Raw genomic sequence first — 61,141 nt, forward strand, 5'->3', positions numbered from 1 at the left:
AAATAGAACGTATAATCTCATATGAAATCGCTTATACTTGGTAGAATTTCCATCTTTGAAAATCACAGTGTTCTTAAGAACAAAAAATTAGGCTTTGATTTACTTGAGAATTTAATCGCGGGTGTTTCCGGTAGTATTTCCAGTGGGAGTGGCAGGGTATAAATAGCATTTAACAAGATTACATCTGTTGGAGAGATCATCTTCAAATTCGATTATGTGTCTTCAGAAATCATCCCGTTTGACCCATGGAATGTCTCTTTCGGTGTTTTGCAACATCGTACGCTCTGAACTCCGACTTCTCTAAAAACAATTGTGCTTGTATGTGCGGGTCTAAAGATATTGTGGGATACGCCTTAATATCTTCGTCCTTTTCTACAATGAGTTGCAGGTTAACTCTACTTTAATAATGTTGACTTCGAGTTTGACATGTCTTTAATCAGCTAGGGCTTCAAGCATATCCAACACATCTAGTCTTCAGCTCAGCAGGCTTCGCCAATTAGCTCATCAGGCTTCACTGATTTTTAGCGGGTCAAGGAATTCTTAAGGAGACTTCAATTTTTACGCACATTCTCCAAACTACGTCCACTGATCCTTCATATTGAAACCTATGAACATAAAAAACACTCTCTAACAAGTGAGTTATAATCTACAAGATTTACATTAGCAGGCATATCATTAGTAGGGATTTTGGTATCAAATCAAAGTTGAAAGTGTTAGCGAGCTCGTGTTGTGTTCAAAGTTAAAAGTGTTTGCGACTCATGTTTTGATATCATTAGCAGGCATATTGTGGACTATATGGGAGAAGTTCACAGATCGATAGATGTGAATGTCCAGATGCATGCATAGCAAAGCTGGTGAAGCTGAGGAACACATTACAAAGTTGGTACGATGAGAAGGATTTCACGGCAAAGAAATATGTCGAGAACAGAGTTGCTCTAGTAGGACTCGTGAAGATGTCAGAGTTGGAGAAGAAGACAAAATGACTTTTATAGGTGGAAAAGGGCGCACGTCCTACATGTTTTCAACGGATTTGGAAGTGGATGAATATTTATTTTTCGGCCACGGGCAATGAGAAAAAGGTGAAAATACGAGAATGCCCACTGTACACAAAGGGAATGGAGAAGAGAAGACGAAACTACCCTTCCTGTACCCAAAGCTAAATTTACCAAAATACACCCAATTGTAATAGTCTATAAATAGTTGAATCATCATTGTAAAACACATTCAATCTTTTAGCAATCAAATAGCTCCCATTTTCATATAAGTTTCTTAAGTTTCCCAAGTTCATAATTTGTGTCTCTTGAATATTCTACCATCATACACCTAAAATCCACCCCCATCGTAAAAAAAGCTCAAGTCTCTTTACTTTATACCGTAAATACATAATCTCAAGAATCGTCGTCAGATACGTCGAGTATCCATTTCAGAATCTATTTCGCCCAGTCAGTACCTACTAAAGAGAGATCAGCGTTCCATCTGCAGGTTAGACATTTCCTCCTTTATATAGATTTTTGTGTTGGTCAGAACGACCTTCATCAATTTCTAAATACGATACCCTTTTATTTTCTAATGCATGTATTTATTTAATCTGATTAATTATTTTAGTGATTATTAAAATAAGATTAGATTAAGTATTGTTAGTTCCAAGGCCAAAATTAAAAACAGAAAAAGAAATAAGTAAAAAAAGAAATGAAATTAAAAAAATAAAATTAATTAAAAGATAGTCAAAATCAGTGAGTAACTTAGTAAATTAGTATAATATACTCTCTTTGTCCTCGTAAAATGTATTTAATTTTATCATTTTCGTCCGTTCTCATAAAATGTATTCAGTCTATTTTTGGTATATTTCCACTTAAAAATGTATTCAGTTTATTTTTGGTATTTATGAAAAAAAAAATCTTTAGAAAAGATGAATTTTGACTTTTCCTAATCTAATCCTAATTTTTCGGTAAGGTTACATATGTGAAATACCATTTCAATTAACTAGTAGGGTGGAGCAAAATACCGAAAAATCGGTATACCGCACTTACCGTATCGAAAAAATACCGAAATTTCGGTACGGTATTGTGCCGTACCGAAAATTTTCGGTACGGCAACGGTATCAATTTTCCTCATACCGCGGTATACCGATATATACCGATACCGCGGTATATGCCGAAAAACCGATATATACCGTTGTTCCGGTATATACCGAAAAAACTCGTATACCGTCAGAATAAATTATATATATATATATATATATATATAGGGGGCCGCTCCAATGAGACCCCCTAATTTTAGTGAGATCTAGGGCACGATCTGGTGCGTTTATTTTATCAATCCTATGGCTGATATTGTATCTGGAGGGTGATTTTTTTTCGCAGGGTTCGAATCCTGGAGGGAGCAGAATATTTTAAATTTTGTTATTCATCAGTATATAGTGCATTGTTCATCAGTATATATGTCCCTGTTCATCAGTATATATGTCTTATTCATTACGAATTTTTTAAATTTTATTTTTCATCAGTATATACATCTTGTTCATTAGATATGCGTTTTGTTCATTAGTATTATATGTCTTATTCATTGTACTCATGTTACACGAAAAATAGGGGGTCTCACTGGAGTGCGCCCATATATATATATATATATATATATATATATAATTAGTGGTAAATTATTAAAAAGTTTTTTTTCATAATTACTAAAAAATTAATGACAACTTATAAAATATATATTTATTAATAATTAAAAATATGTAAATAAATTGAATAAATATAAAATAAATTGCATCTATGTTATTTAACTAAAGAACTTTGAAAAGTATACAAGTATATTACATAACTATACAATTATGAGCTACATATATATCTATATTTATATGTCTAGATACTATAATTCTAATTCTAGAATAACTATATCTCTAGAATAAGTTACATTCATGTTATATAAAAAAATAACTAATAGATAATAATAAGTCATAAGTAAAATTTGAAAAGTAAATAAATTGAGTAAATATAAAACTCAAACAATAATGACAAGATTTACTAGGTTATTGATGAAACTAGAATATCAATATATAGTCAATTATAATATATAACTATATAAGTGTGAGCTATATAGTTATATTATATATGTAGACTATAATTTTAGAATAAGTTAATTCTACGGATGTAAAGTAAACAAATCGAATTGAAGCGAATATTATTGGATTCGATTCACATTCGTAAAAATAATTGCATATTCCAATGGTTACTCGAATATCTTTCAAATTTTATTTGCTATTCATATTCGATTCGTACACTGATTCGCGAATATTCGAATCGAATCAAATATCCGTTTCAATTTTTTATAAGTATATTTTAAACAATATAAATCGAAATACTTCCTACTATTTCATTTGACTTCTTACTATTTAATTCAAAATATGAAATACTCTCGTATGAATTGAATTTGAAATCAATGTTTTTAATACTTTGATTAATATTATTTTTAATTTAAGTAAATATTAATGCTTTGTTTATTTTACTTTATATCTATTTTATTCTTTATTTTTAAATACTAAATCGAGCATTATGATTTTCGAATCATATTTGATAACTAATCAAATCAAACAAAATATTCATATTTGTATTCGAGTTAAATCACAAAATTTCGTATTCGAATATCAAAAATTTGAATTTAATACCAAACTAAACCAAAAATATTTGATTCATTTAATTAAGGGAAACAATATAATTATGTTATTTTTCTAATATAAATAAAAGCAATTAATATCAAACAATGAAATACTTACTATATTTTCATTAAATAATTATTCAGTACTCATTAAATCCTTGAATATAAATAAAAACACTATAATGCATTATTTAACAATATATCTCATAAAAGATAAATAATAATATAACTATTTATTAAGTATTAGATACATAATATATATAATTTCATTGTTATCTAAGTTGATAATTTAACTTAATTATAGTGTACTAAAATATTTTAAAAGTTATAGGGTTACGTATATATTATGTTATATATAATAAAAAACTATCTACATATTATATATTATATATATTAATATTAATATACCAATAATTTCGATATACCATATGGTATGGTATACCGACTTTCGGTATGGTATACCGCATTATCGGTACGACAACGGTATGGAAATTGTTGTACCGAAATTTTCGGTATGCCGATCTTCGGTATACCGAAAAGTACGGTACTACAACGGTATGAAAATTCTCATACCGCAATTTACGGTATGGTATACGATATGACGAAAAAATTTCGGCATACCGTACCAATCCGCCCCTATTAACTAGTACCAATTACGTATTAATCATTAATTAAGTAAAATTACTAAAATGTCTTATTATGTATATACATAATATATAACAATAGCACTATTGTATACATAAACGCAAAAGCTTGTGTGGGATCCGCTAACGCAACATAAATAAAAATTATTCGGATTTTTATAAATAAGATCCACTAGCTTAGTTCTCGTCAGAAACGTATAACTAAAAACAAATTTTGAGAGGGAAGAAGTACGATTTTATTACTCAATATCAAGCCGTACAATATCCCTAAGCCAACGCGGAAAGTCCTGCGTCCATTGGCAACAACTATCAATACTACGCGCATATTGCGCTAAACAATGAGCGGCCTCATTCGCCGATCTAAACGTACGGAAAACACCAATAAGAATACTATCACGAGCAGCTTCGAGAATCTCACGTAAATCAAGCGGCAAAAAATCCGCCTCCTCTGCCGGATCTGCCATAACTCTTGCAGCCAACATCGAATCCGTAAAAATCCGAATTGGCTTGATATCACACTCCACGCAAAACACAATACCCGCAACTACCGCCATAACTTCTGCAATCATCGAGTTTGTCGTAGGTTGAGTTTTCTTAGACATGGCAGCACAAATCATCCCCAACTCATTCCTGACAATCACCCCAACTCCAAAAGCTCGAGCCCCTTCATCAAAAAGAACATCAACATCCACTCTATATTCTCCTTGCTTTGGTCTCTTCCATTTCTTCTCACCCAACGACATCCCCATAACAACATTCGTCGCAAAAGCTGGTTTTGCAACCTGAAAACCCTCCCAAATCGCCAAGCACTCCTGCTGCGACGGTACTCTAAGAGCTTCTCCATCCCCATGTTTAAACTTACACTTAGCAACCCATATTTGCCACACAAGGATCACCCACACCTCATACTCCTCTTGAGAACAGTTGTCACGGATAGCCCAAGCCACATGCATTAACTCCAGTCCTCGCGCATCCTGTAACAGAGACCAGTAGGTACTATTCTTCCAAATCTGCCGAACATTTGGGCAGTAGAGCAAACTGTGTTCAGTCGAATCCCAACCACTCCTGCAGCTACAGCAGCTGCCATCCACCGGAACATGCTGTCGTTTGAGATTAAGCTCAGTCGGAATCAAATTCAAGAGAGCTCGCCACATAAAAACTCGCGCCTTCGGTGGAATCGATAGGTGCCAAACAAGTTTACTCCACCATTTCATCTCTCGTACACTTGTCGAAGCATGTTGATCATAAAAGCCAATCGCTAGCAAGTAAGCAGACTTCACCGAAAATTGACCTTTAGGCTCAAAACGCCAAGCAATCTCATCACTTCCACCATGCTCGGCAATAGGCGTAATAAGCACACGATCAACATCCGGCGACCAAAGCACTGGTTCCAGTCGAGCTTTATTCCACTCTCCCTCATCATCAATAAAGTGGGCAACTCGCAGATGGTCCACTCGATCACTCCTTTCTTTTCCAACCAGCCTGTTATCATAGCCCTTTTTCACCCATGAATCTTGAAAGAACCGTATCCTTTCACCATCACCTACTTTCCAGTATTTACCCCGATCCACAAGCTCCCGACTCCAAGCAAGTGAACGCCAAATGTAAGACGCCCCAGCCCTTACCGGCGCCTCCATAATATCCATTTCTCTAAAGTATCTAGCTTTAAAGACTCTAGACACTAGTGATTCTGGATTCCGTATCATACGCCATACTTGTTTAGCAAGAAGATCTTTGTTAAAGTTTTGTAGATCCCGGAAACCCATTCCTCCCCACTCCTTAGGCCGACACAAATTCTCCCATCGTTTCCAATGTATTCTCCGCTTGTCATCTTTATCTCCCCACCAAAAACCCGCACACAAACGATTGATATCATCACAAATAGAATCGGGCAACTTAAAGCACTGCATTGCATAAGTAGGAATAGCCTGAATGACCGCTTTGATTAGCACTTCTCTTCCTCCACCCGAAAACTCTCGCTGACCCCAGCTGAGAAGCTTTTTTTGCACTTTTTCAATCAAGTAGCTGAACTGGAGTCTTTTTTGACGGAGAGAAAAAACAGGTAACCCCAAGTACTTTTGAATGCCATTACCTTCCTGAACACCAAGGATCTCAAGCACTGATTCCTGCTGCCATCGCTTCGTATTAGGGCTGAAAGAAGCCGAAGACTTCTCAAAATTCACCCGCTGCCCCGAAGCTGACTCATACTCACGAAGTATCTGCTTCACCGCTACAGCCTCAGCACGCTCTGCCTTAATAAAGATCAAGGAATCATCCGCGAAGAACAAATGCGTGATGGACAGTTCCCTAGGGATAATCGGAACTCCATGAATGTGTCCTCTCTGTGACGCCAAATGAAATAAGGAGGAGAGACCCTGCGCACATAGAACAAAAAGAAAAGGTGAAAGGGGATCACCTTGCCGAAGACCTCTTGTCGGCTTCACCTCTCCATAAACACTTCTATTGAGCAAGAAACTGAAGGAAACTGATCGAACACAATGCATGATGAGCCTTTGTATTCTGTCAGGAAAGCCCAGTTGACGAAGAACCGCCTCCAAATAATCCCACTCCACACGATCATAGGCTTTGCTTATGTCTAATTTAAGCGCCACCGTACCATCCCTGTAACAACCCGCTCTTTTATTATATTTAAATCCAGTAATACGATAATTATTATTTCATCTTTCAGTAAATCAAGCTCAGCAATTATTTATGATTTAAATTCAGCTTATGACACTGAATTATTTTCTAATTGAAGCATGGTTATTATTTTATTACCAAGTCAGTAGTTTCGCGTAAATAAAACCGCGATGAAAATTATTGAGTAAGCCAATAATTATTTATTTCAGATTCATAACTGACTTAGTAAAGTCATGTTAATTATTAATCACAATAGAATTAATTTTCTATTTTTTTATTTCTTGAGTCGTGAATTTATTCCGGCTTGTGAAGAATTAAATCTACGATATTAATTTAGATATTATTTCGTGTATTAAATCTAGCACGCCATGCTCCCTCAGCCACTCTATTCTCACCCGTGCTTAGTTTTTATTTCACTCCTACGTAGTCAAAAAATTGCAGCAAGCAAAATCTCAAGTATTCAACAGACAAATCTAATTTGTCAGCAGCAAATCTAATGACATTAAATTCTTCAACCACGCCTCAATTTAGCCGCACTATTCATCATCTTTTCACACTAATCAGCTCTCCATAAGTTCAGTATAAAGCCATCCTCATTCACCCTCTTCATCACAGCAACAAATCTACTCCTTCCATCGAGAAATCACCAAGCATAATCTCCTCATTTCCATTCCACAAACGTTCCTAAGCAAAAAGAGGAAAGACTGCACTGCTCTTCAACATTCTCTGCCAAAGCATTTTCAAGTATCAGTTCATTCAAACAATAACCAACCAACAAAACCATTCAAGGTATTTTCAGTTCACTATCTTCATATATGCATTTCACTTCCCTCACTTCATATAAAAGAAATTCGAAACATAGGATGAGAAATATTACAGAAAGATATAGCGAACCACATATGCATACTTGATCGATAACTTTTCTCAACAAGTCGAGGATTCGTACATTGTTATACTCTACACCTTAGAACAGCGAATCATGAGAACCCCCACGCTTAACAACTAGAAACTGAAGTAGAAGAAGAATGAAAGTAGATAACTTAGCTTGTTAGAAGAGTAATGGCTGACCGCCCTGTTCAGTCGAGTCCAAGGAAACAACTGACTGCTCTGCTCGACTCGGCTTCGAGTCAGCGGCGACAAGCGATCGAGACCCCGGCTGTTCGTCGACCTCCCTACTACAGCGGTAGCAACGACGAGCAGTTGGCGACTCGCGGGTGAAGCAGCAGGCGTTCGCCGATCTCCCAACGACAGCGGCGCCAACTTCGGAGGAAGACAGCCGGCGAGCTGGCCTCTGTCGGCAGCGGCTGTTCTGCCGTCTCTCGCCAAATCCAGAGCAGCAGCAACGGCAGCAATTCCAGGAGAGGCAGCGGCTGCCGAGGCTCCAGCTGGCGACGGTGGCGGCAACTCCAGACGGTGGCGGACTCCTCGGCGACGGCTGGCAGAACTACGCCGGCGTCAGAGGGACGCGAGGATGATGGTGCTACTCGCCGGTCTCGCTGCGACGACGGCAGATTTGTGACAGCAGAAGGCGGCGACTCCGTGAACAGCAGCAGTCGGCGGTTTCAGGCGAGAAGCTCGCCTTGGTGCTCCACGAACAGCAGCAGTCGGCGGAGCTCTGCAACAGGAGAAGCAGCAGCCGCGACTCCGGGCGAGCAGCAGCAGTTCCAGGCGGCTGAGCGGGATGGCGCGGCCGAAGGCCTAGCGCCGCTGGTCGCGACCCAGACCAGAAAACAGCAGCAGGCGGCAGCGAACTCGCCGGAATCCAGTTGCAGTCGGCGGCGGACTCCAGCGGCTCACTCCAGCGGCTCCCGTCGACTCAAGCGGCGGCGGCGATGTTAGACTTCGCCGGAGTCAGAGATGGAAGGGGGGAGAAAAATCGAACGAGAGAGAGAGAAGAGTGAGCAGCATGAGTTTTCTTGTGAGAAGAGAGAGAGAGATTATTGAAAGTGTGTGTGTTTGGATGGATCGGTGAGAGAGAGAGAGACATACTTAAATGTGTGTGTGCGTGTGTTTTGTTAAAAAGTGTGTGTGCATGTGTTTTGTTTTGAGAAGAGAGAGAGAGATAAAAAAATGTGTGTGCATGTGATTTGCTTTATAAAAAGGATAAAGGAACCATGATAGTGGAGATAAAAGGGAGAGAAAGAGAAGAATTGTCGGTAAAGAGAGAGATGGAGAGGCGTGAGAGATGATAGAGAGGGAACCGAGAGTGAGGATTTTGGGCCTTGTTTTATTTTCATTTGGGCCGATTTTGAGCCGGTTTGGGCCGGATTTTTGGGCTTTCTCTTTGGGCCTAGTTTATTTTATTTGTTGGGCCGGAGATTAATTCAATTGGGCTTTGCTTATTTTATTTCCATTGGGCTAATATATATATTGTTTGGACTCTATTATTTCTATAAATGGGCTCTTATTATTTATTTTGATTGGGCTTCTATTAATTGTTAATAATGAATTTATTATTTTTATTAATTGAACTCCTACTATTTAATTGATTAAGTTCAATGAAATTTATTTAGTTAAGCCCAATGAGATTTATTAATTTAGGCCCCATTATTAATCCTAATTATTTTTAATTAGTGATAAATTTTTAAGACTTACTAATCATTAATTAGTAAGTAAATTAGATTATTTTAAGATGAGTAGATTATTAAAGATTAATAATCCGTCCTCATAAGACGAGCTTTAATTCCTTAAATAGGATTAGCATCTCATAATTTAATTAAAGGAATATGAGTCATGCATAATCATTTCACGCATCCTCATTTATTGAGATTTTTCGAGAATTAGAATCTTATTTTATTTTTTCGGATTAAAGGTCAAGCACCAGAGTTAGAGCTAAACCGTGAGTCTGCTATTCAGGTGGGCTTTCTACGTATAAACTAAAATTATATATTAGAATTGCTAAGACTTTATGCTTATGAATTTAAATGATATTGTCAATGCCTAAATGTTTTATGTTTTATTATTAATTGCCTATCTGATGTTAATCGAATTCGGATTCTGGATGGGACCGCAAATCCCTTCGGAATTAGTGTACACCTTGTGATCGTGAGTCATCTAGCGGGTTGGCCGATCATAGTGTCCGTAGAGGGAGGCCTCCCTCTCGGCACGAGTTACTGATATGGTGATTAATGATATAAAATACCTGCGCGGGTTATTGATGAAAGAAATGATATTATGTTTGGTAAATACGAGTCTTTAAAGGAAAACCCTCGTATATTACTACTGTTGAAAGGCTTGACAATAAAATATTATGCATGTATGTAAATTTCGGCAAGTGTCCACTAAGTACTCTTGTACTTAGCCCTGTATGTATTTATAAATGTGCAGGTTGAGCTGTGATCGAGGATGTAGTGTGGAAGCGGAGCGTTTTGTCAATCTAGGATGATTACCTCAGAGTAGAGTATATGTCTTCATACATATACTCAAATTGTTATTCCGCTGCGAACACTGATTATGTTAAGATATTATGTCATTTGTCAAACAATATGTATTATTTAATAATGTACTAAAACCATTGAGTACCCCGTTTTGGGATAATATTATGTACGGTCCCCTTGTGGCTTTCGTTGATATCTAGATATTTCGATTGATTTCTTTATACAAGTCGAGTCATCAAGAATACGAATATACCCTTTCTAAATCCCGCTCCTAAATTCCCTCCCTTAGTCGCGGTTTTCCCGAATTTGCTATCCTTAGCAAGTGCGGTCGTGACAATCCCGTCCTTGTCTCCTATTACGAATCCAGTGCTGACATTCAAAGCTAATCAGAATATTGTCAGTGATTTGCCGACCCTTAATGAAAGCACTTTGATTTTGATCCACCAACCGCCCCAAAACACCACGCAACCGGTTAACAATAACTTTAGATACAATCTTATACCCTGTATTGCACATACTAATCGGCCTAAAATCAGCGACCACCTCCGGATTCGCCTTCTTTGGTATAAGGCTTATCAGAGTTTTATTCCAGTCTCCAATATCCGCCCCGTTATTTAGCACTGCAAGCACTTCTTTTGTAATAAAACTGCCCATAGCAGGCCAAAACCTTTGGAAGAACCGAGCATTAAACCCATCCGGCCCCGACGATTTAGAAGGATGCATGTCAAAAATAGCTCGTTTAACCTCCTCCTCTGTAAACGGTCTATCAAGCAAACCAACATCATCGTTAGACAATCTTTCCTCAATGGAACTCGTCACCCTCAAAACATCCTCAGTCGATGGTCTACAAGAAGTAAAAATATTTTCAAAATATCTATTTATCACTCGAGCCATATCCTTCTCTTCGGTCTGCCACTCCCCAACCTCATCTCGTAACCGCTTAATCGTATCCTTCTTCCTTCGCTTAGAGGCCTGGACATGAAACGCCTTTGTATTCCTATCCCCATTCGCAAGCCAATTCACACGCGCCCTTTGCTTCCAATGACAAGCCTCTTCTTCTACTGCTTGCTCAATCTTTTTTGTAAGCTCCAGCACCTGCTCCTCGGATATTTTAGAGTTGACATTTTGTACAAGCTTATTCCTATCCTCCCAGAGCTTTTTAATCCTTTTAGAAAGGTCACCAAACTTCTCCTTCGCCCACTTCTTCAAGAACAGTTCACACTTCCTGAGTTTACTTGGGAGATCACAATCAAAACGGAGAGAAGACCATTCGCATAAGAAGTCAGGTACGAACTCCCGCTCCATAAACCATTTATCTTTACAATGAAAGCGACCCTTCCCTTTACACACAAGCGGAGCCCCTTCTTCCTCAAAGCGGCAGCCTACCGGCCTATGATCCGAGCCAAAGAAATCATAAACCTTAGTAACCATGCAAGGAAAAGCATCTTTCCAGCCCCTATTAGCGACAAAACGATCCAATCTCTCAAACATCATATCATCCTTCCGCTTATTCCACCAGGTGAACTCTGTATTTGGAGGTTCCAATTCAGCCAATCCACAATACACCAGAGCATCACGAAAACCCTGCATCTGTCTCGGAGGTCTGCCCCGCCCACCTTGTTTTTTTCAGAGTCTGAGAGAATTTCATTAAAATCTCTCGCCACCAACCAGGCCAGGCCGTCATAACTGATATTATCACTGAGCCTCTTAAGAAGAATCCACGAGGAATTTCGTTGCTCCGTTATCGGATTCCCATAAAAGCCTGTGAAACGAAAACTTGGCCCCACTTCGCTAATCATACAGTCAATATGTCCCACAGAAAACGATAAAACTCGTACATCCACCGGATTCTTCCACATAAGAATCAAACCACCACTTCTACCATTCGCATCCACAACAAAAACACCATCAAACCCAAACATTGCTTTCCAATTTGTGCATTTTGAACTCACAAGCCTTGTTTCGCACAAGAAAACAAGCCCCGGGGAAGACTCGGTGATAAGACACCGAAATTCATGGATCGCACGAGAACTTCCCAACCCCCGTGCGTTCCATACGAGACAATTCATTGGGCTCGGCGGGGCTGCTCCTCAGCCTCCGCCGTTATTGCCAACATTTTATTAGAAACACCCTCTACCCGATTAGCTTTCAAAACCGGGGTCCCAAGTTCCGCGCCATCACTCGGGCCCCCTTTCCTTTTGCTTCCCGAGACCTCCGACACCCTCGGGCTACCATCCACATCTGCACTCTCAAAAGCCCCCCTTCCTGGAAAACCCGCCCTGCTATATTGTCTCTCACCCCCTCGTCCCCCCCTCCCACGCCCTCCTCTCCCTCCAATCACCTCCTTTGCCCCTCTAGCTCTCCTCTTCCAGCTTCCTGCCTTCCCTTCAGCACTCTTCCCTCCCTCAAAGCTCGTAACATCTCCTGCTCCCCCCCCATGCAACCTCTTGCCACCAATTCCCACTGAAACTTCACTAATCATCTTTCCCCTTGCCCTGCACTCATTCTCCGTCAGCCCTCACCTCCTGCTCCACGGGGGAAGAGTCCCCCTGCACATCCTCCTTATCTCTCCTCTCCTCCACCCGTCGAGATTCCTCATCCGTCCTCGAGTTAACACTAAAGGTCGGTTTTATGATCTGTCGATCCGTTGATTCAGTAGTTTCCGCCAAAAAATGAGTTTTAGTGAGGCCTTCTTTTCGTGGCATAGTCCCCATAGTCGATTTCCTTCTTGTCTCCTGTACTTTAGCAGCCATAAGCCAAACACCAAACTTAAACTCACCACCCTTATCCACCTTTTTATCCTCGCAAAACCGCACTAGGTGGCCAATCTTCCCACAAGCAAAGCAGAAGTTGGGAAGCTTCTCATAAAGAAGTAGTACTATAGCACCCTCCATCTCTCCATCTGGCAGTAATCGCACGCATCTTTTAAGGGGATTATCCATCCGCCATCGCACGCGGACACGTGCAAAACGGCCCATACACAAGCCCCCCACTCCCATATCAATCTCTTCAACAACCCCAATCTGTTCTCCTATCCGACGGACCACATCCGGGTGCATACATGCAATAGGCATATTATGGCATTGCACCCACCCCGTAAACTCATCAAACCGGACGTCGGTCGGATTTTGAAAACCCTCCAACTTCTTAAACAACATTAAGTCCTGAAAAAGATGCCATGGTCCTCCAAGTAGCACATGTTTCCTATCCATCGTAGAAGCAAATAGGGCAACAAAAAGATTCGCTCCCACGATCTCAATATCCACACGTTGTTGCGCCTGGAGAATACTTGGTAAGTGATTCGCCAGCAACTCCCGATTGATTTGATGTCCCGCAAAAACTTTCCCCACCAAACAAAGTTTTGTTTTTTGTCGTAAACTTTCTGACAAGTGTTGTGATAGATTCACCGTACTCTCGTCCGCTTCCTCCTCCAACTTCAATTTATCCACGAGTCGCCTTATCTCCTCTTGATCCATGATCACAGACAGCACCAGAAACCCCAGCCTACCCCGTCGAACCGGGAAGAAATCGCCTTTGGAGGCGAAACCCTAGTCTCTCAAAACCCTAGAGAAGCCCTAGAGCGTTGGAGAAAAATAACGTATAACTAAAAATTATTCTGTCTTCTATAAATAAGACCCGTTAGCCTGATTCTCACCAGAAATGTATAAATAAAAATTAGTATGTCTTCTATAAATAAAAATTATCCAGTCTTCTATGAATAAAAACTATTTGGGCTTCTACAAATAAGACCTACTAGCCTAGTTCACACCAGAAACGTATAAATTTCATACTCCATTCGTCCCTGAAATAGCTTCCTCTTTGAGGACAACACGACTTTTAAGAAAAAATTGTAAAGTGTATTGATAGTGGAGAAAAAGTGTTATAATTAGTATTGAGAGTGGTGAAAAGTACGAATAAATAAATATTATTAGTGGTGGGGTAGTTGTCCAAAAATGGAAAGAAAGAAAGAGGAAATTATTTGGGGGACGTCCCAAAAAGGAAAAATAGAAAGTTATTTCAGGGACTGGGGAAGTATAATTAATTATTAAGTTTCATTACAATAATAATTACTTTTAATTATTCATGTTTTTTAATCAGCCTGTGACCTGCGAGTCTGCGACCCTCGTCCAACCCTGCCCCGCCCCGTGTTTTGCCCCGTCTCGACCTCACCCAACCTTGTCCCGACCCGTCTCTTGAGTGAGATCGATCTCAACCAAGACATATATTCCGGGAAAAATCTGAGGGAAAAGTCCTGTATCGAGGGATCTGTGGACCAAATGGGGTGCCTTCCTCTCGTGATTCTCACTTTTTTCTTCTTCTTTTTTGTTATTAATTTCTGTTTTATAAAATTTTATTTTTAAAAGATTACAATTCACAAATACACCCACACTACCCACGCAAGATAATTGGAATCCCTAAACTACGGACTAGAGGAGATAGAAAAGGTTCTTACCAACTAGTCATGATCTTGTCACATGCATGTTTATTCACAAACTACGGATATTAGATTTTGAAAACTACAAAATTCTCTCTCTCTTGAACGCGTTTGAGAACAGAGCCGCCGAATTGGAGATTTTGGTCATCCTTTCGGCGTCGGCGACGTCTTCTCCGGCGTGTCTGCCAGAGTCACGAGGACGGCCTCCTCCTTTCCGGTGCGGCGCGGAATCTTCTCCTCCAGCGATATATTCTCTAAATTCCGGTGGGCAACTACACAGCGATATATTCTCTAAATTCGCGATGCTTCTTTGAGATCCGGCGCGACTTGCAGATCCGGCAGATCCGGCAGAACAAGCAGCAGCGGCGACCGGCAGCGCGGCGACTTGCAGTCCAGCAGCAGCGGCGACCGGCGATCCAGCAGCAGCAGCGACCTGCAGAGCGGCGACCAGCAGTCCAGCCACAGCGACGACTTGCAGCGCGGCGACCGGCAGATCCAGCAGCATCGGCGACTTGCAGAGCGGCGACCGGTGCAGAGCAGCAGCGCGGCGACCGGTGCTCCTGCAGCACCAGCGCGGCGAACCCGGCGTTGACTACGACACCACCCCGACGCTGCTCACTGCAGTCCCTCTGTGTCTGCGCGGCACCGGCTAGCCACAAGCCCGGCGACCGGCGTCCCCTGCACCAAAGTTGCTATGCGTTGCTCCCTTGTTCAGCTGCTGTCTGTTTGCTTTTCTGGCTCTTGCTGCAGGAGTTTTTTGGTACCACATGACTTCTCCGGGAGGTCTGAATCTCCCAATAGTTTCGAACAATTTTGCCTGCAATAATTCCCCGATGAATGACTACACAAAGACTGGTGCGGGCTTGGCTGGCGGTAACGGAGCAGATTCTGCTTTTGTGGAGGAACGAGAAGTTGCTATACCCAACACCACAGCTATCTCAAACCCTAATGATTCGGATGTGGGGGCTGATAACATGCCCAAATCCAAATCGTATGCTGATATCACGATGAACAGGCCACCGAGACGTCCCGACCTACCTGCTCATCGGTTTCACTCATTACGTCCCACCAAAGAGGGAGAGCAGTTCTCCTTAAAAGTTCCACAGCACCTATATGCGCAAGAAGTCAGTAAGGAATTCTCTCATGCTATTATTGGTCGTCTTTTCCTTCGTAAAGGAGACAAACCTCAACCTGCATTGCTTCTCAAGGCAGAACTTCACAAAATTTGGAAATTAGAATCTGAGTGGCAACTTATTCCTCTTGGGAAAGGGTATTATACGCTGGTTTTCCGGACTCCTGAAGACAAAACTCGTGCTAAAGCTAAGCCGGTCTGGGAATTATCTTGTGGTCATGTACGTCTTCGAGAATGGTCCAAACACTTTGATCCATTTAAAGAGAATTCTTCCATGGCGAATGTATGGGTGAGGATACATTATTTGCCAATTGAGTATTGGCATCCTGAGATTCTAGCCGGGATTGGGCGGTACATTGGTCATCCTATTAAAATTGACGGAGCCTCGGCCCGTCGTGATTTTGGGCAGTTCGCGCACCTTCTTATTGAGTTAGATATGTCCAAATCCTTTCCTACTACTCTCTTAATTGATAACGATTCTTTTTCGTTCTATGTTGAATTCACGTATGAGAATTTACCTTTCTATTGCTCAAAATGTAAACTTACAGGACATCCCATCGAAAAGTGTCGGAAAATCTCCGTTAAGAAGACGGTTGTGGAAGAGGATGTTCAAGATAGAAGTCAAATGCCTTTGGTTAAAAATGGGAAACAGTGGCAACCTATCTCTGGTGATGCTAGAGACGAGAGAGAACATGAGCAGGAGACAGCCAAGGGAGATAGGCCGGTTGAGGTGGGTTCGAGAAGCGACATACAGGTTTCCCCAGCTCGTTCGGACCCGGGATGTTACTGTCACAGCCCGCCTTAACTAAGGATAGTTAAGCCGAGTGATCTACGACTAGGGATGGGGTTAAAGAAGAAGGGGAAGAAAAGGGGCGTCATTTATCGCCGTAAAACTTACTCATCTTAATAAAACTCGTCATTTTCATTCATGAATACTCAATTGAAAATAGTCTATGAAAGACAGCATAAAACTTAATTAATATCATTAATCAAGTTATACATCATATGAAACCATTCTCTTAAGACTCAAAGTATGACATAACATACTATAACATCAACAACATCTTGCAGCGGAAAGTAGCTAGACATATGTATGAAGACATATTCTAGACAGGTTAACTATTTATTAACAACCCTGGAGACTCCGCTCATTGCAGCACCATCATCACATCAGCTCAACCTGCACATTTAGAAAACATATGCAGGGCTGAGTACAAAAGCACTCAGTGGGCACGTATGCCTAGGTATAAAAATACATGCTTCAAAGTATGTTGAAAAACTCCAAGTAGTTTAAGAGATATAGCGATTTTCCCATCGCCTACCAGATTCGGCAGTTTCTGCCAACTGAAAGTCCAGATTTTTTTGAAAAATAGCAAACGTTACCTGAATGAGCTCAAATTTTATATGTAGATAGCTAACACATATATCTTCATAGAATAAAAATTTGAGAGCTAAATATCAACATATGGTTACTGAAATAATTAACCTAATCATCTGCCTCACGACAGTTTCAGCAGATACTGGCAGTAGACTTCTCAAATTTTAAAAGAGTAGTAAACGAAGTTCAAATAACATGAAACTTTGTACAAATATTCACCACACTCCCATCTATACCCCAGAAATTTCCCATAATATAATAGAAACGGGAATGCATCGAAATAAGGGCGTCAACTTACCCTTGTCCAAGTGAGCACTAATGGAAGTTGTTCGTCGGGGGTTTTCTGGTCGTCGTTCAGCGATGGTGTTTAGCCGCGAAGGTCTACGACTTAGTCTTCCTCGTACGAGGTAGATCAGGCTACACAACGGTGTTTTCTCAATCCTTTTTCGTCGTAAGGATAGTGAGAAACGAAAGCCGTAAGTTGGCCGGTGGCTAAGTCGGGAATTCGACGTTGGCCTCCGAAGGATATTGCGGCCTTTGGTCAGGAAAATATAGAGAAGGCTTCGGCCTTTCGATTGTTGGGTTTGGTAGCCTGAAGATGGAGGAACGAGTACACGTTCTCGGTTCAGAGCCTAGTGGCCGGTCGGCGAAGAAATAGCCTGGCGAAGGGAGCTCACTTGAGCTCTTGCAAGTAAGAAATTTTAAAAATTCTCCTAAACTCTCTCTTGCCTCACACCTCTTGCTGCACTTCTTCCTTCTGCAGAACTCTCCTCAATTTATAGAGGAATTTCTGCAGACAACAGAATCAAAGTGGTGGAAATTTTTGGTACCGGGAGTTGCAACTTTTGAAAATTTGATTGTTGAAATTTGCATCTTTTGACAAAATAAAGACACAAATTTGATAACGGAGTTCGGCCAATTATGCCTACGTCTCCGGAGCTGCTGCAGATCTATTTAACAAGGGAGAAAAATATACAGTGTTTACAACACTCACAACACTCAACTCACAACCCGTTATTCCCCGTGAAAATTACTATCTAATTTTCACTATTCACGAATTTCACTATTCGCGACGACTGTCACTATTCACTTGAACAGTACTTCACTATTCACCTTTTCTCCCAACCCTTCACCTGCTCCTCTCTTTCTCTAGATTGCAGATGAATCTTTTTTTTTTTCTTTGGTTTTGGGTGTATTTACAAATGCTGCTTCGAGGATTATTTATAGGGAATTGAGGTGGTAGGTGGCTGCAGTGTGAAAAGAAATGTTGCCATTGTTGAATGGCTTGCCGCAACTTTTTGACAATTGTGGGAGCTGCTTTTTGACTAACATGTAGGAATTGTTGTGTTGGATGAAAAATTGAGAAATACGTGTAGTGCCGTGATCTAGTTTCTCCTAGTTCCTGTAATAATTCTCCAATTCTTGTTTAATAAATACTCGTCGTATTTATATAAATTAAATCCTCAATCTTGAGATTTAATACGTGAAAGTCGGAATTAATTCGCGACTTAATACCTTAACACATATAACGCGAAATAATAAAATTATTATGCATATGATCTCAAATTATAATTCTAACAATTCGATTTAAATAACACGATTTATGAAATCGATTATAAATCTAAAATTTCTAATACTATTGAATCAATCAACTGGTAATGCAAAGTTTCAATGTGTAGCTAAACCAATAATTTAATTATTGGTTTGATTCATGATTGAATATTAAATCGCAGCTCTGTATCTCTTATACAGACTTTTGCTGAAATAATATTATCTGAACAAAATAATCACAATAAATAATTAAAAAAAAATTTATAACTAATGCACATATTTAATCTAATATGTATTTAAAAGAGCGGGGCATTACATACTACCCCCCTTAAAATAAATTTCGTCCCGAAATTTGCATACTTGGTATTCTAGCTTGTGATACTAGTCATTCGTTTCATTCATCTCTTTTGTAGCCTTTTCCATCCTGTGATGGTTCCTCTATATGACGAGAACAATATTATTGCCTCGTAACACTTAAACCTTGCAATCTAGTCACTAAACTGATTTCTCTCCATAACTTAAGCCTTGAGCTTGGACTATCTCATCTTTCTTAATCACATACTTTCTTAACTGCGAGACGTAATATTCAGTGTATACATCCACAATCCTCCACTAACCATTAGTGCACTATTCCTGACTTTCGTGAATCCTTTCGTTTTTCTTATTCTTGAGGCGAGACACATTTTCTCACCAATATCCATTTTCATTTCGTGCTTTCATAATCCTTTCTTGCAATTCACACTTAACTATTGATGCAACTACACAGCTTGATATTGTCTCCGGATGTTGAACAATTACTAAACCGAATAAGGCAATTATCAATCAGTACTTTATATTTAGTGGTGAAACATCTTATCTTAATTTCCAATTGATAGTACCATCATAATTCTTCACTAATTCGAATCGTCTCTGTTGTCTTACATTGAAATCTCTTTGCTAAAAAAAAAACACTTCAAATTCTTGTCAGCTATAAGGACCTCACACTTAACTCCGTAGAGATAGTATCTCCAAATTTCCAACACGTGCACAACCACAACGAGTTCTAAGTCATAAGTCAAGTAATTCAACTTTGGGGCTAATGAGACATAGTGCTCAAGTTCTCTGAAGTTTAAAACAAATACTTGCTTCCTATTGATGGAGCTTTTGACACTTTAGCCGAAACAATCACCCTTCTAGTGTGAGGTTGTTGGCTTTGAGGTTGGGTTGGATCTTAAGTCTTATTCTAAAGTTCTTTTTCTATGCTCGAATTTTCTGTTGTTTTCTTCATTCCATTTTCTTTCCTTCATCACATCTTGAGGTGGTGTATATCCAGATTGTGTCGGAGTCTTCCCATTCTCCCTTGGTAGCAGTGATTCGATGGTGAGAGTCTTGCTCGTTGGTTGCTCCTACGTAATATTTCTTTGGCTTGGTAGGGGAATTGAATATCTCATGAAGCCATTCGTTTGCGAACTCCTTCACGCGTTTCTTATAAGTGTCCACCATATTTGGAGCACGTCCTGATATTTTGTTGAAAACTCTATCATACTAGTTATCTGCCCTGGTTCTCCACTTGGGATTCCAGAAGTTGCTTTGTTTCTACCGACTATCGGTCAAAAGATAGGTTGATGCTTAGTGTATCTTTCTAACTGTGAGAATATCACCTTCTAGTACTTCGAGAACTGACAGCAAACTAAGTCATTCTAGTCATTACTGTGCTTATCGTGGTAAAATAAGATCTTATTGTGACAACTACATAGTGTGAGTCTATACATTGGGATGACGCCCTACTCAAGGTCAAAATCATAATTGACAATCACCGAGATCTTAGTTATATGGGCTGACCAGACCCAGCACGATGAATCACTCAGTCAAATGGGAGCTTCGCCCCCAATCATGTCAACTTCTTATCTCTTATAAAGCTTTAAGTCAACTTCTAACTTAAAGCACTTACTAATAAGTACTTCATCATAAGTTACTGATACCATGAAAGTCCATTCTATGTTGTTCTAGCCAAGCTATCATGACTAACATCATAATCATAAGCAACATAAGTTCTTATGTGAAAAACTTAATTTCACCGCTATTGAAATAGCTCAAGTGAATCCTTAGTCTTAAAGCATTGCCTCTATGTTGTAACATCTCTATGTTAAACATTTCTATCTTACCAGTCTTTACTTAAATCGATCAAGCGGTGCTATCACGATTAACATTCTCAAAGCATTCTAGGGTGGTACTCAAACGGTTTGTAAGAGGACCCATCATTCTAATCGTATAGGCAGCTAGCCTAAAACGACAACATAAAGCTTTCTCATTCATTCATACATACATACTTCTGTTTCTTTTGAAACCTTAACATATATGGACATTTAATGTCCCTTTCATGAAAACTTTGCTTATGCCGGAAAGATTCAAGGAATCTAACTCGACCATACATACATACATACATTGATTCGTTAAGGGCTCAGGTTGTCCCGAACACGAAATACATTCATTGAGTCGTTATGGGTTCGGGTAATCCCAAACACGACAAAAAGCATTCACATAGCATCGTAAACATAAGGCGCACATTTTCTTGAAAAACTTTCATAACATCTGAAATACATATATGTATATTTTTGAAACTATTATCGTACCTTTGTTGCGGCAGTGTGGCGGCGAGCTGAGGGTTACTGACATTCTTAGAAGTCTAGAGATACTATTCTAGATTCGACATCAAAAACTTATGATAATCAGAGACATGAAAGGAAACTTATGCTCTATCTCATATTCTATCTCCTTACTCAACTCTATATAAACTCTCCACTCATCTCAAATCCTTAAGTTCAAGGATAGGTTTCAAGAAAATCATGGTTCCAAGTCTCGATTTGTCTCTCATATAAGGCTCGTCTAATCTCATTCAAACACATAGACAACACAATCACCTAAGGCCCATAAGAAAACACAATCAAACATTATCAAAACATGCTCTATTTTTATAATGACTCAACTTCAAAATCTAACCTGTTCTGACTCCGACACCTCCTGGACTCGAGACTCATACCAAAAGAAAGGTCTTCGAGTCTAGTTTCATATAAAAAAAAGTAGAGTAAAAAACTCCAAGTATTGTAGGAGATATGACTGTTTTACTACAGTCTACCATATTTGGCAATTTTGAGCAATCGAAAACTTGGATTTTTAAAAAAATAGTAAACGTTGTCAAACTGGGCTCACCTTTGGTGGATATCTAGCTAACACTATAAGGTTAATACCATAAAAATTTTGAAATCTAGATCACACAGGAAGCTACTGAAATGAATGACTCTTTCTCCTGTTCTCTGAAATTCTCGGTAGTAATGTGCAGTTTAGGTTTTGTATTTTATAAAAATAGTAAACGAAGTCCAAATGACTTGAAATTTTACCGGTGTGCTTACGACTTATGTAGGGATTTGTTATAAAATTATCAAAGCTATTAGACATCTAAAAACCGTCGATCACAGTAGGTCAGTAGGCGTACGAAATTCACCAAAATCTCATTTCAAACTCTTAAATGCTCAACTCAACATCCCTTCAAAGAAAACCAATCAAAGCTCATTTTAAACACATATAGCACTTGAAAACATTCAAGCACATTATAATACTCATCATACTAAATCTTGACTCTCTTCTTACATCATAACCTCAAATCTCAAGTAAAACATTTCAACGAACTCATCATTAAAATTCTCTTCTCATTTTCGTGCTCAAAATTACTCAAATACTCAAACATGATCTCATTTATCATATAAATCATTATACACATATAGATTCCTTTTTATCATGTAAACTAAACTCTAATGAAACTTCATGTATCATCATAAAACTCTTAATAAAACATGACAAACTTTCACATAATGGTCATAAAGCAATTAGACCTCATTTTATCAATCATCGACTTCTCAAAATATGAAAACTCAAAAACTCATACAAACTAAACTAAGTCAAAAATTTTCTTAGCCAACAAAAGATTTACTCAAACATAATTATACACTAATATCATGCTCAAATACATATATCTTAAGCCAAAATCACTTAAATAACACATAGGCAAAAAGTCCTAATTTTTATTAAAGTAAACTCTTTGAAATTTAATAAACACACATGATACCTTAATCCATTCATAGATCTATCAATCTTAGCCAATTAATCTCACATATAACCCATCAATTTACAAATTAGAGCATAGATACACATATCCCTAATTTTATTAAACTAACTCATATCAAAATCATCAATTGACATCATATACTCAATTTACTCCATCAATCACCATCATATACATCTCATGGACTCATCTTCATCATCTATTAATCATCTTAACCATTGACTCAAAAGTTCCCAATTTTGGGTAAACTAAACTCCATCGAACTTTCACATCTCAAGGCATATACTTCACACATAACATCATACAATCTAGATCTATAAAAATAAGAATCACTTAAAACTATCGTAGACCAATTAACTTAAGTCCTCGTACTCGAACACTATATTACGATCTTAGCTTGAACTCTGAATTTCTATCATAATGAGTGGTCGATATCATTTATAGGACAAAGACTAATCTCAACTAATTACAATGAGACACAATTATACGAAGCCATAATTTGGGTAGTATACTACGTCAGTAGACTAACACTTCTTAGTCTTATCAATCAAGGGGATCTTATTATGACAACTCACGAGTTGCAAGGCTCAAACTCAACACAACATCAAAGCAAGGTGTTGTAGAAATTGTTCAAGAGAATCAAAAGAATGACCAGAGGGTATGAAATGATTAACTACTAGGTCGAACAAAATGACCTCGAGTATGAACCCATCTGGCTTTTCAACCGAAAGTTGAAACACATGGATTTTCAACCCAAAAGACGTCTACTGAGATTTGGATCATGTGGACTGGCCAGGTCCAACATAATCACTCCCCAGTCACACGGGATATACTATCCCGAACTTGAAAATTCTGTGTCTTCTAAACCCTCAACATACTATACATAACAAAACTTAAGTTCACACCAGCAAGCTAAAAGCTTAAACTCAGGGTCCTATGTTCTAGACTCTTGTTTCGAAAGTTCAATATTTTTCGACTCTCCTCTCATGTTGCGGTGGTGGTGGCGGAGTATTATCCCGCCTATCCTTCACATCACACTCTTGATGATATCTTTGAGGCATTTTTGAAATCACAAAAGGAAAACTCAACTCGACCAACGCTCTAAGCATCCTCGAAACTCAAGTGCAATTTACTAACTCAATTTTAAGGAAACCCTCACGGTCACCTTAACATTCATCTGTAAGGCAATAAGCACTCACGAAATGCTAACAAAAAGACCACTCTGATCAACCTAATATATCCATCAGTAGAATGCCTCTTTTTAGAGGACTTACATAAAGGGGTTATATAAACCCTACAAAAACCATAGTATCTATCGTAATGTCCCTTCTAAACCGACACCATTAATGGTGCTATGTCTCTGTTTGGACTTCCTACGGTAATTGTTACCGGTTAACTCATCTATTTGCTACTTTAGCACACTAGGAACATCCATCTATTTAACATCAGTAGGGTACTATATTCGCATGCTTATCTATCAGCATGTCAAAAGCTCAAGTATCAATATCTCCTAAGTAAGTTATATACATCGCAATATAATTGAAACTAATCAAAAACAAGGGTGTACTGCTCATACTCTCAAGATCATCCTTAGCTCTAGCCTACATCGGCTTCTCTTCTCATTCTCATCAACTCTAGCCCTCCTCGGCTACTTCTCATCCTTTCATACCCTAGCCTTCCTTGGCTCTTTCTCATCCTTTCATAGTCTATGAACATGTGTTTGAAAATCTGCTAGGGTATCTCTGTACCACATACTGTACGCCTCGTCCTCGTATCCGATCTTCCCTGAGATCGATCTCACAACAGTCCACTTTCGTGCAGTGCCAACAGTCCTGGCCAACCTATAAGGAGAACTTAAAGGTGACTCTAGGAACTAACTCTACTTGGCTCCAGCAACAGAAATAAACAAAACATAACTTAGCAAAACTCCTACTAAGTAGTACTGATATCTTAAAACTCAAGCTCAAAACATCTAAATTCTCATCTCGTCCCATCTTTACTCAGTAGGGAATCTCTCTAAACAATGATATTAGATCCCTTAATCTAAATCTTCGTGACTCAGTAAGACAACTCAACAATTCTCTCTCAAAGCCATCTCCAAAGACTATGGCTCATGATACCTCCTCAAGTACCATTAAGGTTGCGTGAGCAAAACTCGCGTCACAAAACAACTCAACATATCGTACAATATCTCATTGCAGCATGCTAATAACTCATCATTAATCATGCTATTATACTCAAGCTCATAACTCAAACTCATAACTCAAACCAACAAGTACTTAAAGCAATTGTTAATTCTCTCAAGCTTTAGCTCTAAGTTCTCATTTCATCCTTCTACTTAGTAAAAAAAAAATCTCTCTTAACAATGACATTAGATTCCTTCATCTAAATCATCGTGACTTATCACAACTGCTCAAACAATTCTCATCACAAAACATCTCAAATACATCACATCATAACTCATAATTATGCATCCTCAATCATATAACATCATATGATATAAACGCTCTCATGATTCATCATGTAACGTCAACATATGCTCTTACAACATAATAACTCATTATTAATCATGTTGTCATCCTCAAACTCAAACTATGCACCTTCAAAGTGTAACATCATAACTCATCATATAACCTCAACATCATGCTCTTCAAAATTTAATGTCAAATAAACTTTGAAATTTTACATACCTCGTTGAGTCTGGTGTGATGGTGCGCTGAGCTCACGGTTGTTAATAACTATTAGTCTAGTGACTCATTCTAGACTAAACTCAAGACTTATAATTCAGAGCTTTCCTTGGCTCTGATACCACTTTGTCACAGCCCGCCTTAACTAAGGATAGTTAAGCCGAGTGATCTACGACTAGGGATGGGGTTAAAGAAGAAGGGGAAGAAAAGGGGCGTCATTTATCGCCGTAAAACTTACTCATCTTAATAAAACTCGTCATTTTCATTCATGAATACTCAATTGAAAATAGTCTATGAAAGACAGCATAAAACTTAATTAATATCATTAATCAAGTTATACATCATATGAAACCATTCTCTTAAGACTCAAAGTATGACATAACATACTATAACATCAACAACATCTTGCAGCGGAAAGTAGCTAGACATATGTATGAAGACATATTCTAGACATGTTAACTATTTATTAACAACCCTGGAGACTCCGCTCATTGCAGCACCATCATCACATCAGCTCAACCTGCACATTTAGAAAACATATGCAGGGCTGAGTACAAAAGCACTCAGTGGGCACGTATGCCTAGGTATAAAAATACATGCTTCAAAACTGTAAATTGTCGTGCCATCATAAACAGTACAGCAAGGGAGTTTTTCGCTAAAAAGGCCCAAGCTTACTAAATTCATTTGTGATTCTTAAAGTTCGACTGCAGTCTAAGTTCTCTTGTAATCTATCATATCTGGAACTGTGTGCCGGAGAGGTGGCCACCTCTCACGGTCACTTGACCGGCCAACCCGCTAGATGACTCACGGTCACTGGTGTACACTAGTCCTGGCAGGATAGCTATCAACTGCTCAGGACCCGAATTCGATTGCATCATTGGCAAAGCCAAAGCAGATAGATATCATACTAAAATTTAAACATTTTATGGCAAGACAATACTTGAAATAACTTTAACTCAAAGATTTTGTCATGAAATAACTTGCTTGAATGTAACATTTAAACTCATTTGATATATATGAAACTGAAATTAACAGTTAGATCATCTCATGCATTCATTCGTATAAGAGGCCTACGATACGTAGGGGATCTCTATATACGTATAGTAAAAGTAATGCCCACCTGATTGCAGTGTTTTGCTACTTAAGACAATGATTCTCTTTCCTTAGCGCGATAGATTACTCAGACGCTTTTGTTTATTTGAACCTTTGATAACACGAAAACATGTGTTCGAGTGAATAATAGAAATGATAACAACAAATGCAGTGAATCACTATTCACTCATTTCTCTAACTACCCATATTTCCTTAAACGACTATATCTAACTCATATACAATCGTTCTTCCTTTATCAAAATATTTCATGTACCTTTGAGGATGTAGGAAATTCCATTTTATATTATTCATTTATTTATCTATTATAAATAAAGAATAATTCTATAAACATAAAACGTTTTCCTTTTCCCCATTTAATAATGCCAATCACCAATATATATATATACACATCAATAGCTCATTTATAATCTAAAAGTGATATTTTATCAACAATAAAACTTTAAAATCCTTAATAGGAATTATTTTGAATCATTTCCATCTCAACAAAACTGTATAGATTCAACTTCAACTAATAAACTGCTTTTACTCCGAACTCGTATGGAGTCGAATTTTATATCAATAGAAACCTCTTTGAGTCTAGTTTAATTGAAAAAAAAAAGTATGTTGAAAAACTCCAAGTAGTTTAAGAGATATAGCGATTTTCCCATCGCCTACCAGATTCGGCAGTTTCTGCCAACTGAAAGTCCAGATTTTTTTGAAAAATAGCAAACGTTACCTGAATGAGCTCAAATTTTATATGTAGATAGCTAACACATATATCTTCATAGAATAAAAATTTGAGAGCTAAATATCAACATATGGTTACTGAAATAATTAACCTAATCATCTGCCTCACGACAGTTTCAGCAGATACTGGCAGTAGACTTCTCAAATTTTAAAAGAGTAGTAAACGAAGTTCAAATAACATGAAACTTTGTACAAATATTCACCACACTCCCATCTATACCCCAGAAATTTCCCATAATATAATAGAAACGGGAATGCATCGAAATAAGGGCGTCAACTTACCCTTGTCCAAGTGAGCACTAATGGAAGTTGTTCGTCGGGGGTTTTCTGGTCGTCGTTCAGCGATGGTGTTTAGCCGCGAAGGTCTACGACTTAGTCTTCCTCGTACGAGGTAGATCAGGCTACACAACGGTGTTTTCTCAATCCTTTTTCGTCGTAAGGATAGTGAGAAACGAAAGCCGTAAGTTGGCCGGTGGCTAAGTCGGGAATTCGACGTTGGCCTCCGAAGGATATTGCGGCCTTTGGTCAGGAAAATATAGAGAAGGCTTCGGCCTTTCGATTGTTGGGTTTGGTAGCCTGAAGATGGAGGAACGAGTACACGTTCTCGGTTCAGAGCCTAGTGGCCGGTCGGCGAAGAAATAGCCTGGCGAAGGGAGCTCACTTGAGCTCTTGCAAGTAAGAAATTTTAAAAATTCTCCTAAACTCTCTCTTGCCTCACACCTCTTGCTGCACTTCTTCCTTCTGCAGAACTCTCCTCAATTTATAGAGGAATTTCTGCAGACAACAGAATCAAAGTGGTGGAAATTTTTGGTACCGGGAGTTGCAACTTTTGAAAATTTGATTGTTGAAATTTGCATCTTTTGACAAAATAAAGACACAAATTTGATAACGGAGTTCGGCCAATTATGCCTACGTCTCCGGAGCTGCTGCAGATCTATTTAACAAGGGAGAAAAATATACAGTGTTTACAACACTCACAACACTCAACTCACAACCCGTTATTCCCCGTGAAAATTACTATCTAATTTTCACTATTCACGAATTTCACTATTCGCGACGACTGTCACTATTCACTTGAACAGTACTTCACTATTCACCTTTTCTCCCAACCCTTCACCTTCTCCTCTCTTTCTCTAGATTGCAGATGAATCTTTTTTTTTCTTTGGTTTTGGGTGTATTTACAAATGCTGCTTCGAGGATTATTTATAGGGAATTGAGGTGGTAGGTGGCTGCAGTGTGAAAAGAAATGTTGCCATTGTTGAATGGCTTGCCGCAACTTTTTGACAATTGTGGGAGCTGCTTTTTGACTAACATGTAGGAATTGTTGTGTTGGATGAAAAATCGAGAAATACGTGTAGTGCCGTGATCTAGTTTCTCCTAGTTCCTGTAATAATTCTCCAATTCTTGTTTAATAAATACTCGTCGTATTTATATAAATTAAATCCTCAATCTTGAGATTTAATACGTGAAAGTCGGAATTAATTCGCGACTTAATACCTTAACACATATAACGCGAAATAATAAAATTATTATGCATATGATCTCAAATTATAATTCTAACAATTCGATTTAAATAACACGATTTATGAAATCGATTATAAATCTAAAATTTCTAATACTATTGAATCAATCAACTGGTAATGCAAAGTTTCAATGTGTAGCTAAACCAATAATTTAATTATTGGTTTGATTCATGATTGAATATTAAATCGCAGCTCTGTATCTCTTATACAGACTTTTGCTGAAATAATATTATCTGAACAAAATAATCACAATAAATAATTAAAAAAAAATTTATAACTAATGCACATATTTAATCTAATATGTATTTAAAAGAGCGGGGCATTACATACTACCCCCCTTAAAATAAATTTCGTCCCGAAATTTGCATACTTGGTATTCTAGCTTGTGATACTAGTCATTCGTTTCATTCATCTCTTTTGTAGCCTTTTCCATCCTGTGATGGTTCCTCTATATGACGAGAACAATATTATTGCCTCGTAACACTTAAACCTTGCAATCTAGTCACTAAACTGATTTCTCTCCATAACTTAAGCCTTGAGCTTGGACTATCTCATCTTTCTTAATCACATACTTTCTTAACTGCGAGACGTAATATTCAGTGTATACATCCACAATCCTCCACTAACCATTAGTGCACTATTCCTGACTTTCGTGAATCCTTTCGTTTTTCTTATTCTTGAGGCGAGACACATTTTCTCACCAATATCCATTTTCATTTCGTGCTTTCATAATCCTTTCTTGCAATTCACACTTAACTATTGATGCAACTACACAGCTTGATATTGTCTCCGGATGTTGAACAATTACTAAACCGAATAAGGCAATTATCAATCAGTACTTTATATTTAGTGGTGAAACATCTTATCTTAATTTCCAATTGATAGTACCATCATAATTCTTCACTAATTCGAATCGTCTCTGTTGTCTTACATTGAAATCTCTTTGCTAAAAAAAAAACACTTCAAATTCTTGTCAGCTATAAGGACCTCACACTTAACTCCGTAGAGATAGTATCTCCAAATTTCCAACACGTGCACAACCACAACGAGTTCTAAGTCATAAGTCAAGTAATTCAACTTTGGGGCTAATGAGACATAGTGCTCAAGTTCTCTGAAGTTTAAAACAAATACTTGCTTCCTATTGATGGAGCTTTTGACACTTTAGCCGAAACAATCACCCTTCTAGTGTGAGGTTGTTGGCTTTGAGGTTGGGTTGGATCTTAAGTCTTATTCTAAAGTTCTTTTTCTATGCTCGAATTTTCTGTTGTTTTCTTCATTCCATTTTCTTTCCTTCATCACATCTTGAGGTGGTGTATATCCAGATTGTGTCGGAGTCTTCCCATTCTCCCTTGGTAGCAGTGATTCGATGGTGAGAGTCTTGCTCGTTGGTTGCTCCTACGTAATATTTCTTTGGCTTGGTAGGGGAATTGAATATCTCATGACGCCATTCGTTTGCGAACTCCTTCACGCGTTTCTTATAAGTGTCCACCATATTTGGAGCACGTCCTGATATTTTGTTGAAAACTCTATCATACTAGTTATCTGCCCTGGTTCTCCACTTGGGATTCCAGAAGTTGCTTTGTTTCTACCGACTATCGGTCAAAAGATAGGTTGATGCTTAGTGTATCTTTCTAACTGTGAGAATATCACCTTCTAGTACTTCGAGAACTGACAGCAAACTAAGTCATTCTAGTCATTACTGTGCTTATCGTGGTAAAATAAGATCTTATTGTGACAACTACATAGTGTGAGTCTATACATTGGGATGACGCCCTACTCAAGGTCAAAATCCTAATTGACAATCACCGAGATCTTAGTTATATGGGCTGACCAGACCCAGCACGATGAATCACTCAGTCAAATGGGAGCTTCGCCCCCAATCATGTCAACTTCTTATCTCTTATAAAGCTTTAAGTCAACTTCTAACTTAAAGCACTTACTAATAAGTACTTCATCATAAGTTACTGATACCATGAAAGTCCATTCTATGTTGTTCTAGCCAAGCTATCATGACTAACATCATAATCATAAGCAACATAAGTTCTTATGTGAAAAACTTAATTTCACCGCTATTGAAATAGCTCAAGTGAATCCTTAGTCTTAAAGCATTGCCTCTATGTTGTAACATCTCTATGTTAAACATTTCTATCTTACCAGTCTTTACTTAAATCGATCAAGCGGTGCTATCACGATTAACATTCTCAAAGCATTCTAGGGTGGTACTCAAACGGTTTGTAAGAGGACCCATCATTCTAATCGTATAGGCAGCTAGCCTAAAACGACAACATAAAGCTTTCTCATTCATTCATACATACATACTTCTGTTTCTTTTGAAACCTTAACATATATGGACATTTAATGTCCCTTTCATGAAAACTTTGCTTATGCCGGAAAGATTCAAGGAATCTAACTCGACCATACATACATACATACATTGATTCGTTAAGGGCTCAGGTTGTCCCGAACACGAAATACATTCATTGAGTCGTTATGGGTTCGGGTAGTCCCAAACACGACAAAAAGCATTCACATAGCATCGTAAACATAAGGCGCACATTTTCTTGAAAAACTTTCATAACATCTGAAATACATATATGTATATTTTTGAAACTATTATCGTACCTTTGTTGCGGCAGTGTGGCGGCGAGCTGAGGGTTACTGACATTCTTAGAAGTCTAGAGATACTATTCTAGATTCGACATCAAAAACTTATGATAATCAGAGACATGAAAGGAAACTTATGCTCTATCTCATATTCTATCTCCTTACTCAACTCTATATAAACTCTCCACTCATCTCAAATCCTTAAGTTCAAGGATAGGTTTCAAGAAAATCATGGTTCCAAGTCTCGATTTGTCTCTCATATAAGGCTCGTCTAATCTCATTCAAACACATAGACAACACAATCACCTAAGGCCCATAAGAAAACACAATCAAACATTATCAAAACATGCTCTATTTTTATAATGACTCAACTTCAAAATCTAACCTGTTCTGACTCCGACACCTCCTGGACTCGAGACTCATACCAAAAGAAAGGTCTTCGAGTCTAGTTTCATATAAAAAAAAGTAGAGTAAAAAACTCCAAGTATTGTAGGAGATATGACTGTTTTACTACAGTCTACCATATTTGGCAATTTTGAGCAATCGAAAACTTGGATTTTTAAAAAAATAGTAAACGTTGTCAAACTGGGCTCACCTTTGGTGGATATCTAGCTAACACTATAAGGTTAATACCATAAAAATTTTGAAATCTAGATCACACAGGAAGCTACTGAAATGAATGACTCTTTCTCCTGTTCTCTGAAATTCTCGGTAGTAATGTGCAGTTTAGGTTTTGTATTTTATAAAAATAGTAAACGAAGTCCAAATGACTTGAAATTTTACCGGTGTGCTTACGACTTATGTAGGGATTTGTTATAAAATTATCAAAGCTATTAGACATCTAAAAACCGTCGATCACAGTAGGTCAGTAGGCGTACGAAATTCACCAAAATCTCATTTCAAACTCTTAAATGCTCAACTCAACATCCCTTCAAAGAAAACCAATCAAAGCTCATTTTAAACACATATAGCACTTGAAAACATTCAAGCACATTATAATACTCATCATACTAAATCTTGACTCTCTTCTTACATCATAACCTCAAATCTCAAGTAAAACATTTCAACGAACTCATCATTAAAATTCTCTTCTCATTTTCGTGCTCAAAATTACTCAAATACTCAAACATGATCTCATTTATCATATAAATCATTATACACATATAGATTCCTTTTTATCATGTAAACTAAACTCTAATGAAACTTCATGTATCATCATAAAACTCTTAATAAAACATGACAAACTTTCACATAATGGTCATAAAGCAATTAGACCTCATTTTATCAATCATCGACTTCTCAAAATATGAAAACTCAAAAACTCATACAAACTAAACTAAGTCAAAAATTTTCTTAGCCAACAAAAGATTTACTCAAACATAATTATACACTAATATCATGCTCAAATACATATATCTTAAGCCAAAATCACTTAAATAACACATAGGCAAAAAGTCCTAATTTTTATTAAAGTAAACTCTTTGAAATTTAATAAACACACATGATACCTTAATCCATTCATAGATCTATCAATCTTAGCCAATTAATCTCACATATAACCCATCAATTTACAAATTAGAGCATAGATACACATATCCCTAATTTTATTAAACTAACTCATATCAAAATCATCAATTGACATCATATACTCAATTTACTCCATCAATCACCATCATATACATCTCATGGACTCATCTTCATCATCTATTAATCATCTTAACCATTGACTCAAAAGTTCCCAATTTTGGGTAAACTAAACTCCATCGAACTTTCACATCTCAAGGCATATACTTCACACATAACATCATACAATCTAGATCTATAAAAATAAGAATCACTTAAAACTATCGTAGACCAATTAACTTAAGTCCTCGTACTCGAACACTATATTACGATCTTAGCTTGAACTCTGAATTTCTATCATAATGAGTGGTCGATATCATTTATAGGACAAAGACTAATCTCAACTAATTACAATGAGACACAATTATACGAAGCCATAATTTGGGTAGTATACTACGTCAGTAGACTAACACTTCTTAGTCTTATCAATCAAGGGGATCTTATTATGACAACTCACGAGTTGCAAGGCTCAAACTCAACACAACATCAAAGCAAGGTGTTGTAGAAATTGTTCAAGAGAATCAAAAGAATGACCAGAGGGTATGAAATGATTAACTACTAGGTCGAACAAAATGACCTCGAGTATGAACCCATCTGGCTTTTCAACCGAAAGTTGAAACACATGGATTTTCAACCCAAAAGACGTCTACTGAGATTTGGATCATGTGGACTGGCCAGGTCCAACATAATCACTCCCCAGTCACACGGGATATACTATCCCGAACTTGAAAATTCTGTGTCTTCTAAACCCTCAACATACTATACATAACAAAACTTAAGTTCACACCAGCAAGCTAAAAGCTTAAACTCAGGGTCCTATGTTCTAGACTCTTGTTTCGAAAGTTCAATATTTTTCGACTCTCCTCTCATGTTGCGGTGGTGGTGGCGGAGTATTATCCCGCCTATCCTTCACATCACACTCTTGATGATATCTTTGAGGCATTTTTGAAATCACAAAAGGAAAACTCAACTCGACCAACGCTCTAAGCATCCTCGAAACTCAAGTGCAATTTACTAACTCAATTTTAAGGAAACCCTCACGGTCACCTTAACATTCATCTGTAAGGCAATAAGCACTCACGAAATGCTAACAAAAAGACCACTCTGATCAACCTAATATATCCATCAGTAGAATGCCTCTTTTTAGAGGACTTACATAAAGGGGTTATATAAACCCTACAAAAACCATAGTATCTATCGTAATGTCCCTTCTAAACCGACACCATTAATGGTGCTATGTCTCTGTTTGGACTTCCTACGGTAATTGTTACCGGTTAACTCATCTATTTGCTACTTTAGCACACTAGGAACATCCATCTATTTAACATCAGTAGGGTACTATATTCGCATGCTTATCTATCAGCATGTCAAAAGCTCAAGTATCAATATCTCCTAAGTAAGTTATATACATCGCAATATAATTGAAACTAATCAAAAACAAGGGTGTACTGCTCATACTCTCAAGATCATCCTTAGCTCTAGCCTACATCGGCTTCTCTTCTCATTCTCATCAACTCTAGCCCTCCTCGGCTACTTCTCATCCTTTCATACCCTAGCCTTCCTTGGCTCTTTCTCATCCTTTCATAGTCTATGAACATGTGTTTGAAAATCTGCTAGGGTATCTCTGTACCACATACTGTACGCCTCGTCCTCGTATCCGATCTTCCCTGAGATCGATCTCACAACAGTCCACTTTCGTGCAGTGCCAACAGTCCTGGCCAACCTATAAGGAGAACTTAAAGGTGACTCTAGGAACTAACTCTACTTGGCTCCAGCAACAGAAATAAACAAAACATAACTTAGCAAAACTCCTACTAAGTAGTACTGATATCTTAAAACTCAAGCTCAAAACATCTAAATTCTCATCTCGTCCCATCTTTACTCAGTAGGGAATCTCTCTAAACAATGATATTAGATCCCTTAATCTAAATCTTCGTGACTCAGTAAGACAACTCAACAATTCTCTCTCAAAGCCATCTCCAAAGACTATGGCTCATGATACCTCCTCAAGTACCATTAAGGTTGCGTGAGCAAAACTCGCGTCACAAAACAACTCAACATATCGTACAATATCTCATTGCAGCATGCTAATAACTCATCATTAATCATGCTATTATACTCAAGCTCATAACTCAAACTCATAACTCAAACCAACAAGTACTTAAAGCAATTGTTAATTCTCTCAAGCTTTAGCTCTAAGTTCTCATTTCATCCTTCTACTTAGTAAAAAAAAAATCTCTCTTAACAATGACATTAGATTCCTTCATCTAAATCATCGTGACTTATCACAACTGCTCAAACAATTCTCATCACAAAACATCTCAAATACATCACATCATAACTCATAATTATGCATCCTCAATCATATAACATCATATGATATAAACGCTCTCATGATTCATCATGTAACGTCAACATATGCTCTTACAACATAATAACTCATTATTAATCATGTTGTCATCCTCAAACTCAAACTATGCACCTTCAAAGTGTAACATCATAACTCATCATATAACCTCAACATCATGCTCTTCAAAATTTAATGTCAAATAAACTTTGAAATTTTACATACCTCGTTGAGTCTGGTGTGATGGTGCGCTGAGCTCACGGTTGTTAATAACTATTAGTCTAGTGACTCATTCTAGACTAAACTCAAGACTTATAATTCAGAGCTTTCCTTGGCTCTGATACCACTTTGTCACAGCCCGCCTTAACTAAGGATAGTTAAGCCGAGTGATCTACGACTAGGGATGGGGTTAAAGAAGAAGGGGAAGAAAAGGGGCGTCATTTATCGCCGTAAAACTTACTCATCTTAATAAAACTCGTCATTTTCATTCATGAATACTCAATTGAAAATAGTCTATGAAAGACAGCATAAAACTTAATTAATATCATTAATCAAGTTATACATCATATGAAACCATTCTCTTAAGACTCAAAGTATGACATAACATACTATAACATCAACAACATCTTGCAGCGGAAAGTAGCTAGACATATGTATGAAGACATATTCTAGACAGGTTAACTATTTATTAACAACCCTGGAGACTCCGCTCATTGCAGCACCATCATCACATCAGCTCAACCTGCACATTTAGAAAACATATGCAGGGCTGAGTACAAAAGCACTCAGTGGGCACGTATGCCTAGGTATAAAAATACATGCTTCAAAACTGTAAATTGTCGTGCCATCATAAATAGTACAGCAAGGGAGTTTTTCGCTAAAAAGGCCCAAGCTTACTAAATTCATTTGTGATTCTTAAAGTTCGACTGCAGTCTAAGTTCTCTTGTAATCTATCATATCTGGAACTGTGTGCCGGAGAGGTGGCCACCTCTCACGGTCACTTGACCGGCCAACCCGCTAGATGACTCACGGTCACTGGTGTACACTAGTCCTGGCAGGATAGCTATCAACTGCTCAGGACCCGAATTCGATTGCATCATTGGCAAAGCCAAAGCAGATAGATATCATACTAAAATTTAAACATTTTATGGTAAGACAATACTTGAAATAACTTTAACTCAAAGATTTTGTCATGAAATAACTTGCTTGAATGTAACATTTAAACTCATTTGATATATATGAAACTGAAATTAACAGTTAGATCATCTCATGCATTCATTCGTATAAGAGGCCTACGATACGTAGGGGATCTCTATATACGTATAGTAAAAGTAATGCCCACCTGATTGCAGTGTTTTGCTACTTAAGACAATGATTCTCTTTCCTTAGCGCGATAGGTTACTCAGACGCTTTTGTTTATTTGAACCTTTGATAACACGAAAACATGTGTTCGAGTGAATAATAGAAAAGATAACAACAAATGCAGTGAATCACTATTCACTCATTTCTCTAACTACCCATATTTCCTTAAACGACTATATCTAACTCATATACAATCGTTCTTCCTTTATCAAAATATTTCATGTACCTTTGAGGATGTAGGAAATTCCATTTTATATTATTCATTTATTTATCTATTATAAATAAAGAATAATTCTATAAACATAAAACGTTTTCCTTTTCCCCATTTAATAATGCCAATCACCAATATATATATATACACATCAATAGCTCATTTATAATCTAAAAGTGATATTTTATCAACAATAAAACTTTAAAATCCTTAATAGGAATTATTTTGAATCATTTCCATCTCAACAAAACTGTATAGATTCAACTTCAACTAATAAACTGCTTTTACTCCGAACTCGTATGGAGTCGAATTTTATATCAATAGAAACCTCTTTGAGTCTAGTTTAATTGAAAAAAAAAAGTATGTTGAAAAACTCCAAGTAGTTTAAGAGATATAGCGATTTTCCCATCGCCTACCAGATTCGGCAGTTTCTGCCAACTGAAAGTCCAGATTTTTTTGAAAAATAGCAAACGTTACCTGAATGAGCTCAAATTTTATATGTAGATAGCTAACACATATATCTTCATAGAATAAAAATTTGAGAGCTAAATATCAACATATGGTTACTGAAATAATTAACCTAATCATCTGCCTCACGACAGTTTCAGCAGATACTGGCAGTAGACTTCTCAAATTTTAAAAGAGTAGTAAACGAAGTTCAAATAACATGAAACTTTGTACAAATATTCACCACACTCCCATCTATACCCCAGAAATTTCCCATAATATAATAGAAACGGGAATGCATCGAAATAAGGGCGTCAACTTACCCTTGTCCAAGTGAGCACTAATGGAAGTTGTTCGTCGGGGGTTTTCTGGTCGTCGTTCAGCGATGGTGTTTAGCCGCGAAGGTCTACGACTTAGTCTTCCTCGTGCGAGGTAGATCAGGCTACACAACGGTGTTTTCTCAATCCTTTTTCGTCGTAAGGATAGTGAGAAACGAAAGCCGTAAGTTGGCCGGTGGCTAAGTCGGGAATTCGACGTTGGCCTCCGAAGGATATTGCGGCCTTTGGTCAGGAAAATATAGAGAAGGCTTCGGCCTTTCGATTGTTGGGTTTGGTAGCCTGAAGATGGAGGAACGAGTACACGTTCTCGGTTCAGAGCCTAGTGGCCGGTCGGCGAAGAAATAGCCTGGCGAAGGGAGCTCACTTGAGCTCTTGCAAGTAAGAAATTTTAAAAATTCTCCTAAACTCTCTCTTGCCTCACACCTCTTGCTGCACTTCTTCCTTCTGCAGAACTCTCCTCAATTTATAGAGGAATTTCTGCAGACAATAGAATCAAAGTGGTGGAAATTTTTGGTACCGGGAGTTGCAACTTTTGAAAATTTGATTGTTGAAATTTGCATCTTTTGACAAAATAAAGACACAAATTTGATAACGGAGTTCGGCCAATTATGCCTACGTCTCCGGAGCTGCTGCAGATCTATTTAACAAGGGAGAAAATATACAGTGTTTACAACACTCACAACACTCAACTCACAACCCGTTATTCCCCGTGAAAATTACTATCTAATTTTCACTATTCACGAATTTCACTATTCGCGACGACTGTCACTATTCACTTGAACAGTACTTCACTATTCACCTTTTCTCCCAACCCTTCACCTGCTCCTCTCTTTCTCTAGATTGCAGATGAATCTTTTTTTTTTTCTTTGGTTTTGGGTGTATTTACAAATGCTGCTTCGAGGATTATTTATAGGGAATTGAGGTGGTAGGTGGCTGCAGTGTGAAAAGAAATGTTGCCATTGTTGAATGGCTTGCCGCAACTTTTTGACAATTGTGGGAGCTGCTTTTTGACTAACATGTAGGAATTGTTGTGTTGGATGCAAAATCGAGAAATACGTGTAGTGCCGTGATCTAGTTTCTCCTAGTTCCTGTAATAATTCTCCAATTCTTGTTTAATAAATACTCGTCGTATTTATATAAATTAAATCCTCAATCTTGAGATTTAATACGTGAAAGTCGGAATTAATTCGCGACTTAATACCTTAACACATATAACGCGAAATAATAAAATTATTATGCATATGATCTCAAATTATAATTCTAACAATTCGATTTAAATAACACGATTTATGAAATCGATTATAAATCTAAAATTTCTAATACTATTGAATCAATCAACTGGTAATGCAAAGTTTCAATGTGTAGCTAAACCAATAATTTAATTATTGGTTTGATTCATGATTGAATATTAAATCGCAGCTCTGTATCTCTTATACAGACTTTTGCTGAAATAATATTATCTGAACAAAATAATCACAATAAATAATTAAAAAAAATTTTATAACTAATGCACATATTTAATCTAATATGTATTTAAAAGAGCGGGGCATTACAGTTACTCACTTCAGAAAAATGATCACCATAAACAGTTAAGCTTGCCGGTTTCGGCGTCGAACAACAGTTTTGCCCTGTTGGCTAACGAAGGCACTGATTTGCTTGAAGAACCGGAGCAGCAGCGGCGGGTACCTCTTTCTAGGGGTAAATCTTTGGATGATTCCAATTCTGCTGAACACTACGGCCCTGATAGGTTGGCCGAGTGTCTAAAACCTTGTAAAAACTCGGTGTTTGATCAGCCAGTCAACATTTCTGCGATCAATGATGGACATATCTCGGAGGAGGTTTCGGATGAGGATGAAGAAGTGAACTATGACAGCAGTGGGAAGTACGTTTCCACAACGGATGATATTGCTGTTAATAATGCCTTGAAAGCTCAAAGACTTGAGCAGATTTTGGCGATAGCTAAAGCGCCCATGCCAGAAACAGTTGCTCCTGCTAAGCGACGAGGAAGACCATCCAAACAGGACCAAGCTGCTAGGGCAGCGGAGAACACAGCAAACAGGCCAGCGGACACAAGCATTAAAAGTAGACTTCGTAACACGGGGGATACGTCGCGTACTTTTGTGATTGATACAAGTAATAGAGACAGCGCTCTAGCCATGGAGAGCGTCGCCAAAGAGAGCTGGGCGGAAGAGGTTGAAAGAAGCGGAGCTGCCTCCGCTAACATAAATTAATTCTGATGAATATTATTGCATGGAATGTCCGTGGTTTAACGGATGAATCCAAACGTCTGCTGAAGGAGCATTGTAATTCTTTTAGCCCGGTGGTGTTGGGCATTCTTGAACCGAAACGGGCGTTTCGGAAAGTTAGACAGAGTTACTGGCATTCGTTGAATCTTGTCCCGGTGCATCAAAACTGTCGGTCTCCTCGCTGTTCGAATATTTGGGTTTTTGTTCACTCTTCTGTTGTTACTAATGTTTTGTTCTCTTCTGATCAGGTGGTTGTGGTGGACTGCCTGTGGCATAGTTATGATTTTCGTATTGCTTTTGTTCATGGTTCGAATGACCAAAATGACCGCCGTGATCTCTGGCATGATCTTCTTCGTTTCGTTTCTGGAAAAATGGTTTTCATGGGCGATTTTAATGCGGTGAAAGGTGCTCATGAGCGTCTGAGTTTAGCTTCGCCACATAGAGGTTCTTGTGAGGAGTTTTGTGATTTTATTGATGACTCTGGCTTTATTGAATCCCCTACGGAGGGGCTTCGATTCACTTGGTCGGGACGTAGATTTTTACCACACCATGTGGAATCTGTTTTAGATCGTGCTTTGTTTTCGCAGGGTTTTGCTGATCTCTGGTCGTCGTTGGTTACTGCTGTCCTGCCTCGCCTCACTTCGGATCACTCTCCGTTGGTGTTGCAATGCAAATTGACAAACCCTACTGGTCGGAGGCCTTTCCGTTTTCTTAATATGTGGACCTTGCATCCGACCTTTCAGGAGCTGGTGGCGACATCTTGGAGGGAGATTGTCAGCACACGCTGCCCGATTTTATGTGTTATGTTGAAATTGAAAAGGCTTCGTAAGGAGATTGGGGTTTGGAATAAAGAGGTTTTTGGCAATGTGGATTCCTCCATTTCTTCTCTCATGAAACAGCTTGAGACTACTCAGGGGAAGATTTCTGCTTCTGGATATACGAACGATCTCTTTGATGAGGAGGTTAGTTTTCAGGCAAAGCTAAATGTATCGTTGACACATAAGAACTGTTTGCTTCAACAAAAAAGCCGTGCGAACTGGCTTCGGGATGGAGACAGGAATACTGAGTTTTTTCACCGTTTGACCAAGTTCAAGAAACGGAATGCGCCTTTCACTCGCCTCAAGATTGATGGTAGAGAGACTTATGATGCCACTATTATTGAGAATCATATTATTGACCACTTTACGTCTCTTTTCGCTGATGATGGTCGACCTTCTGGAGATCAGTTAGAGATTGATGCGCTTTTCCAGTCGGGGGTGTCTGATGATCAGAATGCGCGGTTGGTGAGTATACCCGATGAGAGTGAAATTGCGGCGACGGTTTTTAATATGGATGCTTCAAGTGCTCCTGGCCCTGATGGTTTCTCTGGTAACTTCTTTCAAAGTTGCTGGGATGTGATTAAAGCGGATGTCATTGCGGCTGTTCAGAATTTCTTTCGCCATTCTTATTTACCTTCTGGGTGTAATTCCAGTACGATGATTTTGATTCCCAAGAAGGATTCAGTCGACACTGTTGCTGATCTTCGCCCGATTGTCCTTTCGAATTTCTTATTCAAGATTATCTCGAAGATTCTTGCCTCTCGTCTTGGCGTGGTGGCTGCGTCTCATGTTTCTGACAATCAATTTGGCTTTATTAGCGGGCGTAATATTCATGATTGCATCATGCTCAGCTCGGAAGGTTTCAACTGTATGAAACGCACGGACAGGGGACGTAATATGGCTTGTAAAGTTGACATCCGGAAAGCCTTTGATACTATTCGATGGGATTTTATCTTGCAAGTTTTGCGAGCTAATCACTATCATGAGAAATTCATTTACTGGATTTCAATTATTTTCAGCTCGGCGAGGCTCTCTATTCTCTATAATGGTCAGCTGCGGGGATATTTTGCTTGTTCTCGCGGAGTGCGTCAGGGAGATCCCCTTTCTCCGATTCTCTTTGGAATTGCGGAGGATATCTTGAGTCGGCTTTTTAGCAGCTGCGTTGATTCTGGGCATCTAGAACCTATGCGCTATAGTCGAACTTTTCAGTTCCCTACTCACTTGTTCTATGCGGATGACGTTATGATCTTTTGTAAAGCTACGGTTCGGAATGCTAGAAAAATTCATCAGATCTTTTCGTACTATGACTCTCTTTCGGGTCAGCAGTGTAGTCTGGAGAAGTCTTGCATTTACTTTGGTTCGGGAGTTCTCAATGACAGGAAAAGTGCTATTCATCGTGAGCTCAGTTTCACTACCGGGAACCTTCCTTTCAATTACTTGGGAGTTCTGATTTTCGTTGGGCGTCCGAGAGCTTCTTTCTTTCAGGCAATTCATGATAGGATTGTCCAGAAGTTTGCTCGATGGAAAGGTCGACATCTTTCTATGGCTGGGAGGCTTTGTTTAGTCAAGTCGGTTATTCAGAGTTCGATTGTTCACTCCATGATGGTTTACAAATGGCCAAAATCGTTACTGCACTCCCTTGATAGGAAATGTCGTAATTTCGTTTGGTCGGGAAATATTGATAAACGGCCCAGCTGTGCTGTTAGTTGGGGTAGAGTCTGCTCCCCCTTGAAAGAAGGCGGCCTCGGCATTAGATCTTTTACGTTAATGAACAAATCTTATTTGATGAAGCTGGCTTGGAAGTTAATTCAGGGAACTGTTTGGGCGCATTCCATTCTGAGATCGAGATATCTAAACAATTTTGGGGTTGCAAAGGATTCGGTGTCGAACTCTTCTGTTTGGATTGGGATGAAAGAAGAAGTCAATCAGTTGGTGGATGATTCTTATGTTTGTATTGACCGTGGTGAGCATACTTACTTTTGGCGGGATGATTGGCTTGGGTACAAGCTTGTGGATAAACTTAAAATTCCGATATATATGCATGATTTTCTGAGCTTCTCGGTTAGTGATTATTTTTATGATGGTGTTTGGCATTTCACGACATCCTTTGTTTCTCGTTTTCCTGATATTGTGGATGATATTCTGCGTATTTTGATGGGCGGCCAGAGGGATACGAGATATTGGAAACAGTCGGTTAAGGGTGAGGTTTCGGCCTCTTTGGCTTTTTCTAATATTTGCCATCGTTTTCCTGCTGTTAGCTGGGGCAAATGGATCTGGGAGGACTTTATTCCGATGAGGCGATCTATTCTCTGTTGGCGTGTCCTCCATGGGCGCTTGCCTACTATTGATGTTCTGATCCGGCAAGGGTTAATTGCGCCCAATGCTTGTTCTTTGTGTCTCCAAGATAGTGAGACGATTTCGCATGTGCTTTGGGAGTGCTCGTGTGTTCGCCCTATTTGGACTGATTTTTTAGGTTGGTTTGGTAAAGAGAATCTCTTGGGGTGCATGGATATTCATTCCTTCTTAGTTCTGGCTTGGAATCTCTCTTGGAGTTCCCAAATTGGTTCCTTTTGGAAGGCGGGAATTATCACTCTGATGTGGCGTATCTGGTCGGGACGCAATGCGCTTATTTTTGAGGATTTGTGCTTTGATAGACGTGCGGTTTTGGCCTTTGTCAAGGCTTACTTTATGGAGATTGATGGGGTTTTCCGGAAGTTGGGTAATATTTCTAATTCTTGGGCTGACTATTCGATCACTCGTGCGATTGGGGTGAGGAGCCGTGCTGCTCCTCCCCCCTGTATGGTGGAGGTTCACTGGTGGCCTCCCGTTGGTCAATGGATTAAAGTTAATACAGATGGCTCGGCGGCGGGAGCTCCTGGAGTTATTGCTGCGGGTGGGGTTTTTCGAGACAAGTGGTCTCATGTCCGAGGTTGTTTTCATTTTAAAGGCGGCAACGGCTTTGCTTTCGAGGCGGAATTGTTGGCTGTGATCTATGCTATTCACATTGCTCATACCCGAGGCTGGCGGCATCTGTGGGTTGAGGCTGACTCTATGTATGTGGTTCACCTTTTGTATTCTCGCTCGAGTGATGTTCCTTGGAGATTTAGGGCGTTTTGGCAGCATACTCTGCGCCTGCTTCGGGATTTTTCTTTGATGGTCTCACATATTTACCGTGAGGGTAATCAACCGGCAGATATTATGGCCAATGATGATCGACAGGAAGGCTGGTGGCCTTTTGCGATTGAGGAGATTAGGATTGCGGTTGCAAGGGATATGTCGACGCATAGTCATATCCGTATGGTTATATAAGCAGTTTCGTTGGTTCCCTTAGGCTTTGGTTGGGTTGTTTTCTTTTGTTGTTGGTCTCCTGTTTTCTTTCTTGGTTCTTCTTCTTCCGGTTTTCTTGAGCCGAGCTTCTTAGGGGTGATGGTTAGGCCGGAACTCCTGAAGTTGTCTCTTCCCGCTCCTGAACCGAATGTGAGTCTTTCACGAGTACTCTTTTTCCTTCTAAGGTCTCTTCTTCTTAGAAGGTTTTAATGAGGCTCGGTCTTTTGTTTGCTCTCTTTTGCGCTTTCTTGGATATTTTGTACTCTTTTTCTTTTCCATTAATACAAGCCTTATTCTCATCATCATGTCTTTTCTTATATATATGAAGGTTAACTGCTACAATTTGTGTAAAATTTGTTCATTTTCTTATACATTTATACATTAGAAGATATATAAAATGAACCCTCAATCTATTAGTTAGAGAGAAAGCATGTGACCAACTGAATCATCTGTGTAAAATTTATTTATATATACTTCAAAATCAAAACATGACTATATAACTATATAATGGCAATGTGTTTCTTCTATTTATATACGAATGGCATTCCTCCCGTCCCATTGAAAAGTAGATTGTAATAGCATGATGATATAGAAATGAAGAAGAAGAATATGTAAAAAGTGGACAATGTAGTCAACTATAGATAAATGTTTGGTAATATATTAGTTGGAGAAATATTTCGTACGTAGTACCACATTAATTAGATATAGTGACAACTCAAACGTGACCTCGCTAATATATATAATCATAGGGGAGGGCTATAATAAAAACACTTTTAAGTGTATAAAATATGGATGAATCTTGTCCATTAGATCTTGATTGATCTAATGGCTTAAAATTAGCCTAATCTAATCTTTAATATACACGCATATTTTCTAAAAGGTTAATGATGTAATTCAACTTTTAACTTCTGTAATTATTCACGCTAATAAGCATCATGTCAGTAATTATTTACGCTAAGTACATATCAAATCTTTTTTTTTTCACATCAAATCTTTATTTCCAACTATCAAATCTTTATTTGATGCCATATATTCAACACACGATTCTAACCTAAATTTTAACGCATTCTCAAAAGAAAGAACACACACGCCAAAATTCTGGGTTTTTCACTCTACTTCTTCAAACTAATTCATGGATAATCCAGGTATGTGTGTTCTTTATTATTTTTAGCATTCTGTTACGATTTTTTTGTTATTATTTCGAGTATGAAACATAATTTGTTACGAATTGCTTCTGGGTTATGTTCAGTAGTATTTTGCACGATTTTTCTTTTAATTTGTTACGAATTATTTGCGTCTGGAAGTATTTTACGTATGAAGTGTGATCATGTTTCAATTGTATTTCAATAGTCTGTTTTGCGGCGAATTTAATAGTCTGTTTATGTATTTCAATAAACTGGTTTCGATTGCATATGAATCATACGAATTTGTTACGAATCTTATTAGTTACGTAACACATTAGTGTAACACAACAGATTGCATCATTATATTACTTTGATATCAGTTTGATTAATTATTATTTCAGATTCAGAGCAAGAAGGGCAGTGGTAAGAGGTTGAAGTCTAGATTTGAGATAGAGGCCGAGAAAGCAAAGAAACCCAAGAGGTTGTGCAAAAAGTGTGGTCGTCGTGCTCGACATGATTCGCGCAATTGTGGCAAGGTTGTTGAAGAAGATAGTGAAGAGGACTGATTGTTATAGGACAAAGAAACGATTTCAATTTCTAACTTTGTCATAGACTTTGAAGTTTGTTACTATTTATTTGGTATTTCAAAGTCATGGGATATGACTAACACGTTTTGAATCTTTCACCATTAATTTTGTGGTTTTGTGAACTATTCATTTTATAATATTACTTAATAATTAGACGTTACTATGATTAATTTGTTTGGTATGTTTATATGCATTGCGTGAATGTAAGTGTATTGTTATAATATAGTATATGTTTTTTTTTGCATGAACATTTGCCATAATCCCGCACAACTAACAACTACAATCTTAATTCTATTACTCATATCATAGCCATTCTCATTAATTCGTAACCTCATTAAACATAATTCGTAATCTCGGTGATCCACAAAAAAACATAGTTTCATCTCATTAACTCATTTTTTAAAAACACCAAATCAATTTATTTTAAAAACAATTTCATCTCATTAACTCATTTTTCCATGTGAAAGATGATATTGTATTTGGGTGAAAGAATAATTGCGAGAAAATCCACCGTTCTCGACAACAACAATTTGAATTGGCATGAAACTATCATACCAATTTCAGAATAAAATGATAAAAAATTCGTAGCACACCATTTTTTTCGACCGAATCATTTTTATTAATTAAAAACCAACATGTGTATAATTATTAATCAGATAAAGTGTAATTCCTAAAAGAATAATAACGCTAAATTTATCATACCAATTCTCTATAATTCGTAACCCCACGAAACATAATTCGAAAATCCGGTGATTCATAAAAAAAACTGAGATTCAAATCAGTGAATTTAGTATATAGTAATCCAAAAAAAAATCCAACTAATACCAAAACAATTTACTTATTATTGTATTTGCTTGAACGAATATTTGCAAAAAAATCCTCCATAAACAAAACAATAACTTGAATTTGTAGGAAATTATCATACCAATTTCAGAATAAAATGATAAAAAATTCGTAGCACACCATTTTTTTCGAACGAATCATTTTTATTAATTAAAAACCAACATGTGTATACTTATTAATCAGATAAAGTGTAATTCGTTAAAGAATAATAACGCAAAATTTATCATACCAATTCTCTATAATTCGTAACCCCACAAAACATAATTCGAAATTCCGGTGATTCATAAAAAAAATGAGATTCTAATCAGTGACTTTAGTATATCGTAATCCAAAAAAAAATCCAACTAATACCAAAACAATTTACTTATTATTGTATTTGGTTGAAAGAATAATTGCGAATAAATCCTCCATAAACAAATCAATAATTTGAATTTGTAGGAAATTATCATACCAATTTCAGAATAAACTTATAAAAATTTTGTAACACAACAATTTTGCCGTAAGAATTATATTTTATTATTTAAAAACCAACATTTGTATAATTCTTACTCAGATAAAGTGTACGAAAACTGATAAAACATGGAATTAACCCAACGAAAGTCATAATAAAGGTATAATATTTTCTACAAAAATAATGTCTAACGTATAGATCAAAGAAAATGTTCCAGAAAATATCAACCAACCCTAAACCATTAAATAAGCTTCAACCTAACAAAGTAGCATCAATATTTATAGCGGGGTTTTTAAAGACCTCGTCATAGTACGCATTCGCTCCCACTGCAATCGCATCTTTAACACTATTTTTTTCCCAACCAAGAAGGGCTGCACAATACCTCACACGCAAGAGGTTAAGTTGTTTCTTTAGTTTCGGTGCCAGGGAGCAACCCCATAAGGCTGGGGACTCACCCATAAATGTCTCCATGTGTCGCATCATATATACGCCCGAGTCATTTATGTTATTTGAGTCCCCCCATTTCAACGGTGGTATCATTATCCTTGCGCGTTTCACAATGGTGCTCTTGTGCACATGACCCATAGAGCCAAAGTAGTCTCCAAGCATTTGCTTCTGTTAGATAAATGAACATCAAAAAATGAAAAAATATTAAACCATAAAACACGCAAAAGCTTGAAGACATGTGGACGTCATTGTTATTTACCACGTCATCAACTGCAGACATATATTTTTCAGTTCGGCAATGCACTTGCGCCTCATTCCTGCTGTCTAAGACGTACACCTTCTCTTTTTTTAGGTCGACGCACACCAGGAAAAAATTCATCACTCTAAAAACAGGGAAAAAGAACTGCAAGGAGTAATGCATGACAACACTTTAGTAATACGATTCGCATGATCAAAAAATATAATAACAATGCACAACATTTAAACCATACCAAATCTATGGTTGTTACAAATAACAGCTGCGGCGTGGTTAGTTCATCTGATAGAAGTCTAACAAATATATCTCGGCGTCTTTTGAAGGTCCAACTACTTGGCGGCTGCAGAATCGATTCCGACTTAAAATTAAAAATAACATGTGAAATAATTTCAACAGACAAAAGAGACACGTGCATTTGGATAAAAATTTCAACAATAAATCTATCTTACGCAAATTTCGACTGAAGCAAAGAATCTTGTTGGCAATGTATCTGCCTTGAACTCCTCATTGCTATTCAAATACATTCCCCAAGCATTAATGACTTCAGGACCTACCACATTGTCTCTACATAGTGTTGCAATATGCATTCTCTGAAGCATTTTGTTACCGTAACGGAACATCACCTCGAGGCTGAAATTAATACCAACATGCAATTCAATTACCTTTAGACAACATCAAAATAAATGAATTCTAAATTTTCTAAATATATTTTTTTTACTTATCCACTGCAGGGTTATAGAAACCGAAAAGGGCGAGAGCCTTCTCTTTCTTATTCAGTCGTTTTGTTGTATTCACACTCCTCTCGATAAACGGAGACAAGTTATAATTTGTTTTCTTGAGAAGGCCCTTGTCCCTGCATCGCGTTCCCACAGGCTCCGAAATAACCTAAGAAATAAAGCATATAATATACATACATATAATTCTTGATATATAATAATGGAATTCGTAAAATCGTAAAATATTATACTCAGGTATATAATTCATGACATATAATTATAGAATTCGTATCATAATAAAACATTATATTCAGGTACATAATCCGTGACATATAACAAGTGTAATACATTATATTCAGGCATATAATTCGTGACATACATTCATATAATTCGTAACAGTATGCTACATTAATTATATAATTCGTACCTCCGCAAAATATTATACCCAGCCATATAATTATTGCCATATAAGTATAGAATTCGTAACATCTTTATATTTTATCTCCAGGCATATAATTCGTGATATATAATCATACAATTCGTAACAGTATGATGAGAATAAGGCTTGTATTAATGGAAAAGTAAAAGAGTACAAAACATCCAAGAAAGCGCAAAAGAGAGCAAACAAAAGACCGAGCCTCATTAAAACCTTCTAAGAAGAAGAGACCTTAGAAGGAAAAAGAGTACTCGTGAAAGACTCACATTCGGTTCAGGAGCGGGAAGAGACAACTTCAGGAGTTCCGGCCTAACCATCACCCCTAAGAAGCTCGGCTCAAGAAAACCGGAAGAAGAAGAACCAAGAAAGAAAACAGGAGACCAACAACAAAAGAAAACAATTCGTAACAGTATACTACATTATATTCAGACATAATTTCAAAATTTAATAATTTCACATGCGTTTAAAATAATTCGTAATACCTGTTGCTATAGTTCGTAATAACCTCGCCCAAATATTAACCCAAAAAAATTGACGATTATATTTCAAAAATAAATTTTTTAAAGTGTCGATCGTCACACTGCCGTCGCATTCGAACGGAAAAATAACCGATCCCACAATAGAACCAAACAATTACAAACCTCGCTCTGCCGTCGCATTCTTCGTCTTCGCCGTCGCATTCTTCGTCCTCGCCATTCAGCTGCCGATTCCAAACCCTATTTCGTCGCGTCTGCAGATGGAAAATATGAGAGAGTGTTTCCTTAAAATTTGAAATGATATGTTATAATGAATAAGATAGAGTAATATCAGATACAAATCTTCACCAAAAACTTCGTAATTCACACTAGATATAATTGATTACATTTTACTTATTTTACAACTTAAATGTATTGTTTTATGGAATAATATGATTGGTGCTTTTTTCCCATTAAATTCGTACACATTCGTTCGAAATTCTCAAGTATCATAATTACCCAGATGGAATAGAAAATCTTTCCATATCCACCGCGTGAAGATCGGAACAGACTCTGTGACATACGAAAAGTCAAACAAAGATTTAATGCCATTTTTGCCCTTCACGCAATTTTAGTTACGAATCAGAACAACAAACTAGACGAATCAATAAAATGATGAATTTTAAATCTGGACCGTAGATGCTTTTAATTTGGACGGCTGGATCTTATACATATTTTATACACTAAGGGTTGTTTTCATTGTAGCCTCACCCTATAATCATATATATATATATATATATATAGGGGTTGGCTCACAAAAAAAAACCAATAAATAAAATATATAAGAAACTATTTTTAGCCTTTCGATCATCAAGATCTACGCGGAATGCATCATCTTGTTGGATGAATGCATAATTTGGATCTATATACTATTTAAGGAACGCGTTCTACCATATCTCGACCTTATCCTTTTATATATATTGTAAACCATTCTTTAATCTTTGGACAATCACTATGTAAATATCCGAATTTTAATTTTTGCTATCTACGAGATTTGAACTCAGTACTTAACATTCATCCAATAAAGTGATAAATCAACCGTAAATTTTTTAGGGTAAATTTGGTCTAAAACCATAATGAATTTCTAAATTTTGGTTTTTCCCACAATCTTTCATTCTTGTTTTAAAATACATAATAAATCATTTTTTTTGGAATTTCCCATCGCGTGACTTTTCTGTGAACTTTTAAATGATGTGGCGCCGAACTTGGATGAGGTGACATATTTAACGGAAGAGACTAGAAACGACGTCATTTTAGCACCTACTCATTTAAAATCTTGAAAATCTAAGTCTGGGGTTTGAAACTCAATTTTTTTTACAGATTTCAATCTTTCCTACGCCATTGAAGGAGAAATTGCAACAATATATTTCATGGCTTCAACAAATTCATGATCGGAGAATTCAAATTCATGGAATGAGAATCCATATAAAATTTGTAAGCATGGGTATCGGGCTGATGTCTAAACGTCGAAGTCATTCGATAATCCATATCGATGCTATTATTGTTGTCGAATAAGAGCTGTAATTCCTAACTTTTCTTATTTGTAATTTTGATTTTCGATTTTCTTGTGATAGGAAGATAATTGCAATTACTTTGAATGGCTTGACCCGGTTATCCCAGCATGTCCGAAGCGATTTTTTCAAAGAATCTGTCGTCATGGAAAATTTCAAAAAAAAAAATTATTATGTATTTTAAAATAAGAATGAAAGATTGTGGGAAAAACCAAAATTTGGAAATTTATTATGATTTTAGACTAAATTTACCCAATTTTTTTATGATCAAAGGACTGTCAATGATTTATAACAAATAAACATCAATACCTTTCTAAACCAAAAAGCAAATTGAAACCCTAATTAAGTCACAAGAATTATTTCTAATATATTATATTATTGCAGATAAACTTGTTAGTTGTTAAATTAATGTCAATTCGAAAAACAATAAGTTGCAGCCTAAATTAGCTATTTTTTTTTTTTTTGAAGAACAAATTACTTAATTAGCTACTTCTATTAAAGAAGCAAAATAAAATTATTTCCATCCTCTTCCGGGGGAAACATTATGCTGCCTAAGCTTTAAATCAACATTATAGTAGCCTATAACATAGTCAATTATTTTTAATATATTTAATTCTGGGGTACTGCTCACATAATGGCTACCAGGATAAGGTGCAACATCAATAAAAGTCATGAGTTGCAGAATAGATGTCAAAATTGAATTATATGAAGCATTGAAACATAGATAAAGTTAGTCAAACACAATACTTTTCAGAGTATTTGATTTTTATTTTATTTTTCATTTAACTTAACTTGCTAATTCAAAGTAAATTAATCTTAGAGATTATTCTGTCTTCTCTTATTTACCCGACTTTTTTGGTTCACAAAGAGGATTTTTCTTTCAAACCAAATCAGTACTCTTTCAAAATTTGAACCTTGACCATTTTTTTATGAATTAATAAATTAATAATTTTAAAAATTATATGACGATAGACTTGAATCTGAAACCTTTGATCTTAAACATGAACTATATTATCTTATATATATTGTCAATGTATATTAATTATTGTTATATATAGGGATGGTTATAATTGATTTTTTTTTCTCTAGAAATTATGAATCACGTTTTTCTACATATACATCAATATTTTTTTTACACACAGTCATGCTTCTTTTACATGACTGAAATAGAAATTTTATTAAAAAGAAATAAAGAACCTAGACCCAAGAGAGCACAGGCGCAACTGAGGGCTGAGCCTAGTTAAAACCTCTTAAAAAAGAGGAAAAAAAGTGTCCGTCTAGAAACAGCAAACAAACTGGCAGTGAGCGGGGAAGGGCCCCTCAAAGGCTCCGGCCGAACCATCACCCCTAAGAGGCCCGGCTCACCCAACCAGAGACAAAGAAAAAGTGAAAAAAACCTAGAAAATGAGAGGACTCCAACAACCCAACGGAAGAAACATGAGCGGAGCAGGAACCATCGCACATAGAGGTCCATGTGAAGTACCGCGCAGCAACCAGGACCTAGCATCCACCTGCAACAACAAAGCACCGAAGTGCAAGCCAGAAGAAAACACAGAAAAGCACAAACAAACCCAAACACGCAGAAACACCGAAGAGCGAGGAAAAACCCCCACAAGCCTAACCAAAAGTCAGTTTACAAGCAGTTGTCAGAAAAGCTAGGGCGGGACACTACTCTCCATTCACAACACCAACCCATCCAGGTCTCACAAGATATGTACCAACCACTGGAGGTGCGCAAAGCTAAAACTTTGAGGTACAACAACAAACTGATACAACGCAAACCGCTCAGACCCAATTCTCCGCTATGGGTGAGTTTCCTAATGCATTGGCCTTTACAATCAGTCTCAACCCATAAAGAAAAAACGTCGCCATAAAAGATTAACATCAACAAATAGGTCAACTTCACGGGATGAACACTTTCAGGGGAAATCCAAAATGTCATGCTTCTTTATGCTTCTTTTACATGGGCATATGCACAATAAATCGAAAGTGTAAGCTATATTTTACTATATATTTTGAGTTCAAAATTTCGAAAAGTCAGTTTTCATTCTTGGAGATGGGGCTTCAAGGCTTCTATATATAATGAGCATTACTAGTAACAGAAACGATCACATGCCCACCGTGGGCAAGCATAACGTGTCTGTTATTAGTAATATAATAATATTTAGTCCACGTCAGCATATTTTTTAGTATTATTAGTTTTTTATTCTTACACTTTGAAAGAATATTGTTGTTAGAATCATCAAATTTATAAATTTCAAAATTTAATAATCTCAATAACAATATCTTAAGTACTAGAATAAATATTATACATGTTGATGTGAACTAAATGTGAGCGACGGTTGGTACAAATATATGGTAAGCTACATATCAGCAGAAATCTTGTGTCGCGAGGTATATAAAATTCAATCTAAGCTATTGATTTTTATATGATTTACGATTGTCATAAAAAAATGCATTTTTGTAATAAATAAAACTCGTTATCACATGATGCATTATCGTATATATATTTAAAAAATGATTTTAATAATAGTTTTGTATGTATAGAATATTAATTAACCAGCGAAAACCTTAGAGAAATGAATGATCTAGATTGAGAAGTGAGATGCTTTGCACAGCCGATGGTCCAGATTATATATATGGGTCCAGATTGATGAGTTGAATTACTAATTTGCTCCAATCTACGAATAGAAATTAATGAAGTAATTTCGTATATTTGGTAGGTTATGAAACCCCCAATCCTGTATAATACAGTAGTAGTATTAATTACTCCGTAGCTAAACCAGGCATGCAAATGATGTGTCCTCTCTCTCTCTCTCTAGATTGGGACTGAAACTGAACATACGTTTTTCTTGGTGCCCTTCAAAACTCCGTCACGTACATTAATTAAACCCCGGCCTCATTTTCTTTAATTGCAAATCAATAATCTCCTGCACGCGTGCATCCACGTGCTACATATACAAAAGAAGCTTACATGAGAAATTTAAAGAGAGAGTATAGGAGTAGTAAATAAACCAGGAATTGTAATTGAGAATTTGATAAGATTTTGATTGTGCCCCAAATACACGTGGCTGCGTCTCCGCCTTTCTTTCTTTCTTTGTTTGTGATGGGGCTTGGTCGGCTCACCCATGTATCTACTTTTGTACTAATTAACACTCCTCTTGCATTGCATATAGTACTCTCATACTCTAAGCTTTTCCAATGTCAATTCCAGTCTGCTTTTCTCCAAACTGTAAGAAATCTCCTGTCTTCACATCTACATGTAATTCTTCCTCATCAAATCAAATACTGAAAATGAGCAAGAAATGATTGGATACATATATAGATTCTAACTAATTAATTAACTACAGAAACAGGTATATATATACATATATGAGATCACAGCACACAATCCGAAGATGATTCCAAAGGAGCAGGCGAAGCAAGAGAGCTCATCAACAACATGGTCGAGATTGAAGGATCCTCGGATAGTCCGAGTGTCGCGAGCCATGGGCGGCAAGGACCGCCACAGCAAGGTCTGCACGGTCCGAGGCTTGAGGGACCGGCGCGTGCGGCTCTCCGTCCCCACCGCCATCCAGCTCTACGACCTCCAAGACAGATTAGGCCTCAACCAGCCCAGCAAAGTCGTCGATTGGCTGCTCGACGCCGCCAAGAACGAGATCGATGAGCTGCCCCCGCTGCAGATCCCTCAAGGCATCTGCTTCTCCCAAATGCTCAATCCCAACACTACTAACCAAAAACACCTGCTTTCTACTTCTACTTCTACACACAGAAGTGAAGAAGACGAAGAAGAAGAGGAAAATCCTTCCTCATTTGCAAGCCTCATGAGCAGCAGCGCCTCCTATGGGAGATGGGATCCTTCCATTAGCCTCGGATTGGCTGCTACTGCTCATCATCAACACGGAGATTTCGTGTCTCACCAGCATCAGCATCAGCATCAACATCAGCACCAGCACCAGCACCAGCACCAGCACCAGCTGCTGGTGTATCAATCGGCGCAGCCTTATTTCGTGCCTCAGATCAATGCAGCCTTCGACACCAAGCACCACCCGAGCTTCCACGGCTCAGACTTGTCGAGTTCTTCTCATGTTAGACCCTTCGATTTCAACACGACTGCGGATCTTCTCACCTCGCAAAGCAGCGACGCGGACGACCAAAACAAGCCCAATTTAGTGTGATTTCATGGCTTTCATTCACGATTTCTGATTCCTATATCAGATATATCTGGTAAAGAATTTTGTGCCTACAAGTTTCATTTATTAACGAGGTCATATAATACTGTGATTGTTTTTTGGGGGATTTTTCTTGTACCATATATATTCTATATAGGTTTTTCTGGAAATTTTTCTTGAGTTATACACACTGCATTAATTCTTTTGTAGGCTTCCCATTCTTGAAATTTTGATTAATTTGTATGCAAACCTAGGCCTGAGTCCCTTCTCACTTTTCGTATTAGATGACAGGGATAACAAAACCCTAGAATGGTCCCGGTTAAATTATGTATAAAAATATATATATATGATTGTGATGAAATCGTGAAGAGTAAGCTGTAAAGAATAAAAGGGTTTGTTAAGAGATGAATAAGACATGGCAGCTTTGCACAAGATCCAACAAAGTAAATCCAGAGATTGATCTTGAAGGCCGGGGATGCTTCTTCCATGGTGGAATCAATGAGAAATGAAAAGGATTGTGGGTAGTGTGTGTGGTCCAAATTCAGAAAAAGAGAGAAATAGAAAGGACAGAGAGAGACAGGGTAAGGTAAGTATAGTTAGTAAATTAGGGTTTTGCTTTTTATTATTTTCAATATATGTGTGTGTGGGTGGGTTATTAATCATATGTAAGGACCACATGTACTAAAGTTCTCATAGGAGGGTCCCCATTGGGTAAGTGTTGTATTTATCGTCATCAACACATTAATTCATTGAGTTATTTCATTTTTTCTTTTTTTCCTCAACCAGAAGTACCGTATTTTACTCTTTTAATATTTCTTCAGGCTTACATAAATGTTAGGAAGGATTGATAAATAAGCGAGCAACTTATTGATTTAATGCGCATTAATTACTATACATATCAACCAGCAGGTCTATGTTTTCCTTATTTAATTAATATTTCTTCATTGGGCTTTTAGATAAATGTTAGGAAGGATATAGAAGCTAGCAACTCATGGATTCAGTGCGCATTAATTACAATATAGGGAAGGGCTAAAATAAGAGTATTTCTTAATATATAAAATAAGAATCATTTTTAGCCCTTAGATCATCAAGATCTACAGTTGATTCGTAATCCTGTTGGATGGATTTATGGTCCTGAGTTCGAATTTTAAAGATAGCAAAAATTTATTTTTCACAATTCATACGTGTTCTACATAAAATTCACACATTAAAAATTACTCTTATTTCTTATTTTAAGATGTGCTCTCATGGTAGCCCACCCCTATATATATATATATATATATGTGATAGAGTTCTATGGAGACCATCAAAAATTTGAAGAACAAAGACCAAATCTTGTGCGTCGATCTTGGTATATTCAAGGGTGATGATTCATCTGGTGAAAATTTGATTCGTTAATTGTCATAGATATAGGCAATCAAATATTTTATTTATGGAATATTAATTTATGAAGAGTCTGTTACGTGAATAATGCATCCACATATTATGTTCATTGATATGTTCGTAGAAAATACTAATGAACATACTAATGTTCGTTGATATGTTCGTAAAAAAATAAATGAACATACTAATTTTCGTTGATATGTTCGTAAAAAATAAATGAACATACTAATATTCGTTGATATTTTCGTAGGAAAACAAATGAACATAATAAATTAATAATGTTCACATATTATGTTCATTGACGGATCAGGCCCCAGAACAGGAAGTTTCGAAATTTTCGGAATTTATTCAACGTGATCCCAGATTTTAGTGGATTTAATCAACCAATATGGGCAAGTAAAAGCACAACGTATGTGACTATCCAATGTGTTATTTTTGTTGGCTTTTGGAAACTCTTCAAAACCACCAATGATAAACATTCATTTTGCATTGTTTTTATTGGCAAATTATTGCTTGAAGTGTTAGGAATATGTTTAATTGTGATATCATTTGTTATGAGTTTCATATTCTTTTGTGATATTACGTTTAGGAGTAGTTTTGGTTGTTTGGTACAAATTTGAGTGTTTTAGAAACATAACATCGATAATGAAATTTCGAAGTTCGAGTTTCAAGAGTTACGGGCTAGATAATCAAGGAAATGAGCTCGAAAAGGTCAAGATATACGTTAAAAGAAAGATGCATCGGGGATCGTGCCATAGGTCGTCGAGCCAAGAGGCGGACAAAGGGCGAGTCTGACGATCGTCATGGAGGTTGTCAATGTCTATATATCATTTTGGGCATCTAGGCGATCACTCAAACAAGAATTCGAGCTGTTGTTCAGCGACCTGTCCGGCGATTTGAGCCGAGGTCGCCGCCCTCCCACATTTTTTTCATTTTCGCGATTTCTTCTGTATTTTTGGATTTCTTGACTAAATTTTTCCCTGAGCCTATAAATAGGTGTCATTGTTGACCTATTTAGGGTTGACAAACATGGTTTTCGTACCTCACTTTCGCATGAATTATTGTCATTTTCCCCTATGATTTGATTATTAGTGTGTGTTTGTATCTCAACTTGAGCTTTGTTGAAATATGATGCTTGGTGCATCTTTGGAGTGATTTCAGGGAATATCAAATATCAATTGGAGAATTGTGGGGACATGAGATTGAAGTACACCTCGAGAGAAATCCGTGAGCGCAAACGGCGACGGAATTAGAGCTGGGACGAGGAAGAATAGAGCCGACAAAGCCGGCTACGCAGGACCCCACGGCCGCGGCAGCCGGCTGTAGCTAAGGAGCAGTGGACCACGAGCACACCCGTGGCCGCGGGTGGTGACCGTGGCTATGTCCGCCCGCGATACAGAACGTTCTGGATCAGCACCTACGGTTCGGGCCGCGGCCGCGGGCTTTCTCCCTTCCAGCCGCGTTCCCGGCCACGGTCACCACCGTGACTGTGGGAAAAAGGCGGGTTTCCTCCCATTGGTGGGCCCAGACGTGATTTTTAGACCTTAAACCCCTTTCCCCCCTCTTCCAACTACCAAAATTGAAGAGCATTGAAGATGAGAGAATGAAGAAAGCAACATTGAAATATGATTTGTCACTTTACTCTCTCTTTCATTTATGTAATCTAGGTACGTTGATGTTGAATATGTTAGGCTAAAATTCCCCTTTAATTTGGGGATTAGGCTATATGGATGATGTAATGAATTGATTATGTTGCTCAATATATGTCTTTGATTATTCCTTTGCCATTATCTTTTCAAGCCCTAGTATTAACTCTTGCATGAATTGTTGGCCACTCTTAATGCATTTCTTATTTGTAATTTGAATCGGGAGAGGATGATTACAATAGATTAGGTGCTTGAAACATATCGTCTCAATAGACTGGGAGGTTGAGAGTGGAGTGAGAGTTTATCGATCATTTGTGCTTTTTGAGAGTTATAGGGTAGAAGTTAACCGGGGACGGTAACTATATATGACCCGTAATCTACCGTTTTATTCACCCGGTAGGGGCTAGAACTAATTGGGAGATCACTCTAGATAATAGGTAATATCAAGATTAATATTGAGTTAACTTGAGGTCCATTGCTAATCCATTGATACCTAATCCCTAAATCATCTTAATCACTTTGTAAACCACTTGTTTGTTTTAATCTTGTTTGTCTTTGAATTTGTTAGTTAATCAATTAGATAATCAAACCAACCACTTTAGGGCCCGTTTGATAGGGCATATTAGGGCTGATAGCTTAGTTATCTTGTGTTTGATAGGCAACATATATAATATCCCAGGCTCGCACTAAAACTAAAGCCCGCAAAAAAACAACTGTTACATTTAGATTACAAATATCACCCCCAGCGTGACATAAGGAACCCCAGCTCCAATTGTAAAGTAGATTAAAACTGAAAAGACATTTTTACCCTTCCACTCTCCTTCATCTTCTCTCCCTCCCCTGCGCCCTCTCTCTCTTTCCTCAGTCGAACGGCCGACGGCGAAGAGTGGCCGCCGCCTCCGCCGCTCCTCCTACAACCAGCTGTGGTCATCACCACCACCGCCCTCATCTCTACCTGCCTCCACCTCTTCGCCAAAATCCCCAATTTTAGAAACCCTAGCTTCTCTCCACCACCGCCCTCATCTCTACCCGCCTCCCTGCTTCAGCCGATAGCCACGGTCAGCAGGACTATCGCCATCGCCGCCTCCTCTGTCGCCCTCTCACCTAACCCTTCTCTCTCGTCTAACCGGCAAGCAGCAACAGCTAATAGGCCACCGCCGCCGTCGATCCCTCTGTTCACGGCTCAGCAACCTCACAGCCTCAGCCCTATCGTCGATCGACTGCAACAGTAGCAACAACTTTCCAAAATTCACACGCACACATATGGTGAGGGATTTGAGTGTTATGCCAGTAGATTAGTAAAAAAATAGGTTCTTTCCTTGTTTGTTATCAAACTTGGAGAGGAAATGTGGTGCAAAATGGTGAGTTTGAAAAGAATAGATAAAATTCTTTGGAATTGCAGGAGATTGGAATTGCTTTGGAGAAGGAAATTGGAATTGCCGAATTCTTACAGATTTTTCCTTTTTTTTAATTCAAATTTAACAATTAATTTAATATAAGGTTAAAATAGTAATTTTCAACCTTTGATTATTTAATCTAAATTTTAATCTAAACTATCAAACAACTAATCATGTTATCTAGATTTTAATCTTGATCTATCAAACACTAAAATACATTACTAATCTCACCCAATCCATATTATTTTAACTAGATTTTATTTATCACTCTTTATCTCAACTAGCTATCAAACGGGCCCTTATAATTTAGTCTAAATAGTCATAGTACAATGAATTAGGATAATCACTTGAATTTGATCACTAATCCTCGTGGGATACGATCTTGCTTCCATATATTGCAACTACCCGTATACTTGCGGCGTAGTGAAAATAAATTGCGAACAAGGGTTCCCCTTTCATATTTTCTTATTCCTAATTAGCTATCATAAACTACTATGGTGACAGTGTATGATTATTTATGTGATCTCTTATCAAGACTGGATTAAACTGGTAATTTGAATTAATAGGTTAATTGTGTAGATATAATTAATGAAATTACATTCCCCTGGTCACTGTGTTTCTCATTTGGTTACTTTGAATTTATTTGTTATGTGTTGAGTCTAGTTTTTATTCTCCACCATATTTCTATTGCTTGGATATTGCATTAGAATTTATTGGAATTATTTATAATGTTTTCTCTCATCAGTCCATGAGGATTATGATACTCGATTTACTGTTTATTTATACTTCAATATATTACACCGTGTTAATTGCAGTATTTTTGTTGCTATTAAAAGAGTGATCAACCAAGCATGTGACTATCTCGTGACCTATCTTTGTTGGCTCTTGGTGTTAATGATGCATGTGACTCTGTTAAATCTTAAGAGCAATAATAATAATAATAATAATAATAATAATAATAATAATAATAATAATAATAATAATAATAATAATAATAATAATAATAATAATAATAATAATAATAATAATAATAATAATAATAATAATAATAGTAATAATAATAATAATAGTAATAATAATAATAATAATAGTAATAATAGTAATAATAATAATAATAATAGTAATAATAATAATAATAATAGTAATAATAATAATAATAATAATAATAATAATAATAATAATAATAATAATAATAATAATAATAATAATAATAATAATAATAATAATAATAATAATAATAATAATAATTGACTATGCAACGCATAGATTAATTTGAAAGGTAATGTATGTAAGCAAATTCAAGTATATTAGACAACAACTTAAATTCCATTAACTAGAATTACATTAAATGAAATTATAAAAATAAAATTAT

At 37.4% G+C, this 61,141-nt stretch overlaps 4 protein-coding genes across 5 annotated transcripts; 2 read left to right on the plus strand and 2 right to left on the minus strand.

The window, feature by feature from the left end:
- Positions 1-12,819: 12,819 nt before the first annotated feature.
- Positions 12,820-13,794, minus strand: LOC130990729 (uncharacterized). The gene has a single exon (XM_057914958.1). It carries the CDS (start codon positions 13,792-13,794, stop codon positions 12,820-12,822), a length of 975 nt encoding a protein of 324 aa, XP_057770941.1.
- Positions 13,795-15,520: 1,726 nt separating this feature from the next.
- On the plus strand, positions 15,521-45,975 carry LOC130990730 (uncharacterized). Its single transcript, XM_057914959.1, has 4 exons — positions 15,521-16,639; positions 39,484-40,086; positions 40,389-42,905; positions 45,811-45,975. Exons 1-4 carry the CDS (start codon positions 15,521-15,523, stop codon positions 45,973-45,975), a joined length of 4,404 nt encoding a protein of 1,467 aa, XP_057770942.1.
- A 1,486-nt stretch (positions 45,976-47,461) lies between these two features.
- Positions 47,462-50,212, minus strand: LOC130990731 (uncharacterized). Its single transcript, XM_057914960.1, has 6 exons — positions 50,120-50,212; positions 48,712-48,878; positions 48,443-48,623; positions 48,229-48,351; positions 47,997-48,140; positions 47,462-47,905 (listed from the first exon to the last, which is right to left on the minus strand). Exons 1-6 carry the CDS (start codon positions 50,210-50,212, stop codon positions 47,543-47,545), a joined length of 1,071 nt encoding a protein of 356 aa, XP_057770943.1. The 3' UTR covers positions 47,462-47,542.
- A 3,977-nt stretch (positions 50,213-54,189) lies between these two features.
- Positions 54,190-58,513, plus strand: LOC130989022 (transcription factor TCP13-like). Of its 2 annotated transcripts, XM_057913018.1 has the most exons (3): positions 54,192-54,433; positions 54,522-55,398; positions 57,888-58,513. In XM_057913018.1, exons 1-2 carry the CDS (start codon positions 54,278-54,280, stop codon positions 55,347-55,349), a joined length of 984 nt encoding a protein of 327 aa, XP_057769001.1. In that variant the 5' UTR covers positions 54,192-54,277; the 3' UTR covers positions 55,350-55,398; positions 57,888-58,513. The 2 variants fall into 2 exon arrangements, with proteins under 2 accessions (XP_057769002.1, XP_057769001.1); XM_057913019.1 differs by lacking the exon at positions 57,888-58,513 and having other exon boundaries at positions 54,190-54,403; positions 54,522-55,513.
- Positions 58,514-61,141: the final 2,628 nt, after the last annotated feature.

The sequence above is a fragment of the Salvia miltiorrhiza genome, chromosome 6 (assembly GCF_028751815.1).
Source record: "Salvia miltiorrhiza cultivar Shanhuang (shh) chromosome 6, IMPLAD_Smil_shh, whole genome shotgun sequence".
NCBI lineage: Eukaryota > Viridiplantae > Streptophyta > Magnoliopsida > Lamiales > Lamiaceae > Salvia > Salvia miltiorrhiza.

What these genes read in the sequence shown, in the direction of transcription:
- LOC130990729 (XM_057914958.1), bottom strand. Translation starts at nt 13,794, where the DNA reads ATGGATCAAGAGGAGATAAGGCGACTCGTGGATAAATTGAAGTTGGAG.
- LOC130990730 (XM_057914959.1), top strand. Translation starts at nt 15,521, where the DNA reads ATGACTTCTCCGGGAGGTCTGAATCTCCCAATAGTTTCGAACAATTTT. An exon ending in AAGAGAGCTGGGCGGAAGAG is followed by an intron (nt 40,087 to 40,388) that starts GTTGAAAGAAGC and finishes TCTTCTGATCAG; the next exon opens with GTGGTTGTGGTGGACTGCCT. An exon ending in AGTTGGTGGATGATTCTTAT is followed by an intron (nt 42,906 to 45,810) that starts GTTTGTATTGAC and finishes TTATTATTTCAG; the next exon opens with ATTCAGAGCAAGAAGGGCAG.
- LOC130990731 (XM_057914960.1), bottom strand. Translation starts at nt 50,212, where the DNA reads ATGGCATTAAATCTTTGTTTGACTTTTCGTATGTCACAGAGTCTGTTC. An exon ending in TATAACCCTGCAGTGGATAA is followed by an intron (nt 48,624 to 48,711) that starts GTAAAAAAAATA and finishes TATTAATTTCAG; the next exon opens with CCTCGAGGTGATGTTCCGTT. An exon ending in TTGTAACAACCATAGATTTG is followed by an intron (nt 48,141 to 48,228) that starts GTATGGTTTAAA and finishes TACTCCTTGCAG; the next exon opens with TTCTTTTTCCCTGTTTTTAG.
- LOC130989022 (XM_057913018.1), top strand. Translation starts at nt 54,278, where the DNA reads ATGGGGCTTGGTCGGCTCACCCATGTATCTACTTTTGTACTAATTAAC. An exon ending in TCCTGTCTTCACATCTACAT is followed by an intron (nt 54,434 to 54,521) that starts GTAATTCTTCCT and finishes AATTAACTACAG; the next exon opens with AAACAGGTATATATATACAT.